This window comes from Podarcis tiliguerta, assembly GCF_965153285.1.
Source record: "Podarcis tiliguerta genome assembly, chromosome: 16".
NCBI classification, from domain to species: Eukaryota; Metazoa; Chordata; class Lepidosauria; order Squamata; family Lacertidae; genus Podarcis; species Podarcis tiliguerta.
In genome coordinates this window covers 34,113,332-34,185,420 of record NC_139549.1, presented here as the reverse complement: position 1 = coordinate 34,185,420, position 72,089 = coordinate 34,113,332, and the positions used below count along the sequence as shown (strand labels likewise).

Genomic DNA, 72,089 nt, shown 5'->3' with positions numbered 1-72,089 from the left:
CACTCAAGAGGCCGGGGGCCAGCGCTGTCCGGAGACACTTCCGGGTCACGTGGCCAGCGTGACATAGCTGCTCTGGCGAGCCAGAGCCGCACACGGAAACACCGTTTACCTTCCCGCTAGTAAGCGGTCCCTATTTATCTACTTTCACCCAAGAGTGCTTTCGAACTGCTAGGTTGGCAGGCGCTGGGACCGAACAGCGGGAGCGCACCCCACCGCGGGGATTCGAACCGCCGACCTTTCGATCAGCAAGCCCTAGGCACTGAGGCTTTAACCCACAGCGCCACCCGCTGTCCCTGTTCTTAAGCTTACACAGTTGATATATAGAAGATGCAAGCAAACTGAGCATAAACCTCCGACCTTTTCTTTAGCTGATGTGCTGCTCAAATTGCATGACATGTTATACTTGAAAAGTGACAACAGCCTGTCATTCGTTTGAAAATAAAGATGCACTCTTAGTAGGTGTGTGAGCACAATCAAGTAAAGTTCACAGTCAAAGAATTTATGCCTCTCTAATTCGTGGAGAAACTTAATGATCATGCTTGGTTACTTGAAAATGCTGTGGGATAACCAGCCTCATATGACCAACATGCTTAAGTCTAATTAATGCATGAAAGGGTTAAGACCAGAGAGTAAGCTGCCCTGCCAAGATTAACTCATCATGGGGATGGGAGGACTGGGTAATCAAGCCTTTGTTCCCTTCCAGTCCCTCCCAGAGAAGATCACCGTGTAAGGAGGTCTAAGCTGATTGCTTCAGCTCAGACCACATGGCTCTTACAAGCCTCTCTTGAGTTCCTATACCAATTTAGGAACTGTGTCACCCTTGTAAATAAGCCAAGTTTTACTGCCTGTGCAACTTTTTCTGAAAAGCACATGATTCTGACATTTGGAGAGTTTGTAAGTAAACCATTGCTAACGTACCAAATGTGTGGCCTTTTTCTACGCTAGGGGATGAAGGAAGTTTTGGAACTCACACGAGCATATTTTAAAGGTCTCTAGTTCCACCATTTGCTGCATATGTTGTGATTTTAAATATCTATATATCCTTGCCCCAACAAATGCCTGAGATGGTGGTTCCCCAAACTGAGGAATAGCATAAAGGGGTTTAAACTCTAGCAGCCAAGCAGGGAGTGATGGGGATTCAGTTTACTAAGGCTGGGCCAGAGGAAGCATCCTAAGATGACATTCTATTCAATCACCTTTTGTCTGCACTCCACACTAGTCCCCGAATTTTGTGTTAGGTACAAAAAGTCTTAAAGAAAACCTGAATGGGAGGGATTATAAAAAACAGCCAAATGAAGAGAAAATGTGTCCACTAAGTTCACATCCTCACCATACATTTAAAGCACATTTAATGCATGTGTTTTCCACCCAAAGAATCATGAGAACTGCAGTTTATGCCTCACGGAGCTACAGTTTCCAGCATCTGTAATAAGCTACAGTTCAGGGGTGAAACTAGGCTTTCTTTCACCTGGGTCAAATGCCGAGTTTGGCATCCCCCATGCATTTGTACACACACACACACACACACACACACACACACACACAGGTTGGGAGCCTCAATGGTGTCACACCTCTGGAGGCTTCACCCAGGGCAATAAACCCAGCTAGACCCCCCCCCCCATTGTAGCTACAGCACTGGTTCCCAAGATTCTAAGGGAGAGGTCATGTGTTTTGCATGTGCTTTAAATGCATGATGCGGATGTGATGAGTGGCCACAAAATTCAGATTTGTGGTAATGTTGGGGAGAACGTAAAACTCTTCAGAGCAGAAATGGAATGTAGTAGTCTGGAAAGGAGCTTGGCTGATTGGCTGGAACAGTGAGCAGGACACCCTGCATTGCAACATTTTGTTCCAATGACTGGAAGCATTTGATGCGAAGTGTAGACTGTGCAAAAATGCATTTGCCACTGAGACAAGTTTTTCAAGTGGAAGAAGAGCTTAGAAAATAATATATAAAGTGGTAGACTTTTTGATTGCCCACAAAAGACAATTCAGACAGAAAAAAGAGAAATGGCAACATGATTTGCAGGTTGTTTGGATGTTATTCTGTTTGGGGCAGAAAACAATCCAGTTTTTAGTGGCGCTTAAGAGAAATTATTGGTAGTCCTGGTGTGGGAACCTTTCTAAATTTCATGAATTGATTAACCATTATGATAGTGAAGTTAAAAGCCATTTGTTCAGCTATAAAAGATGGGCTGTGAAGTATTTATCACATAAAATACAAAATAAACTCCTCAAATTATCATGGGAAAATGCTCACGGTGAGACGATTTTTCGGATAAAAATCCACAGAGTTTTACTCACTACTATTTGAATGTGTTCCAGACATTTCTCATCACTAGGCAGAATGTCAAAATTATCATCTGCCTCCATATTGATGCTGGGAACTTTTTGATCTAGGAAATTTTCTGTAGAGTTCATTGAAGTAAAACAGAGAACAGGCAGTGATTTAGCAGACAAAATAATGAAGAGATTAAAAGAAGATGGCACTGAAATTTAAAAGGCCCAAGGCCAAGGATACAACAGTGGGACAAATATGTCTGCTGTGTGCAAAAGTGTTCAAGCTTTTAAAGGTAAAGGGACCCCTGACCATTAGGTCCAGTCGTGGCCGATTCTGGGGTTGCGGCACTCATCTCGCTTTATTGGCTGAGGGAGCCAGCGTCCAGCTTCCGGGTCATGTGGCCAGCATGACTAAGCCGCTTCTGGCGAACCAGAGCAGCGCACGGAAACACCGTTAACCTTCCCACTGGAGCGGTACCTATTTATCTCCTTGCACTTTGACGTGCTTTCGAACTGCTAGGTTGGCAATAGCTGGGACTGAGCAACGGGAGCTCACCCCGTTGCGGGGATTCGAACTGCCAACCTGCTGATTGGCAAGTCCTAGGCTCTGTGGTTTAACCCACAGCGCCACCCGCATCCCTGTTCAAGCTTTTAGATTAATACAAAACAAATTCAGCAATGTTTAAGACATAAAATAGGGAGCTGGCTTAGGGGTGCATTTCATGGTGCTTGCCCCAGACACCAAGATATCTAGTTCTGGCCCTGAGTGGAACCATAGGAGGTGGAATGTTCATAGCCACTCAGAAGGTCAGCAAGTCCTTTGGAACGTTTGTTCCAAGCCCTTATTTGTTTACAGCTGTTGGGACCAACATCTGCTTGGCCAACCCTCTCAGCAATGTGTTTGCTGTGTTAGGTGGCACTAGGAGCATCTGTTATTTCACCCTTGGGCTCCTCAGCTCCCCAGCAGGAGTAAGCATTCACTATCCAGCTCTGCCCTGTGTCACGAGCTTGCTCCTTCTGCACCAACAAGAAATGCTCCTTTTGCCTCTTACTCCTCTCAGGCTCAGTGGCGCCATTAGGGTTGGCCTGCGATGGCCTGGCCTGAGGCAAAACAGGAAGATGCTGCTGCCTTGCTTACTGGGGTCACATGATGGTGGCTTCCGGTGAGATCTTACAAAAGTTCCACAAAATGTTGAGTGACATGGTTGCTGCCACTTCTCACTTCTCCAGTGGTGGTGGTTAGGGGCACCTGCAGAGAGCATCTCCCTGTGGGATTCTGATGCACCAAATGGCTACTTCAGCCTGCCTCATGAGCAGCCTTGCGCTGTTGTTGGCATTTCTGGAAGATTCCAGGTACCCCACTTGGCTCAGTGATCCAGAGGTCCTCTATTGCCATCACTTGGAAAGCTGAGGTGTGGAGCAGAGGGAGCAACTGTGAGGAGGAGGAGAGCAATGTGCATTTACTGTATTTTTTTGGCACCCGCTGAAGGCATTCTTATTTAGAAAAGACTACCCAGTTGCTTGGGACGTGGGTGGTGCTGTGGGTTAAACCACAGAGCCTAGGACTTGCTGATCAGAAGGTCGGCGGTTCGAATCCCCGCGACGGGATGAGCTCCTGTTGCTTGGTTCCTGCTCCTGCCAACCTAGCAGTTTGAAAGCACATCAAAGTGCAAGTAGATAAATAGGTACCGCTCTGGCGGGAAGGTAAATGGTGTTTCCGTGCACTGCTCTGGTTCGCCAGAAGCAGCTTAGTCATGCTGGCCACATGACCCGGAAGTTGTACGCCGGCTCCCTCGGCCAATAAAGCGAGATGAGAGCCGCAACCCCAGAGTCGGCCACAACTGGACCTAATGGTCAGGGGTCCCTTTACCTTTAACCCAGTTGCTTGGAGAGTTAGGGGAGGGGTAGTACCTTAGTGGGGGACATGTTGTGCTCCTTCTGGGAGAGTTTGTCCACCTTTGGTCCCCACCCTGCACTCAGCTCCCACCTGTGGCTCCTGGAAGCTGTCAGCATGTGACAGTGGCCATACCCTGGGAACAGCTTTGACTGGCTGGCTAAACCAGGAGAGGGTAGCCGATGGGTCTCAAACCCTCAAAGAGTCAAGGACTTCCCCTGCATGAGAAGACAGGCTCTGGTGGATTGAGCGGATGAGACCAATAGTGCGTCCAACCGTCAAGAAGGCAGTTTCAGCCCATGCTGCAGGGACAAGTGAGGAGCAGATGGGGCTCATCAACCTGGGAAGTTAGCTCATCTAGAAGAAGCAAACTTATGGTCCTAAACCTCTGCTGCCTTGTAGGATATCTTCAGGTGAAGAAAAGGCTAAGGAATAAACTCTACACAATTCTAGAGTCCCTAAGATGGTTGGATGGTGCCTTGTACTCCTGCCAGGGTGGTGTAGTGGTTAAGAGCAGTGAACTCGTAATCTGGTGAACCGGGTTCGCTTCCCCACTCCTCCACATGCAGCTGCTGGGTGACCTTGGGCTAGTCACATTTCTTTGAAGTCTCTCAGCCCCACTCACCTCACAGAGTGTTTGTTGTGGGGGAGGAAGGGAAAGGAGAATGTTAGCTGCTTTGAGACTCCTTTGGGTAGTGATAAAGCGGGATATCAAATCCAAACTCTTCTTCTGCTGCTGCTTGTGGAAACTCCTGCAGACAAGCTGGTGCCAATGTATTGCTCTGCTTTCAGTGTGGCCGAAAGATGGGTCTTGTCATCTGGGCAGCCCAGGACCTCCAGACACACTGCCCAGGCTTGTGCCCCAGAGAAGTCACTTCAGTGTTGCTAACATTTCAATTTGACTTCACCCCTGGAGGCTCACTGCATCGTCTCTCTAGAGAGACAGATGTCAACAACAACAGCCATGCAGTTGCTTAGAAAGTTTGTTTGAGTTTTAATTTGTTTCAGTCTATTCTATTGTGGTTTTAACTTTCTGTATCTTTTAAACTTTGGATACAATTTTTTTTAGTGGTCATTTTATTGTTTTATCTTCTTTTGCAAATTGCCTTGTGGTATATAAAGTTTATGAAAAAACCCTCCTCCCCGCATATTTGTACATATTATTTGCTTGGAGAACTGCATTACAAAATTTGAATTTTAAAGGATAGCTGCATTGCGGTTCGTCTCTTGTTTCAGAAAGCGGAAATAAGGTAGGTTTCTCCCCCCACTTTTACCCCCAGAGGTGAATTAAAGTTATCCAGGGATCCAGATAGGGCCCACAGGTTGCCTGTTTAACATCAAGGGCTGAACCACACCATGCCTTTGGGTGAAGATCCTGACAATAATTCTTGCAACAACCCCTTCGAACCAGCCAATATTACCGTATGTGACGTTTGACTTGCTCAGATGCAAGAAACCCAGCTCTCCAACCTGCCATCCCACAAGAAAATGACAAGAGCGTTCCAGGGGGAGGAGGGACCTCACTTTATTCGTTTATTTACCAAATTTATAATCCACACTTCACTGAATGGTTCCAGGGTGGAAATACATATAACATTAAAACAATAATTAATAATGTCTCTAAGGGCTGAAAACCACAAAACGTTAAGCCATGCATGAAACATCAATAGCAATCTACATAGCAGCGAGTGAGCAAATAAAATGAAATGATACCTTTGCAACAGGAAACTTCGCCGCTCCCAAAAGCCTGGGCACAGAGGTACTTTGTCACCTGCCAACGAAATGCCAGTAACATTGGTGCACGATGCACCTTGGAGGAAAGGTCGTTACACATTCTTTATTTGCATTAGATAATTGAATCCATCCAGATTTGTGCATTTCACCCCCAGGAGATAACCCGGAGAATTATGCTTCAATTGACTTTCTCTAGACCTTTGTTATTAGATGAACTTTTCAGAAAATGGGAGCGTTTAGTTCAAATAGGCTCCGAGTCAATATATTTACTATGGACAGGCATGCGTTTCGTTCATCTCTCCTGGGTGTTTAGTGCCACAAGAAGTGATTGGTCCATTCATCTTCTGTATGCACAGGATAAAGCGCTAGTGGCTCAGATGCCCAGTTGCCAAAGGAATGGAGCTCTGCAGGAATATTAAAATAACTTAGAATCATAGAATTGTAGGGTCGGAAGGGACCTCAAGGGTCACCCCCTAGTCCAACTCCTTGCAATTCAGGAATCACAGCTGACAGATGGCCATCCAACCTCTGTTTAAAAACCACCAATGAAAGAGAGTCCACCACAATGCCAGGTAGCCTAATTCCATAGCCGAACAGCTCTTAATGTCATAAAGTTCTTCCTGATGTTCAGTTGGAATCTCCTTTCTTGTCATTTGAATATACAGTGGTACCTCGGGTTAAGAACTTAATTCGTTCTGGAGGTCCGTTCTTAACCTGAAATTGTTCTTAACCTGAGGTACCACTTTAGCTAATGGGGCCTCCCACTGCCGCCACGCCACCGCCGCGCGGTTTCTGTTCTCATCCTGAAGCAAAGTTCTTAACCCGAGGTACTATTTCTGGGTTGGCGGAGTCTGTAACCTGAAGCGTCTGCAACCCGAGGTACCACTGTATAGGTTCATCCAACCTCTGTTTAAAAAACTTCCAATGAAGGAGAGCCCACCACCTTCTGAGGTGATTCATTCCATTGTCAAACAGCTCTTACCATCAGTTCTTCCCAATGTTTAGTCATAATCTCATTTCTTGTAATTTAAACGCTTTAGTTCAGGTCCTACCCTGCAGTGAAAAACAAGCTTGCTCCATCTTCTACGTGAACACCCTTCTTATATTTAAAGAACGTATCCATTCTTAAGGAAATCAGCCCTGAGTGCTCACTGGAAGGACAGATTGTGAAGCTGAGGCTCCAATACTTTGGCCACCTCATGAGAAGGGAAGACTCCCTGGAAAAGACCCCGATGTTGGGAAAGATGGAGGGCAGAAGGAGAAGGGGACGACAGAGGATGAGATGGCTGGACAGGGTTCTCGAAACTACCAGCATGAGTCTGACCAAACTGCGGGAGGCAGTGGAAGACAGAAGGGCCTGGCGTGCTCTGGTCCATGGGGTCACGAAGAGTCAGACACGACTAAACGACTAAACAACAACAAAATCATATCACCTCGCAGTGTTCTCTTCTCCAGCCTAAACCAGGCCCAACTTGACTCTCAACACCATTAAATCCAATTAAAAGTCCTGCCCTCCAATTACACTTCCTCACTGTCCTCTGACAATGCCAGTGCCTTAAGCTCCCCTTCCAGTGGCCTGCAAAATCCAATGCCATCCATTGTCTCTAAGCCTTTTGCTTCTTGGGTGGCATTTGATGACCCAGGAGCATTCTCCAAAAGTCATGTTTGGCATAGTGGCTTCTAGTTGCCAATTCATCATCCTAGTGTATTCCATTTTTCACCGACTGTCTCCAGTTTTATTTATTTCTTTAAAGAGATTCGTGCGCTATTTAATTTTTAAAGAGCCCACCTCGAAATGATTTATATAAAGTAAAGATTTCATACAAAAATACCAGTAAAATCAACAGGCTTTAAAGACAAGCAGACATAAAATTAGCCAGATGTATGTGAAAACCGACACTTTTAGAAACAAACATAAGAAATCGACATTTGTGGGCAGGCTTGCCTAAACAAAAAAGTTTTTAGCAATATTATTATTATTATTATTATTATTATTATTATTATTATTCATAATAATAATAATAATAATAATAATAATAATAATAATAATAATAATTCTATACCCCGCCCATCTTGCTGGGTTTCCCCAACCACTCTGGGTGGCTCCCAACAGAATATTAATATTAATATTAAAGTGATAAAATATCAAGCATTAAAAACTTCCCTAAACAGGACTGCCTTCAGATGTCATCTAAAAGTCAGATAGTTGTTTATTTCCTTGACATCTGGTGGGAGTGCGTTCCACAGGGTGGGTGCCACTACTGAAAAGGCCCTCTGCCTGGTTCCCTGTAACTTGGCTTCTCTCAGTGAGGGAACCGCCAGAAGGCCCTTGGCGCTGGACCTCAGTGTCTGGGCTGAATGATGGGGGTGGAGATGCTCCTTCAGGTGCTGGCCTAATTTCAACAGGCAAGGAGTTCCAAAGAGCAGGTGCACTAAAAGATTGATTCCTTGGAAGTGCCAAATGGACATTAGATGGTACTTGTAAAAGTGCTGGTTTTGCAGACTGGTGAAAATTGGGGGAATTGGTGGCAAGGTGATCCTTGCAATGCCATTAATTCAATTTGCTGTCTTCTGTTTCCAGATGTTTCTTGGATTTTCTCTCCCCCATCCCACAAATCTCTTCCCAGTTTTTTTGCATCTCAGATAACCAGTGGAAGATATTTAGTTTTAAACGGCACTTTTGCACCCTCTCTTGTCATCAAGTGCTGTAACAAACCATCGGCTGCTGAGCGTTTATCACAGTTAAAGCTGATGATGCCCAAATTCCACAATGCTGTATTTGTCTGAGCTCCTCGCTCGGGATGAAGCGAGCCCATTACTTTCCATTGACCTTTTGGCAGTGCAATCTGCACGACACTGATAACTTTTGAAAAATGGGGCGGTGGGGGTGGAGAATCCCTCCCCTGCTAATGTAACGGATTGCATTCAAGGCAGAAGGGACACGAGAGGAGCACAGCAGAAGCTCCTCTGTTCTGTCATGGCATTGTAAGCCCTTCATAGACATGTGCCATTATTCTTGGAGGGCTCAGAGTCCGTGTCTGGGCATGTATTCCAGAGGTAAGGGAAGCACTTGTTAATTTTGCTGCTGTTCCACAAGAAGAAGGAGGGAAACTCATGCTATGGTGCTGCAAAAAATAGAGCACCTGTTAGGTTATGATACTCTCTTACAGGGCAAGGCGGAGCACTCCTTAGACTGCTGTATTTTAGGGGGTGAGGGAGCATTAGTTAGACCATGGTGCACTTTTCCAGGGTAAGGAGAGTACTTGCTAGGTTACAGTGCTGCATTCTATTCATTAGGCTATGGTGCTGTTTGTATGGTGGCAGCCATTTTTAATCAAGATGGCAGACCCAATGTTAGGAGTCTAGGTTCCTGGCTTGATAACACAGTAAGCGTACGTAATTAAAAAGGAGGATTTATTGCAAAAAACCAAGTAATTATCTCCGGATGGCTCTAGCAAGTCTCCGGCCCTCATCACTCAGTTGACCCTTCTGAGGAGTTCTTCCTGTGTCGACAGAAGAGATTGAACCTTCGACCTTTACGTTTCTTATTTTGCTTCCTGTCTAGCAGCCTACGCCTCAGACTTAATTGGTCAGCTGCAGCCCCTTCCTGTTCCGGAAAGCTGTCTCTGTGGCTTTCCGTGCCTGTCTGGGCTTCCGGGGAGCTTTGGCTGTGTTCCAGCCTGTTCTCCGTTCCTCCCTTATCAGCTGGCCATCCAAAGTCATGGGGAGTCGATGCTGGCAGCTGTGGGCTCTCCTGTGCCAGCGTGAAAGCCCAGCCTCCCTGTTCCTGACTGCATTCTGCAGCTGGCTGCGATATTACACTTGGAGCTGGTGTGTTCATGACACCCAAGCATGACTTCTGTGTGACTTTGCCAATTTTTTTTGCAATAGGTTTGGCTGACTCTCGAAAAATCGCCGCCAAACTCAACTCAAGGGTTCCTGAGGTGGAGGTGGCAGGTTGTCACTGTTTGGACACTGGAGACTATTTTGTGTCAAGATGGCGGAACAAAAAGTTACATTGGCGTGACTTTGCTCATTTTGGGGCATAGCTTTTGGTCATTTCTCTAGGTATCATCACCAAGCTCAGCATGAGGGTTCACGAGATGGGGGCAACCTTCGATGATGTTTAGATGACGGGCACCATTTAGAATCAATATGATGGGCTGAAACATCATTTTGGCATAACTTGACCTGAATTCTGGCATGATGTGTCCAAACTCACAAATTACATTATCCATTTAAAAAACATATTTTGGTTTGCTTGTTTGTTCCTACAAATTCCCGGGCAGTGAATAAAGCAGAGTAGAATCTTCAGCAGAGTGTCATAGTGGGGGCAAGACCAGTGGTCCTTGGGATGTTACAAGCAGGCAGCTACCCCTCCACTCTCCAGCTCGCCCAAGGGGAATTTACCCAGTCCTCTGGGGAGCAGAACATATACAGGTTCCTATGTCAGAGCTCTCATTCCTACTGCAGATTTCCAGGGGCAGGAGTCCCTTGTGAGCAGTGGGAAAAGAATCCCCCTCTTCTTTACTTTCCCCAAACCCCACACTAGTGGTGTGCTGTCAGTGGACTAGGTGGACTAGGTTAGGGGACTAAATGTTCATGGCAAATCAGAATAGGTAAAGGTAAAGGTACCCCTGCCCGTACGGGCCAGTCTTGACAGACTCTAGGGTTGTGCGCCCATCTCACTCAAAGAGGCCGGGGGCCAGCGCTGTCCGAAGACACTTCCGGGTCACGTGGCCAGCGTGACATCGCTGCTCTGGCGAGCCAGAGCCACACACGGAAACGCCGTTTACCTTCCCGCTAGTAAGCGGTCCCTATTTATCTACTTGCACCCGAGAGTGCTTTCGAACTGCTAGGTTGGCAGGCGCTGGGACCGAGCAGCGGGAGCGCACCCCGCCGCGGGGATTCGAACCGCCGACCTTTCGATCGGCAAGCCCTAGGCGCTGAGGCTTTTGTATTAAAGCCTGGTGCCTCCCTTCCAAAGCCCAGGATGCTTCTGCTTGGCTTAGGAAGGGAGGTGTGATGCTCTGATGGGATCCAAGAGCTCTCCCGCCACCTTCCCCAAGCCCGCCTGGCTTTGAGAAAGTGTCAGAGACCTGGCACCTCCTTCCCAAAGCCTGGGATGCTTCTGCCCAGCTTAGGCAATGAGGCACAACGCTCATGAGCGTGATGTGCCCTCTCCAATTGCTCTTACAAGCTGGTGCCTCTGGCCTTAACTGTTCCCCTATGGAAAATTTCACCGCATGCCACTGCCCCACACAAATGAGAGAAGACCCTGCCTATCTCCCAAGCCCTCTGGGCAAGTCAGGGGATTTGTGATAATCAGAAATAATGGTTAGCTCATAGATCAATTCAACACTTGTGGACCATTGGGTTCAAGTGGACGCTGTTTTCCTTTGTGAAATGTTGGAGGGGGGTGCAGTAGTTGTAGAAGTAATACTATAAATACTACAGTAGTGCTACTAATAGTACTAGCTCTGCTACTGGCAGGGACAGGAGTGACACTGTGGTGGAAACCACTGAGCCTTGGGCGTGCCGATCGGAAGGTCGGTGATTTGAATCCCCACAGCGGGGTGAGCTCCCGTTGCTCTGTCCCAGCTCCTGCCAAACTAGCAGTTCAAAAGCACGCCGGTGCAAGTAGATAAATAGGTACCACTCCGGCGGGAAGGTAAACGGCGTTTCCGTGCACTTCTCTGGTTTCACCAGAAGTGGCTTAGTCATGCTAGCCACATGACCCAGAAAAACTGTCTGCGGACAAACGTCAGCTCCTTTGGCCAGTAAAGCAAAATAGCGCCACAACCCCAGAGTCGTTCGCGACTGGACATAACTGTCAGGGGTCCTTTACCTTTACCTTTACTGCTACTGGCAGATGTGCTGTTACTACTGAGTTAGAATTCTAATACTAATTGGTTAGAATTCTGGACCTGTGTTCAAATCCTTGCTCAGCCATGAAGTTCGCTATATGACCTTGGGCCAATTACTGGCTCTCAGCCCAACCTATCATGGCTGTTGTGAGGTTAAAACGGGAAGGGTGGAGGTCTATGTATTGAGCTCCTTGAGGGAATGGTGGGGTGGAAATAAATGATGCATCAAAGGAGCATTCCTTAAAGCAATCTACCTGTAGCACAGTCTAGGATTCATTTCCTTCCCTGCTCTCTTTTTCAAGAGATTTACAAAAGGTCAGAGATTCATTTGCAGCGCTCCCGCCCCCCAGCCACAACGACTCCTATGAGAAGGGTTACTGCCTCCTTACAAGTGAGCAGGTTAATGGCACATTTATAATCATGCTTTATAAAGATTTTATAAGAATGGACTGAATAATATTAATGATATGGGAACATGTGGCAAGAATGGATTTATGTTCCAAGCGATTACATTTTACAAGCTGAACTCGAGCACTGACATAATTAACACGGTTAGCAGAAAGCACTGCCTTGTTATGAATCGTTGTTTTGAGTTTTAGGAAAACAGTAAATAACAAGAAAGCGGGGGTGGCTGGGGTGGGTTATGAGCTGATTATTCATCTGCCCGAGAGGGAAAAGAGTAGGTTTCACTAGTGAAACGCTGGCACCCCCAATTTTGATCCGCAGAGGTAATCTTGAGAGTTCCAACCATTAAGGGGGACAAAGGAGACATAATGCAAATTGCATTCTCAAAATTGCAATCAGGGGAGTCAGGTTTTAATGAAATGATTGAGTTTTTTGTTTTGATTTGTTTAGCAAGCCTGTTGGATGTGGAACAAGGTTCTTTGCTGGTTAAGCCTCTGCTTCGCTCTCTGACCACAATATTGAAGTTACCACTTCACACAGAGATGGGGGGTGGTGAGTTTTTACTTCAAAGGTAGCATTTAGATGAGCAAATGGTCAACCGGTCTAATACAAGGCTTTGATACAAAGTCTTTCTCTCTTACAAGAGAGTTGTTACAGGAGTCCAAGGTTGCTTGGGTGCCCCTTTCTTCTCCTGGAGCCAGTGTGGTGTAGTGGTTAAGAGCAGTGGACTTGTAATCTGGTGAACCAGGTTCGATTCCCCGCTCCTCCACATGCAGCTGCTGGGTGACCTTGGGCTAGTCACACATCTCTGAAGTCTCTCAGCGCCACTCACCTCACAGAGTGTTTGTTGTGAGGGAGGAAGGGAAAGGAGATTGTTAGCCGCTTTGAGACTCCTTAAGGGGAGTGAAAGGCGGGATATCAAGTCCAAACTCTTCTTCTCTTCTTCTGGGTGGCTCCTGGTAGGACGTTCTCCAGCCTTTTCCACTGTGAGACCATTCAGCCAGCTGGCTCCCACAGCAGTAATCCTCTTGCTACATGTCCTTTGCATTCTCCTCTCAGGCCCTACTGTGCCCCTCCGCCAGAAAGAGTCTGTTAAGGAGAGTCACAAGACACAAGACTGGGACTCGGGAGCTGACCCTTAATTACATCCCTCTGTTTCACCGCTGTTACGCTTAACTCCTTAATGCATGACACTGCTTTAAACATATGGCACAGATGGAGCCTAAGGTCCAAATGGATGCGTTCTTGTGCAGCTCCTGTTCATTTGGGGCTTGTGCAGGAGAACAATATGCAGGGTTAGGCCGCAACACGTCGTTTATGTCTTTGTGATTCCAAGCATGATCTTATTTTCTTCTCTTTAATAACAATTTGTAAGATTGGTCCGTCCGCCCCCACACCTCCCTGCCCACTGCCGGCTGAAATGTATGTGTCTCAACTGGTCGGAGTCTAATTATGTCTGTGTTGTTGCGAGTGACACACAGGCGGGACTTCATTATGTACTCTGCAGTCACGCCTGTCAGCTGCAATCCATTTGTCACTACAAGTTAGATTTCCATAAGAGATGACATGATGTCTTAAATTGGATCTCATGTGGATAACCGCAGCAGGAGTCTTGGAGGAATTGGGTGCAAGCTCAGATAAGCCGAACCATTTTTACAGCTCATGCCTGAAAATTCAAAGGCGGAGGTAGAAAGTATAAACACACAGGGCCGTCTTTAGCATATGCAGTGCCTGGGTGAAAAGATCCACCCAGCACCCCCCCCCCAATTTCTGCAATTTGATTCTGCAGTTCTTCCACAAAAGAGAACAGAAATGACCCATTGACCGCAATCACCCAGGGGTCGTGGTTAAGAGCTTAGGCGGCATCAGTGGCGGGCACCCTGCAGAATTCGGCGCCCAGGTAAGAGCTGTTCGACAGTGGAATTTGCTGCCAAGGAGTGTGGTGGAGTCTCCTTCTTTGGAGGTCTTTAAGCAGAGGCTTGACAACCGTATGTCAGGAGTGCTCTGATGGTGTTTCCTGCTTGGCAGGGGGTTGGACTCGATGGCCCTTGTGGTCTCTTCCAACTCTTCTATGATTCTATGATTCTAGGTGCACCACACCCCTTGCACCCCCGGGTAAAGACGGCCCTGTAAACACAGGCTCTTTTTCTCAACCTTCATAACCAGTGGCTGACCTATATATCTGCAACTGAATCACACGGTACAGCAGAGCAGTGGGCTCCCAAGTGCTTTGAACTACAACTCCCATCATCCCTGATCACTGGGCCATGCTGCCTGGGGCTGATGGGAGTTGGAGTCCCAGAGCATCTGGAAAGCCACAGGTTCGCCATCTCTGTTTGATCTGCAGTGGCTGATTCACACATGCAAGCTTCCGTTTGATCAGAGATGGGGATCCTCAGGCACAGGGTCTATATCAGGGCCTTTCCACCTGGCCTTTGGTACTCTCCCCAGGCCCTACCTGTCCCTGTCCTCCTCAAGAGCTTTTGCCTGGCTGGAATGTGCCATTAAACTCTGATAGCACCTCTTGCTTTTCTGGATGGGAATCCAGTGAAGAGCATGGGAGTTTGTGTAGAAACTAGCCTTTAGAAACAATTGCCATTTGTTGCTCCATCAATTTTTCAGTGTAGCTGTTGGAATTTTGCTCAGAAGAGAATGTGGCCCCTGGACTGAAAACCCTGCCGTTGATGGTGCAATTAGGGGCAATAGCACGCATGTGAGAACTCTCCCTTAACCATCCTCTTCCAAAACCAAACCCAGCCATATGCATTTCCCCATTTCTGTTTACGATATCCTTGCCCACACAAGCGACAGAACGAAACAGGCTGCGCAACGGGAGACCTGCCAGCCTGCTAACACGACGTTGAATACGCCTAATAAATAGAGGGAATTGGAAAATTATGTCGTCGCTTACATGACATCTTCTGTTAACCCGCCGCTGTTCTTTTCGCAACTTGCTGGCTCCCCTTACGCTGGTAGAGCAACAAGTTTCAACACAAGCACCAACCCTGCAATCATGGCGTATTGTTTCCAAAGAATTCCATCTGGCAACCAAGCCAATGATTACTTTATTCCAGCAGTGTGTGTTGGAAGCGACCTCTTTATCTGTCATCTTTCTGCATTCTGAAGTAATCAACTGCGCCCTCTCTTCCCCCAATTATTTCTGAACTATGGTAGTAATCACTGGGAAGCAGTTCTTCTTTCTTAAAAGCTCTCTCTTTGAAAGGGCCTCATAATTTTCTCTAATGCTAGTAGTCATAAACAATATCGGTAAGTCGTAAAAACATAACGGCTTGCGATTAATATGAAGGGAGTGGGGTGGCGGTGGGAGGGGTTTGACAGGAACACAGCCTAAGTTTAGCAGCACACATTTGGCAGAGATCTGGGTCTGGGGGATCAAGATTTCTGCTGAAGTGCGGAAGGCTGCAGGATGGTATAGGGATCAGGAATTTTGTTTGCATTTTAAGGAACTTCGCTGGCCTTCTCCTGAGTTGGTGAGGCTCAATTCACAGCAATGAGAAACCAAACCTTTGGCATCATCATCCCAGTCCTGTGTAACACCCTGCCAATAGATATTCAGCGGACGCCTTCTATGCCAACTTTTAAATGCCTGCTGATGTATTTTCTATTCCACCAGGCCTCTGCGGACTATTAAGGGTATGTCCTTCCACAATGGTTGATAGGGATTTGCTTTCATCCCATTAAAAAATGGTTCTGTAGTGTGGTGGTTGTTGTTGCTGCTGCTATAAACCACACACACACACACACACAAGATATAGTGCAATATAAATACTATTATAAATAAATAGCATATACAAATATAAACTACTTAATTCATGCTTCTTGAACCAGTATGTGAGCTGAAGCAACCATATACCTAAATTTGCATTTCTCTGAAAGTTGCGACGCAGTTCTCCGATCAATGTACACAAAAAGTGCATTCATTGCACAGGGGCGGGGGGAGGAGGAGAAAATGCTTGGGGGAAATTGGATATATTAGTCAACATCAAAATGTGTTTATTAGGAGAGATTTGCACTAAGATACTGACAAATTTTCAACATGATTTTCCCCCCCCCAATGCAAAATTGCTATGTGTAGAATTGAATTTGAGATGAGAAGAATGTGTAGAATTGGAATTGAGATGAGAAGAATGAGCAAGGGAGAGAAACTGAAAGCAACAGATTTACTCATCCCATAGTATGGAGTGGAGAAACAGAAGCCAGGGAGAAAGCTGCTTCACTTGTCTTCCCAGCACCCTTCATCATTGACTATGCTGTCTGGGACAGATGGAAGTCGGCAGTGGCGGAGCTTCATGCTCCTGGACCGGGGGGGGGGGGGCGGAGAGCAGGCGGGGGGGGGGGCTGGAACGTGTCCCATGGGTGGGGGGTGCCGCTTGTAGGGGTGTGGCACATGTCCTGGGGGTGTGGCGTGCCGCCTGTGGGGGCGAGGTGCCAGCATAGGAGCACGGGGGGCACCCACGATGGCACCCTGGGGATTGCGCTGCCAGGGGTGGTGTGCTCCCCCCCGCACTCCTCTTCCTCCGCCACTGAAAGTTGAAGTCCCAAGAGCATCTGCAGGGCATTCTGTCAGCCCCCACCCTCAAGCAAATCACGTTTTGTATTGTTACTTAATGCCTTCCAGGAAACCAATTCCATAGAACTAAGCAGCCTATGTAGCAACTAATGCACTATGTGGCAACTCTCAAGCCTCCACCAGTCTTTGTAATAGCAATGGTTTAGTACAAGTCGGACAAAGTGGATTTAGTTGTCCCATGTATAACTCTGCACAGAGTTATACATGGGACAACTAAATCCACTTTGTAATATTGCACATTAGGGACGCGGGTGGCGCTGTGGGTAAAACCTCAGCGCCTAGGACTTGCCGATCGCATGGTCGGCAGTTTGAATCCCCGCGGCAGGGTGCGCTCCCGTCGTTCGGTCCCAGCGCCTGCCAACCTAGCAGTTCGAAAGCACCCTTGGGTGCAAGTAGATAAATAGGGACCGCTTACCAGCGGGAAGGTAAACGGCGTTCCGTGTGCTGCACTGGCTCGCCAGATGCAGCTTGTCACGCTGGCCACATGACCTGGAAGTGTCTTCGGACAGCGCTGGCTCCCGGCCTATAGAGTGAGATGAGCGCACAACCCTAGAGTCTGCAAGACTGGCCCGTATGGGCAGGGGTACCTTTACCTTTACCTTTAATATTCCACATTGGAGGGATGCGGGTGGCGCTGTGGGTTAAACCACAGAGCCTAGGACTTGCTGATTACAAAGTCGGCAGTTCGAATCCCCGCAATGAGCTGAGCTCCCGTTGCTCGGTCCCTGCTCCTGCCAACCTAGCAGTTCGAAAGCACGTCCTGTGCAAGTAGATAAATAGGGACTGCTCCGGTGGGAAGGTAAACAGTGTTTCCATGTGTTGCTCTGGTTCACCAGAAGCGGCTTAGTCATGCTGGCCACATGACCCAGAAGCTGTCTGCAGACAAACGCCGGCTCCTTCGGCTTATAGAGCGAGATGAACGCCGCAACCCCAGAGTCGGTCATGACTGGACCTAATGGTCAGGGTTCCCTTTACCTTTACCTTTAATATTGCACATCAAGCCATCTTACATACTGTGCTAATAAATATTATTGTGTTTCTACATGCACACACTGCTTCTTCTGCCTTCTTTTCGCCCTTACAAGCCTCTCTTCCCTTTTCCTCCTCCCACCCAGGATGGAATAAAGCAGGGGTAGCCAATGTACTGCCCTCCGCATGCTAGGCTACAACACTGTAAGGGAGGCGAGTGTCGGTAAGGACCAACAAGGTGATACTTCATACCGTGATTGACCTGTTGGACATGCATGGTCTAGACAGCAGAACCTTACACAGAAATCAAACCTTTCCCTTCGTGCAACTATCTAAAAGGTTAAATGCAATTAAAAGTGAAACATACAAACTTTATTCATTTTTTTAAAAAAATACTCCTTGTGTCTCTAATTCTTATATCAACAACTAACAGAAAAGGCCTCAGCCCAGTATACCTAAAGGAGCGTCTCCACCCCCATCGTTCCGACCGGACGCTGAGGTCCAGTGCTGAGGGCCTTCTGGCGGTTCCCTCACTGCGAGAAGCAAAGCTATAGGGAACCAGGCAGAGGGCCTTCTCGGTAGTGGCGCCCGCCCTGTGGAACACCCTCCCACCAGATGTCAAAGAGATAAACAAGTACCTGACATTTAGAAGACATCTGAAGGCAGCCCTGTTCAGGGATGTTTTTAATGTGTGACATTTTAATGTATTTTTAATCTTTGTTGGAAGACACCCTGAGTGGCTGGGGAAACCCAGCCAGATGGGCGGGGTACAAATAAATTATTATTATTATTATTATTATTATTATTATTATTATTATTATTATTATTATTATTATGTGTGTTTACACATGCAGGACATCACTTGTGTGAACAAGCCCTAAGAATCCCAACATATCACTTTGAATGCAATTAGACACTAGCATGCACCAATGTAATAAAGCACTCTTTTTTGCAGACCTAAAGTAGCCTGCTTAGTTTTGCCTGTGTAGAATTATCCTTCCCCATCAAATATGGAAACAAAGCAGGAGAGGTTTCCAAATGGTTCCATAAAGAATCTTTTGGTTGATAGGGAAGGGGGGCTGTTGACCAACAGAGGATGTTGAGAAACAGCCCCGAAACAGCTTTCTCCTTTCATAAAATTAATAAATGGCACCTCCAGCGTGCCAAGGAAAATGCTGAAAAGATGCAAACTTTAAACCACTGCCTTAGTGTGAATTACTTGCAAAAAATAAAATAAAAAATGCCTCTTCTGCAGATGAATGCCTTCCCATATATCTGCTCCATACATTGCACAGACACCATGAAAATTGCTTATTTCTAATAAAATGTAGCAACTGTACCCCGAGGAAAAATTACGGCATTATGAAATATTTTTTCTCCCCCTTTTCCCTCAGTCAATTTAGTTTTCATTTAAAATTCAATAACTGCATCATACTCAGAATCTTCCAAAACCGCTGTAATGATTCTGAACCAAAAAATGTGAGCAGTAAACAAGGAAGATTAGAAAGCCATTATGAAGGCAATTTTCCCCCTTTAACCACGCAGATGCAGAAGAGGATAATCTGGAAATGAAGTAAATGGAATAGAGGAGGCCCATTTATTCTCCAAAAACCCATGGAATCACAGAGTGGTGAAGAAAGGCGAAGGGACGAGATCATGTAGTCCAGCACTCTCACTTCAATGCAAGATTTACAGTGCAGGATATAGCTATTACAAATGCTAGAAATGTAAGGAAACGGAAGGTACCTTCTTTCACCTTTGGTGGATGTGCCCAAGGATTAAGACCTTCTGGGAAATGATATATAATGAAATGAAAAAGGTATTTAAATATACCTTTCTGAAGAAACCAGAGGCCTTTCTCCTGGGCATGGTCGGCCAATTGGTGTTAAAGAAAGATAGAACCTTTTTTATGTACGCCACAACAGCAGCAAGAATACTCATCGCAAAGTATTGGAAGACACAAGAGCTACCCACCCGGGAAGAATGGCAGATGAAACTGATGGACTACATGGAAATGGCGGAAATGACCGGCAGAATCTGAGACCAGGGAGAAGAGTCGATGGAGGAAGATTGGAAAAAATTTAAAGTATATTTACAGAAATATTGCAAAATTAATGAATGTTAGAAGAATATTGGAATGAAATTACATGGTCTTAGCAGAAGTGTTATTAAGAATTATATGAATATTAATTGTTAATGTGTTAAAGTGGAAAATTTAAAGTTAAATTGTGTTAGGATAAATTATAGAACAAAAATTGAAGAAGAGGGAAAGGATTTGTTGAATTAGTAAATTTGAACTAGAATACAAAAAAGGGAGGTGCGAGGAAGTCGAGGAAATAAGCAAATGAAAGATACAGAAATGAAATTTGGATGTGTGTTTTAATGTTTTTGTTTTCTTTATGTCGTATTGTTGTACTGAATTCTTTTTTATTGTTGACGCATTGTTTGTTGAATCTATGTATTGTTTTTTTTTATTTTTCTTTTTTGTCTTTCTTTTCATAATTATAAAATATTTAATAAACAGGATGTAGCTATTAGTTCAGGTTACTAGTTTAGGTGTATACAACTTGGGACCAAGATACATGAAAGATCAGCTCACCCCTCATGTAAATGACTGAGCATTGCACTCTGCTGGTGAAGGCCTTCTGCAGAGACCATCTTATTGAGAGGTCGATTCCATACAAAACAGGAATTGGGCCTTATTGGGGCAGCACCGAACCTTTGGAATTTATTCCTGTTTAATATTAGACAGGTGCCATTTTTGTTGTGTTTTCAGCACCTTTCTCTTTCAGCAAGCCCTTTAAGTGGAGATCTTTATCCCAGTCTCCATCTATGTTGGAATTGTTTTAAAGTTTCCCTTGGTATGTAGATCCAGTCTCCAGATTTCAGAGAATGGCAAGACTCCTTCACTGGTTCCAGGAGGGTCCCACTAGCAGCAAACAAAAACGGTCTTCTTTGATTTTTTTAGCGGCAAATCCTTTTTCACCAGCTTGCAGTTTTCTAACCTGTGCATCCTGTTCCTTTTTTTTTTTACAAAGTTTTTGGCCTTATGTCTCTTTCAAGTATGTTGGTGATTGTATTGGTTTTGAAACAAGGGAAAGCCAACCCAGTTTTTAATAGCAGCAACAGCAAGACACGAGTTTGTTCCTCCCCCTTTTTGTGTTTAACCCATTCACACACAAAACACACAAATTTTGGCTGTTCAGTCCCAGCTGGTTTGCAATTGCTAGGGCTGAACTTTTATCAGACCCTCCAAGTGTCCCTATTTCCCAGGGACATCCCTGATTTAGAGAAGCTGCCCTGGTTTCTGATCTGATCCCAGAATGTCCCACTTTTCCTTAGGCCATCCCGATTCTCATAGGTTAAATAGATTAAGATAATTAAACGATAGTAAGCAGTGAAAGATGGAAAGGATTTGCTGACTTAATTATTAACTGGAATACAAAAAAGGGAGGTGGGAGGAGGTCGAGGAAATAAGTCATTGAAGGAGTTATGCAACCCTTGAGCCAAAGAGATACAGTACAACCTTTAGAAGACACCTGAAGACAGCCCTGTAGAAGGAGGTTTTTGAACATTAAATGTTTTATTATTATTTTATATATGTTGGGAGCGTCCCAGAGTGGCTGGGACAACCCAGTTAGATGGCTGGGGTATAATTATAATTCTTATTATTATTGCTATTATTGAAAAGGAGTCCCTATTTTCACCAGAGAAATGTTGAAGGATATGTTCTGATCAAGGCTGGTATACTCTGAGCTTTGCAGAGCATGATGTAAGTTTTTCAATTTAACTGAATTAAAACACAATCAGGTTGCCAAATGGACACTTGTGTACTGCTTGGAGTGGTCAATTTACGGAGTTCCCAGGCAAGGGTGAGAGCAGCTGCAGGAGTGCCAACTTGGGTGCCCGGGGCCGTGGGTGCCATGCAGCGCGCTTGGCCCTGGCACCAAAATTTGTGGCTGCCCAGCCCCTTCATAGGGAATTTTGTGGGTGCTTGGGCCCCCAGGGCCCCAGGGAGTTGGCACCTATGAGCAGCAGGGTGGGTCATAACAGTAAAGAAGCAATAAAATAATAAAGTACAAAGCAGAGACATCACCTTGCCGACAAAGGTCTGTATTGTTAAAGCTATGGTTTTCCCAGTAGTGGTGTATGGAAGTGAGAGCTGGACCATAAAGAAGGCTGATCACCGAAGAATGGATGCTTTTGAATTATGGTGCTGGAGGAGACTCTTGAGAGTCCCATGAACTGCAAGAAGATCAAACCTCTCCATTCTGAAGGAAATCAGCCCTGCATGCTCACTGGAAGGACAGATCCTGACGCTGAGGCTCCAATACTTTGGCCACCTCATGACAAGAGAAGACTCCCTGGAAAAGACCCTGATGTTGGGAAAGATGGAGGGCACAAGGAGAAGGGGACGACAGAGGACGAGATGGTTGGACAGAGCTGTCAAAGCTACTAACATGAGTTTGACCAAACTGTGGGAGGCAGTGGAAGACAGGAGTGCCTGGCGTGCTCTGGTCCAGGGGGTCACATAGAGTCGGACACGACTAAACGACTAAACAACAACAAACACAGCAAAAGTCAAAACTTAATACTCCAATCGAGGGCAAGAAGACTGCTGAACTTTGAATGTTTCAAAATCATCTGCTTATAATACTTCTGAACCGTGACTTTGGAAATTTTCCTTTAAATTGACATTCATACATTTCAACATTTCCTACCATTGTAAGAACAGAATGCTGGTCAAGATGGGCCTGATCCAGCAGGCTCCTCTTAATTCCTTATGTTGTTAAACAGGTAAAACCAATCAGCCAGCAGCTGAAACAATATCTGCAAAGAGGACCAGGGGCCCTGCAACGTCAGCATGCACCCATAACATTGGTGACTGTCTCATTGCACACACAAGCTGGCCCCCGTCTACATGACTCTGAAATCAATGTGGCATCACAAAAGTGTTTCAATATATGGCACTTTGCTATACGGAGATTTTAATTTTTTCTCTCTTTTCCTGCCCGCTGCTGTTTCCTATGTATGTGTTTGTGTGGGGACACATGGAGGCAAAATGAGATAGTCAAGCCTGCTCTTTCCCTCCCCAAGAAAAAGATCCAGAACAGAGCTGGGGGAAGGAAGGAGGGAGGGAGGAAAAGACTGAGTGAGAGAGAAGGAGAGAAAGAAAGGTATATGCTCCCCAAACTCAAGCATGCCAGGCTGAATCAACAAGCAGTTAATATTCTGGATAACGGAAACCTGTTCCATTAGATTAATCAAACCCCCTTCTGCTTGCCAAAGCCTAATTATCCTTTGATCCACATTAATGACTTCCAAAACCACAGTACACCTGGTGGGAGGACTCAGCATGGAGCATTGAAGGCTAAAAGGGAAGAGCCCCTCCCCCAACACAAAACTATCTCTAATTTTCTGGTCTCACGTGCTATATTCAGATCTGCTGGTCTCCCAGAGGTGCAAAACTAGTGCACCCCAGAGAATACATGCATGCCATTTCATCAGCATTGCAAACTGATGTTGCTGCAAATGGCAAAGTACATACTGCGGCAGATTTAAGCAAAGACAAGACAGAAGTTCTTTTTTGGGGGACAGGGGGCGGGCGGGTGTGGGGGACTCCCTGGTCCTGAATGGGGCAACTGTGCCCCTGAAGGACCAGGTGCGCAGCCTGGGAGTCTTTCTGGACTCACAGCTGTCCATGGAGGTGCAGGTTAATTCTGTGTCCAGGGCGGCTGTCTACCAGCTCCATCTGGTATGCAGGCTGAGACCCTACCTGCCCGCAGAAGGTGACCCAGAAGCTACAATTAATCCAGAATGCGGCAACTAGACTGGTGACTGGGACTGGCTGCCGGGACCACATAACACCGGTCCTGAGAGATCTGCATTGGCTCCCAGCACGTTTCCAAGCACGATTGAAAGTGTTGGTGCTGACTTTTAAAGCCCTAAACGGCCTCGGTCCTGTATACCTGAAGGAGCGTCTCCACCCCCATCGTTCAGCCCGGACACTGAGATCCAGCGCCGAGGGCCTTCTGGCAGTTCCCTTATTGTGAGAAGTGAGGTTGCAGGGAACCAGACAGAGGGCCTTCTTGGTAGTGGTGCCCGCACTGTGGAACTCCCTCCCTTCAGATGTCAAGGAAATAAGTAGCTATCTTATCTTTAAAAGACAGCCCTGTTTAGGGAAGTTTTTAATATTTAATGCTGTATTGTTTTTAACACTCGATTGGGAGCTGCCCAGAGTGGCTGGGGAAACTCAGCCAGATGGGCGCGGTATAAATAATAAATTATTATTATTACTGCTATGCGAGACACACAAGCAGGTTTCAAGCACAAGAGCACTATCCCCTCTTGTTGATTCCAGCAACTGCTTTTCAGAAGCATTCCTGCTGTGGAAGCAGAGCATAGCCATAATGGCTAATGATATTGTAAGACATGCTTAAAAACTTGTGGGTGGGTGTGCGGAAAGGAGGTAAGTGGCACATTCAAGGTGACAACGAAGTGCTTAATGATGCTATCAAAGCCATGCCTTTCAAAAGAACCACACACATCTCAAATATACAAGCAGCATACTGAGCCATCCAGGCTCTTCTCTGCATTCATGAGCACCATGCAAGATAGATAGCTCTGTTCTTAATGGAATTATTCCACTGGGGCTGGTGTTCCTGGGTATCCAGTTAGAGGCTTGGTATAATCAAATTTCTGCGTGCTTTGCTGTCTTTGCAAAGTAGGGCTCAATAATAATTCAAATCCCCTGTTAGGCTAAGATGAAAATATTGGCAGATGCCTGAAAAGTCATTTGCTCTAAAGTTTTCCTTTTTGGAACACTTCGCAGGCGAAGAGCAAGAGCTTTTGTTGATTGGAAAAGATGTGATTTTGAGAAGGGTCTTTGAAAGAGAATTCAAAAGGAGCCTCTTTCATCTCATATCAGGCTGTTGCTACTAATGTTTGTATTTACATCCCCAGGAGCCTGCAGGCATGTTGCTCATGTTATTGGGATGGAGGGGGAAGAAGAAACCTAATCAGAACAATATCTTCAGAACCACAGTCTCCTCTATTACATTGTCCTTTCTTTAAGATCTTCATATGATCTGGGTTCCCCAGTCTGTAGATCAGGTATGAGGAACCTTTGGCCCTCCAGATGTTGCTGAACTGCAAATCCCATCAGCCCCAACAAGCATAGCCAATGTCCAGGGATGATGGGAGTTGTAGTTCAGCAGCATCTGCAGAGCCAGAGGTTTCTGTAGATACAAAATAGAATCACAGAATCATAGAATTGGAAGAGACCATGAGGATCATCTAGTCCAACTGCTGCAATGCAGGAATCTTTTGTTCAACGTGGGAAGATTCAGAATCTCATGTTCCACCAACTGAGCTATCCCAGGCTTCCTGTAACGTACCTCCCCGATTCAGTGTACCACTGAATTACTGAAGATTGTACCTTTTTAGGCTGCTTATTTCTACATTGCTTTAATTTCAATAGACATCTTTTATTTTTATCCTGTACGCTGTGTCATTTGGGGTTGTAAACAGACCTGAAGACCTTGTCGCCAAGCTGGATGCTTGCTGAAGCAAAGGTCACACCCCTTTATGAAGTGCCATAAGTCCAAAGGCCCAATCACAGGACAGAAGGGCAGTGCTGATCAAACAGACCACTATGTTGACAACAGAGGCAATACAATGGAGGGAAGAAGAAGCTTAATGGGTCAAGGCTGCCTTGTGGTGACAGAAGGCTGGTTACTTTGGAGACTGAGAACCAATTCAAATGCCAGCTTGGCAAGTGCACCAGTGGCAGTGGGTCTGTTAGAGTGGAAAGGGACAGGACCCATCCATCTCAGCCAGCTTCCATGTGCCCATATTCTTACTTACACCCAGTCCAGAGAGTGGCATTGGCTACCAGCTTCCACACCTCCATGTATTTCTGTTTACTACTAATAAAAGACAGGACACGGGTGGCGTTGTGGGTTAAACCACAGAGCCTAGGACTTGCCGATCAGAAGGTTGGCGGTTCGAATCCCTGCGACGGGGTAGCTCCCGTCGCTCGGTCCCTGCTCCTGCCAACCTAGCAGTTTGAAAGCACGTCAAAGTGCAAGTAGATAAATAGGTACCGCTCCAGCGGGAAGGTAAACGGTGTGCTGCTCTGGTTCACCAGAAGCGGCTTAGTCATGCTGGCCACATGACCCAGAAGCTGAACGCTGGCTCCCTCGGCCAATAAAGCAAGATGAGCACCGCAACCCCAGAGTTGGCCACGACTGGACCTAATGGTCAGGGGTCCCTTTACCCTTTACCTTTACTAATAAAAGAACGGAAATGAAGCTCTCTGCATGTCTGGTTTCACTTGGCAGTTAGCCAAGTGAGCTGTTTGAAGTCTTCCTCATGACGTCCAGCCTGTAGAGAGTCCTGCAAGGGTCATCTAGTCCAACTCCCTGCAAGCTAAAGAATTCCTGACAGATGGCCATCCAACCTTTGCTTGAAAACCTCCAATGAAGGAGAGTCCACCAAAGCTCTGTAAACAGCCTTCTTACTCGATCATGCATAGTGTGAGATCTGAAGATCACTTCCAGGTGTATGGAGGCAACTCTTCAGAAACTTAATCTTTTGCTAATCCTGATCAGTGGTGACTCCCTTGACAGATTCCATTGACAGAAGGCTGTCGGAAGGTGACGGAAGGTTCTCCTCTCAGAGGACCATGTCTCATTCTGTTAATGAGATCTTGTTTGAAGGGTTGACAATTGAGAAACGCCTCTGATGATCAGAAGCTCTTCGTCAAGCCAACAGGTTAGACTAGAAGGCAGATCTATGTGACAAGATTCAGGTTCTTCCAAAGAGCTCCGTCTCCCTCCGGTATACGTGTTAGAAGCATAACCAACCTCGTTACTCAGTGTCCACTTTTATAAAGATCCCCATGGAAAAATATTTGTCAGTGTTTAGTGGCAGGAAGGGCTTCATTCCGCATAGTGAGTCTGTATGTATTTTGCTGTTTGATCATGAAAATTACAATATGTCACCTTCTGTCTTTATTTGTGCTGGTCGCCAGGAAAATTTGTGACTCAACTCAGGGTGTTTGTTTTTTAATAGTATTTCTGTTTTGTTAAGGCTTATAGCAACACAAACACATTATTACCTACCTACCAGTACCTACCTACCAAACTGAGCCAGTAATTTGAGGGTAATTATTTCACTGTATTTATCACAGCAGCCTCTATTTCACTGTTTAATTTCCAGGCTGTTTTTGGTGCACTTGGAGAGCATGGAAGGGGAGCATTTATGAATGGGAAAGCAGCTGGTTTTGTCTGGATGCCCAGGCAATGTAGAATCTCTGTGTCCAGTCAGCTGCTTCTCCTGTCTTTGGACAGAAATTTCCTTGGGAAATAGGTATGGCTTACTTGTGAAGCAGCACATCTGTGAGTCTTTGAGTGCCTCTTTGCTCTTGCCCAGGTCTCTGCACCCTCATTTTTATTTTTACCAAATGTGGCCACAAAAAGCTTCAGTTCTGCATATCCAGATATGTACCAAGGGAGTTTTGTTGCTTCCTTTTTCTAGCATAGGGACGTGGGTGGCGCTGTGGGTTAAACCACTCTGGCGGGAAGGTAAACAGTGTTTCTGTGCACTGCTCTGGTTTCGCCAGAAGCGGTTTAGTCGTGCTAGCCACATGGCACGGAGCTGTATGCCGGCTCCCTCGGCCAATAAAGCGAGATGAGCGCCACAAGTCCAGGGTTGTCCATGACTGGACCTAATGATCAGGGGTTCCTTTACCTTTTCTAGCATAATGAAAGCAAGCACATGATCTCACCCTCCTCTCCACCCACACAATGCCACATGTCCTCTGGGGCTTATAAAAAAAGCCACTGCTGCTCATTCCAGCTGGGTATCCTTTGGGCATTGATAGTGTAATGGTTCTAGGGGTTGCTCGTGCGTAAGTTTCCGCCACTCCTGGCTAGGTTACCTGGTTGAACCCTTTCTGTCTGGACAGCCTCAAGTTTCGTGGCTGCCTCAGTCGCTGGCAGAATCCATCAGTGGGCGTTTCTTGAACCTCTTCCAGCATAAAAGCTGTTTGACGCCCAGTCTTCTCCTACTCTCCCTGCGCGGAAGTCTTCTGCGCAGGGAGGGTGTGGGCAGCGGAGTACCCGTACTCTCTCCGCTGGTCTCTGGCAAGGAGTCCTGGAGCCACCTCTCCGATTCCCCCATCTGCCCCCCTTCTCCACTGGTGTTACGCTGATTTCCTTCCCCAGCGGATGGGCTGCCTCTCTCCCTACTGGGACCCTCTCCGGCATCCCTCTGGAGCCTTCTCTCCGCCTCCAGCTCCGATGGCAGTTCCCTGACAGATAGCATTGCCAAGTTGGAAGGGACCCTGAGAGTCATCTAGTCTAACCCCCTGAAATGCAGGAATCTCAACTAAAACATCACTGGCAGACGGCCACCCAAGCTCTGCTTAAAACCCTCCACCATTCAGAGACACATCCTCTGAGAGGACACTTGCTCCGGTCTGAGGGCTGTCCACTTCCCATTAGTAGTTAACCCCATTGAGCTCAATGGGCCTTACTCCCAGGTAAGTATGTTATGGGTGCCGCTTAAGTCTTCATTCTGTGCTCAACTCGCAATCTAGATTTCTTGGGATAAAAAAGCATGAAAGAAGGTGCAAGGACAACAACTACAGTCATACCTTGGATCTTGAATGCCTTGGCTCCCAAACAAATCAGCTCCCGAACGATCAAGATCCAGAAGTGAGTGTTCTGGTTTTCAAACAATTTTCGGAAGCAAAATGTCTGGTGCGGCTTCTGTGGATTCTGACTGGCTGCATGTGTATATCATGTGTTGGAGTTAGAGTCTCTCCAGGGACTGGAGAAACCAAGGGATGACATTATTTAAAGGTTATTATTTAATATAAAATGAAGGTAGAACAATTGACAGTAGACATGGGAAATCTGGATTTAGGATGGCTTCAGATACACCAGCTATGCCATTTACTGCCAAACCATTCCCCTCACCTCTCCATCACCAGCAGAGCACTGACAACGAAGGAGGGGTTGCTACCCTTGCTTCTGCAGCTGCTAAAAGGAGGTCTCCAGGGATGACTCCCATTTTCTGCACAAGGACCTTCACTACCAGTGTTATAAGAATTTAAGGTCTCAAATATATAAATTAAATGTCCATAAATTTACAAGGCAAACACATACATAAGTATGTAAACCACGGGTCTGAAATAGTACAGGAGAACAATCTTGAAACCATTTTGACTCTCCCAAATTGACCTCAAATGTTTCTCTGCAAGGAGGAAGGAAATGGGAAAGTCTCTCAATTGTCTTTTGCTTACCTGTCTTTAGCACATATTTGTGTATGAATAGGGTGAGCCTGTGACCTGGATTCAGGAATTAAAGTAGTTACCATCACAAAAGAATGGCCAGGCTGCCCAAGTAAGCAATCACTGGCCATTGTCAGGTATCCTGGCAGACAGGATTTCTGTTGCAGACTGCCTCCTTCTGTGATGTATGTATGATGTTTTTGGGGGTGGGCAATTTCAAAAGTCTATATAAGGGCTTGCACACCATTGTTCTGGGTTCCTCTTCCCTCCTGCATGTGGTGAGTGAGGACCCTGTTGCAACAGTTTAATAAAGATCAGTCTTACTAGCTGCTTTGCTTCTCAATATTCTCTGGTTGGCCTCTGTTATTTTCTCCTACCGATAGGCAAGTCACTTAAGGACTCTTGGACACCCCATAAGGGAAAAGGAGCAGATTTTGGTTTACATCGCCAGCAAAGAGTGAGGTCTGCAATATCCTATGACCCTAGGTATGCCCTGGGATTGCATGAGAGAGAGAGAGAGAGAGAGAGAGAGAGAGAGAGAGAGAGAGAGAGATGATTAGATAGATAGATAGATAGATAGACAGACAGACAGACAGACAGACAGACAGACAGACAGACAGTATTTCAAAGGTTGGGTGCTTGCTTGTCTCTCTGCCAAATGGTGGCAAAAGTCCATGGAGTCCCAGGCACCCACATCATGTCTGTTTTCCCGTGTCTGTGTCTTTGGAGAATGGAAGACACGGTGGAGACTGTCATGGCTTTAAGAAATATGGTTTATTTGCCTATTTACACCTTCTATCTGCATGGAGGGAGTCCAGATCTTACTGCATGGTCATTTCAAGAGGCAGGAGTGCAGACCTTCAGCCTACCTGCCCAAGATGGATCTCAACCCATCTTCCTGCTTCTTGCTCCCCACAACCTTTTCTCCCAGAGCCAGCCTTTCTCAACCTGTGGGTCCTCAGAAGTTGTTGAACTACAACTCCCATCACCCTTAGCTAGGAAGGCCAGAGCTCAGGGATGATGGGAGTCGTAGTCCAACAACATCTGGGGGCACACAGGTTGAGAATCACTGCTCCCAGACTCCCTTCTCTGGTCCCCCTCAAACACACAACCCATCCCCGTGGTAACATCTTGTTCCCCTGGCTAAAAGATTCCTCTCCCCAGTGGGCCCATCAATACCTTTTGTCAGGTGAACAGGTTTGCTCTTCAGTAAGCCAGCCAGGCTGGTTTCCATAAACCAGCCCAAGAATTCACTTTCCGCCATAATTTAATCCATATCCCAATTGATCAAAATCCGAGCATTTATTCATTCCTAGGGTTTAGCCCCGCCAAAAAAACTATAACAATAGATAGGTCCTCCAGGACTCTTAGATCTCCCCTAGACCAAACCCTCCAATACTATTCTACCCAAGACATACTCTCACTGTTGGACAAATCTGTCCCAGGGATTCAAATTTCTCTGTGAAAGAAGGAGTGTACACCATGACCAAGCATAAGCAGATTTATTGTTGGTCGACACAGTACTGTGGGCAAAGAACCCCCCAGCTCATGCTGGAAAGAAGGGATTGCACATTCCAGTTCGCATCACAGATAATTTATACCCTGAGACCGTTTGAATATCCCTCCTACAATTACTATTGGTTAAGAACTTGCACTTTACAGGCTTCCCGCTCTGCCTACATCATATGCCCCTCTAATATGTGCCCCCACCAATAACATACACCCCATTTTAATTAGCAGTTTTTACGATAGGGGTGTGTTTTATAATATTCATGAAGCATTTGAGCAAGATTACTAGTTCTAAACTATCACCTGCTATTTCTCCTTGTTATCTAGGGTCACCTCTAAACTATAAGCATATCTCTCTTTCAAGGCTAACAATCTACTTCTAACACATTCTTTACTTAATTGTAATATTAACCAGGAAAAGAGCCTCTTAGGGAGTCAAGCTTGTGAGTCCAACATTTGCTTTGTCTCAGCAACGCAGGATGTAAGACATTTACAACTCAGGTTGTAAAGATAGGTTGTAAAACATGCAGATAAACAGTTCTGCAAAGGGGCCCTCCTTGGGGCTCATTTGAACACCTTTGCTCATAGAATCGGTCTTAAGGCAGGCATGGTCATCCACTGGCGGAGGAACAGGAGTGCAGAGGGAGCGGACCGCCCCTGGCATCACTATTCCGGTAGGGTGCCATCACAGCACCCCCCCCCTGGACACGTGCTGAGCACCCACCTGTGCACCGGGCAGCACGCCCCCACAGATGGCGCGCCACGGCCCCAGAATGTGCGCCACGCCCCTGTGGGCAGCAAGCCACACCCTCGCAGGCGGCGTACCTGTTAGTTTCTGTTTGTGCCACTGTGCAGTGCTTGGAGTCACAAGACTCTGTTTTGCATTCCAGAGATTCCAGGCTGTTGGAAGTCTCACGGAAGACGGATGTGATGTTTACTGGTTTCCTGTTCCTTTGTTTTTCAGTTGCTCTCTGCCTTTCACAGAGAGCGCATGCATATTTCTTTTCTGTCTGCGTAGCTAGAAATAAAACTCTTTGCAATGTAGCTCATACTATCTCGTCCGTCCCTGTGTGCTGCTTTGATACTCTGCGTAATGAGGGAAAGTGCCTGGAGCCTGATCAGAGGCTCAGGTCGTTAATCATTGTCAGAGGACTCGACTGGAGGAGGAGCTTGGTCGAACGCAAGGTCTGACAGTACCACGTCCCCAGGATGCGTACCATGCCCCTGCAGGCAGCATGCCAGGCCCCTGGGAGGCGGGCACCAGCCATGCCCCTGCCTGCTCTCTGCCCCCGGTAGCGGAGCATGCAGCTTCGCCACTGTGGTCATCCTCACCATACCTTCCCTAAGAATAAAACTCATTTGCATTTATTTATTCCACACTCACCAATCCTGCTTTATACCCTCCTTGAGTGTGTTTGCCTGGCTGAACTGTGCTCTTGAGCTCCAACCATGCTTCTTGCCATACGGAGGGCAGAGAGGGACATGTGAGCGTGTATAGAAACTAGCCTGCTATATAAAGGCAAAGTTCACGTTCATTGCTCACCTGCTGTTGCCTCTGCCCCTCACAACCACTCTCACCTGCCTCCTCAAGGTTGCCCAGAAGAGAATGCACCCCTCAGGCTGAAAAGTGCTTCCTACTCCTGATCTATATCAAAGGCAGTCTCAAGCCTTCCAAATCCTCAGTTGCTCATGATTAACATATTTCTACAGACGAGAGAGGAGCCCATTAGTGGTTGCTCAACCCCTGTCACATACGTGAATATAATATGCAAATTGCACATAAATTGCATGAAGTTATATTTCTCCCATCGGCTGCACATTTTCTTCTGATACACTGTGTATTTACAAGGGGGGGGGGTGTCCCTTTGGCACTGGATGAGGAGCCAATTCTTGGATTAAAAGTTGTAGCTAAATTCACTGGGCAAATCTCTGTGGACGGTGCAGTATATATTTCAATAATGGGTTTCTCTGGACGCTGCTAACCTTAATGACTGGGTTTCTTCCCCTTTCTCTTTTTGATGATCGCTTCTTACAGATTATGATATGCAAATTGCCTTAATGCCTGCGATGTCCCCAAAGTACATCAGCGCTTAAACATATGATGCTAGTTGGCTTTGATGTTCGCATCTGTCTCACGGAAAAATCTCCATCTAAACTCTCCACAGGGGTGGGGATCAGACAGTTTGTCATTATCAGAACGTGATATTTGAAAGCACCTGATTTTATGAGCGATTGGAACAGATAGCATTGGGGGGTCCACATTGCCAGGGTGAATCTGCATTCCTACCTGTCTGCTCTGGTTCCCCATTTGGGTAAGACACACTCAGAGTTCACCTGTTTCTCCCTCAGGTTTCCTCCAGACTGCCAGTATATTGTGGAAGGGATATACTGAGAGGATTTCCCTACTGGAAATCTAGGTTTGTTCAATTAAGAAGTGGATTAAAGCACTGTGGCTCAACAAATCCACTTTACAACAACAACAACAACACAAACAAAGCAGATTTTACCGTTAGGAAAGTGATGGGGAAAAGCTCTAAATGCTTAGAATAAACGACTGATAAATAAGAAAACATAGAACCTCAATGCTAGCTAATCAGGATGAGCACCCATTGTTCTCTATATAGGAATTACTCAGTAAAGAGCAGATGTAGCCTAACGTCTGAGCAAATTTTAAAATTTTTATTTCATTTTCATTTGAAGCAGAGTCTAGATCGGGGTCGGCAAAGTTTTTGTGGCTTGGGCCGGTTCACGGTCCTGCAGACGCCGCGGTGGGCCGGAGTGTGTGTGTGTGTGCACACTACGCACGCATGCACAAAGGCTATTTCTGGCATTCCTTCTGGTGCGGAGGAAGTGTGTGCAGCTTCCCATTGGCTGCAGGAGCTTCCTCCAGCCAATGCGAAGCCGGCCAGCACTGCGGAAGGCGGTCCCCGCTCTGTTCTGCATTGGTTTAGCGCGGCGCACGGGAGCCGACCGACCGACTGGGCGGCGGGGGATCCATGGGCTGGTTAAACGACCCCCATGGGTCACTTATGGCCCACGGGCCTTGTTGGGATACTGCCGGGGAGATGGGGGCATCAGGCAGGCCCCCAGCTGACTCCAGCCACTGGCCGGCAGCCGGGCAATCACCGGTCTCCCTTGGAACAGCATCAAACAGCGACATGAGCCTCAGATACGTTTAGAGACTCGGCACGCTCTATCAGCAGAGTGAATAAATCTTCTCGCAACAGAAATGGCAGACAGAGAAATGTGTAAGCATGTTTATAGCATTTATTCAGCATAGTTCAGGAACAAAGGAAAAAACATGTCCGCTTCCTTTTGTGTCCAGCAAAACAGCTAAAAGCAAAAGCAATATACAAATGGAAGTTCCCAGCAAGTGCTGGAAGTAAACAGGCATGTGACACACAACAATCATACCTGTTCCCTTTTAAGGTGGAACGGAACTATATCCTAACAGGCCTTAGGTTGCCCTGGTCTAGATGAATAATTTCAGGGGGACGTGCGTAGGGTGGGGCTGCTTCAGAGGCAGAAGGCAAGAAAGTGCTGGATTGGGACATTCCCAATTCAATTCCAGCAAGGTTTTTCCCCCTCCCCCTTTTGTTTCCACCTCCAGGGCAGTCCCCTCCCACCTGCTCTCTGCTGAAATAATCCAGTTTGGAACCATAAGAACAGGCATAAGGAATCACTTTGGAAATGGGGGGGAAATAGTGATGCAAGAACAGGACGGGCCACGGGCCTAATCCAGCAGGGCTCTCCTTAGGCACAGCTCAGCCCTCCTTTCCCAAAGTAGCTTGTGAACTGTCCAGTTCTCAACTCAAGTGCTCCTTATTGGTATTCAGGTCCAGCTGCCTTCAGGGACGGCATTCACTAGAAACTGAAAATGGTATTATTGTTATTTTTACATGTTTTAAAAGGCCCGGAGCGTTATTAGTTTTCTGATACATTGCCAGACTGTCTGGCATGTTGCGTCAAGCCATTGATCGGAGCTGGCTCTAGAGCAAAAACATTAGAGCACCCTAATCTCTGTTATTTCCCAGTTTTTGTGTCTGTGTGTGTGTGTGTTGCAAAACCCAGCAACAACCCAAACCCAAAGAGTGAGATATGTTTGCAGAGTTTAGACTGGCAAATAGCGGCACAGAGCCGGCAGTCATCACTGATGTGTGTGTGTGAATTTGACACAAGTTCCCTTAATGTCGTATGCATGCTCTTAGGCCACTAGAACTTAATCATAAAAGGAGAGGCTGTTGTGCCCATAAGCCAGTTGCCAAGATTCTGTCAAATGTTGGCCTTGTTCTCCCAGAAGTGGTAAAACCAGTGTCACTTCAGGCTATGGATGAGGAACGATTCTTCTTGCGACTCCGCTCCCTGTTCCCAGTCAGGTTATTTCAGAGAAGAAGCCGAGCCCAAATGGTTGCTTAACGGAGGAACAGCTTCATTCTAAAAAGAGCAGTTTAGAACAGCAGCATCACTCACTTCCATGTTGTACGCAGTGCCACCTATAGTTGAAATAGCGGTACTATGTCATGCCTCTCCACCCCTATCTCTGCACGTAGAACTGGATCATATCTGTTGGGTTGGAATAAACAACAGACGAGTAGTGGGTGTCATCTGGGAGGCATCTCCTCGAGCATGTCTCAGAGAGTCCCTTTTATTGAATATTACAGCATTGCCTCATATGTGCTTGCTGCTGATTGGTTACATGTGGTGTGCGTTACAAGGGCTACAAGGGTTGCGCATAGGACATACAAGGGTTGCGTATAAGACATTAATCATCATTAGATAAAGGGAACACAGAGTTAGACAGGCATGGAGACTTCCTTAGTAAACAATCTATAGTGATTGATATGGTGAGACTCAGAGAACGTACAGAGTGCACTTAACATTCCAGAGTGATAAAGAGAGGATGTATACAGATAGATAAGAAGGTCAGGACATGATGATGCACTTAACATTCCGGGCTAGCTGGTGCCAGGGTGGTTAAGAAAGGAATGTACAGAAAGACAAAGTACTCAGCATCTCCAGATAACTACGCAGCAATGTCAGGAAGTAGGTGAACCTAGAACCCATTTCCCTAACACTCTTGTTTTCTGTGTGCAGGGATTTTTGTTTGTGTGTGTGTGCCTGTAATATTCTGTGAAGGCTTGATGGAATGCTCCTGGAAACAGTGTCAGGAACTGCTGGCAATAACAACAACAACAACAACAACAACAACAACAACAACAATTTATTTATTTATACCCTCGCCCATCTGGCTGGGTTTCCCCAGCCACTCTGGGCAGCCCCCAACAGAATATTAAAAACATGATAAAACATCAAACATTAAAAACTTCCCTAAGGAGTTCCCAGATGTCACAACAACAACAACAACAACAACAACAACAACAACAACATTTTTTAAAAAAAATATTTATATCTCGCCCTCCCTGCCAAAGCCGGTCTCAGAGCATCTATCAACAAGTCAGATAGTTGTTTATTTCCTTGACATCTGATGGGAGGGCATTCCACAGGGTGGGCACCACTACTGAGAAGGCCCCCTGCCTGGTTCCATACACAGCTCCCCCTTCTGGTGAACCACTGAACTTCTAGCAGCAGCAGCTCCTGAATGAAGAAACTATGCTCACCCAGGCAGACAATCATTAGCTTCAACTGAGCCTTGCTTGAGCAATCAAGTATTCTTCAGTTCTTGTGTACTGACATCCTTGATGGTGCTGGTGCTGGTGGTTGTTATTTAATCTTGATTCCCGGCTTTCTCTAGCCATGGCGAGTTCTTTAGTCTTGCCTACTGGTAGCGTCCATAACTCCTCGTTCCCAGCTCCTGTTCAGGCAGCTGCCTATGACCCAGTCCGGACATATGGATAAATCACTGCTACCTCCATGAAAACTGCACTTTGGTCCTGACCAAGAATCAGAACTCTCCTGAGGAAGGAGCCTTGGCTGCATCAGAGGTGGGGAACATTGTTCTGTGCAGCCTTCCTCTCTCCTCCATCCAGGCAAGCAAAAGGCAGTAGCAGAATTCAAGGATACAATCCATCCAGGAAAAAACCTCTCCTGAAGGATGTGGAGCAGGGTCAGTAGTTTGGCACATGGTCAAGGAAGAGGGTGTCTGGCTGGGGAAGAAATGTGGCCCTGAACCTCTCACCTTCCATGCTACATAATAGTTGTACCCCTTCCTACTGTGGAGCCTTTGAGGTTCTGCATACTGGGCATCCATGCTCCCCTAAATTCACCTCTTCCCTGAGAGCATCCTGTGAGTTGAATTTAGCCCCCAGGACTGAGGATTATTAAATACAGTGGTACCTTGGTTTTCAAACTTAATCCGTTCCAGAAATCCATTCCAAAACCAAAGCGTTCAAAAACCAAGGCACGCTTTCCCATAGAAAGTAATGCAACATGGATCAATCCATTCCAGACTTTTGAAAACAACCTCACAAACAGCAATTTAACATGAATTTTACTATCTAATGAGACCACGGATCCAGAAAATGAAAGCAATAAACAATGTAATGCAGTCCCACAACCAACCAACCAACCAACCAACCAACCTGTAGCTGAACTGGGTTCCACACAGTCACAAAAACCACAAAAATGCAAAATAAATAGCAAAAACAGACAGACCTCAACGTAACACTTAAAATGGAAGTGTGGCACTCAAATCAGAAGCATAACACTCAAAGCGGAGCACATTCGGCTTCCGAAAAAAGGTTGCAAACCGGAACACTTACTTCCAGGTTCAGTGGCGTAGTGTGGGCTGTCAGCACCCGGGGCAAGGCAAGTAATTTGCGCCCCCTAACCCAGGGGAAGGCAAGTAATTTGCGCCCCCCCCCCGCTGCACTGTCCCTCCCCCAGATAGTCCCTCGCTCTCTCTCCGCACCGCACCGCACGCCTGGCACCCTCCCCTCCACAGTGGGCGGCGACCCGGCGGCTCGGATCGGATTCGCACAGCCAGCACTGGGGTGAGAGAGAGTGAGTGAGCCAGGTAGGGGCAGAGAGCTGCGAGTGCGAGCGCCCCCCCCCCGATGTTGCGCCCGGTGCAGCCGGCCCCCCCTGCACTCCCCACGCTACGCCACTGTCTAGGTTTGCAGTTTTTGGGTTCCAAGTTGTTTGAGTACCAAGGCGTTTGAGAACCAAGGTACCACTGCAATAAAAACATCTGCCATTTGTCTATTGCTAAATAATATATCAGTTAAATAATTTACTATTTTAAAAACAGCAACAATGCGTTTCAAATATATGTGCACACTTCCTTTCAAGTCTGGTTTCCAACTATGCCTTTCATTCATTGGATGGCCACCTGTCATGGATGCTTTAGTTGAGACTCCTGCATTTCAGGAGGTTGGACTAGATGACCCCACGAGGTCCCTCCCAACTCTAAAATTCTGTGATTCATTCCTTTCAGATTAATCAGAACCAGCTTATAAAAAGCATTCGTTGCTTTGTATGTCCAGAGAGTCCCCCTTTCAAGCCCATGAAAAATTTGGCTCGGCCCTGTTAATTACCAACCACCACTAAAACTCTTATGGGAATTAGCACATTATTTCTGTTATGAGTTTCATTGTCGATTCTCCTGCCCTTCTAAAGTTCTGCACTCAATTAACTTGCTAGATGAAACGCATTTCATCAGGAGCTCTTGGAAGGCAACGATGTATGTGAAAATGGTTTTCGTAAATGTAATATGCAGATTTTGTGCCCAAATGAGTGACCAATGAGGGGGGGGGGCGGAACGATGAAGGGAAAACGTGTGCATAATATATATGTTTAAAATAATGTGTGCATTCTTCACCCGGAATGCAATTCCTCTGGAAGCTCATCAAATAATTGCTTTATTTTAAACAGATGCCTGCGCAAGACAAGTTGCTTATCCTGGGTTTTAAAAATGAAGTTAATTTTTCTTTGGGAACAGGAGTGCAAAGCCAATATTCCCGAAACGCTTAGCATGTGGAAACAGCGATGTGCTGCAAGACTTTGAAGAGAGCAGGCTGAGTCTAAATGTAACAGGCATCCTTTTGTGTTTTTCTCTGATCCTTTCAAGCATGATGGCTGCCACAAACATCTTTTAATGCCGAAACCCAGCTTCCCAGCAAATGCTACTCTGGTAGGCCCAAGGCAGAACATCAAACTGAATTCCTTCTTGGGTGAGAGCAGGGAACCTCAACCCTGGGACCTCAGTGTAGCCCTCCAGGGTCTTCTGTGTGGCCTTCAGGACTTTCCCCAGGCATAGTAATGTAAGATGAGCTCTGCTGAATCAAGCTAAGCACAGTCCTCTGTTTGCACAGTAGCCAACCAGGTGCCCATTGGAATCCCACAAGCAGGACACAAGGAAGGCAAGGATCTGCCTTCAGAACTTTGGTCCACCTTGCTCAGCCCTGTGTATGTTGACTAGCAGCAGCTCTCCATGACCTCAGTGAGGGGTCTTTCCTACCTCGGGATGGCAGGGATTGCTCACTCTCTGTCAGGCTTTGGGGAATCGGTTTCCTTGTGGCAGTAAATAAGCAGATCAAATGAAAGGAAAATCTTACCAGTTAGTTTCTTTAATAAACACAGCAAGAGACAAAAGAAGGTGTCTCCCTAGAATGGTGGTGCTCCCCCTCCGTCCCTATTAATCTAATCTACATCACTCCTACGTCTTGTAATCTGAACTTGTACCCTCTGCACTTTCTGTTCTATCACTCTCTCAGCTCTCTGTGTTCTTGGGGATGGAGGGAGGATGCTGTCCAGAGAATGTGAATCTGCTAACCCTCACTCTTCCAGTGTTTCTTCTCCTAGCTGTTCCCCATCCAGTATTTCCCAGCTTCTGCCTTCTGAACTAGGCCCCTCTGCAAACCACTGTTCTAAATCTATACTGTCCTCCTGCTCCTGGGAAGATTCAGGGTCGGGGGAAGGGGCGGCTCCCACCATTCTTCATCAGTGCAGCCCTCCTCAGCACGGTCGCTGACACTCTGTATACAAACAGCACAGAGCCCCTCCAATAGCACACTCCTCCACCTAATACTGGCAACTAGCATTCAGAAGCATAGTACATTTGGCAGTACATAGGAGAGCATGGCTAGCTATCATGGCTAGCAGTCAGGGAGCTTTATCTTCCATGAATTTGTTTCATCCTCCTGTGAAGCTAGCCAAGTTGGTGGCCGCTGCTCCATCTTGTTCCATCTCCAGGACATGCCTTTCACTAGCCCTGCTCCACACCCTCCTTGAGTTCTTTTGCCTGGCTATAATGCCTGCAATGTGGCCTTGATCAAGTCCAGAGGCTCCAGCTGCTGCAGAAGGCAGCGGCTAGACAACATGGGATACCTCCGCTAAAACATCTACACTGGTCACCCTCATGCTACAGGGCCGTGTTCAAGGCTCTTGTCTTAGCCCTGAATAATTAGGATCCGGGATAACTTAAGGAATGCTTGAGCTCTTAAATCTCAGCCTGATCACCGAGATCATCTGGAGGAATGCTGTTAGTTAGGAAGGCTGAAGCAGCCCTCTCTGCTAATGCCTATGTTGGGGTCTCCATGACCTGGTCGATGAAGATGACTGCCTCCTCAGAAGCAGGTTGGGCCACAAACTGGTCCAACCTTGAGTGGCGGGACTGGACAGGGTTTCTGGCAACTCTGGAGGCAGAGTTGGGGGCATAACTGGCAAAGTGGATGAGTCAGAAACAGCTCTGGCAGATCTGGAGGTGGAGGTGGAGTCCTAGCCTTGTGCTGTGGGGTGAGGTGACAGAAATCCCCCCCCCAACGAGGACCTTCCTTGAGCTCTCCCAACCTTGATAAAGACCTTCCTAGCCCACTGGATCCCACCTGGCGCCATCTAGTGGCTGTTCGTCTTCTCTGTCTGGACCTGGACAGCCCCTCACTCAGGGAGCATGACATTTAGAAAAGCAGGTCTAGCCAAGATCTCCTGAAGAGCACAATGATCGACCAATCATTGTGCTCTTTAGGAGATCTTGGCTAGACCTGCTTTTCTAAATGTCATGCTCCCTGACCATATAGGTGATGTGGTGACCCTGATTACCACCATTTTATATTTAAGACACATGTTGGCTACCCAACAGGAGCATCCTTCTGCTCATTTATGCGCAGCAGCCGTGTTGGCTCATGTGCATCAGTGCCTTTGGCGGAGTTTGGTGTGATGACAGCAGTTCCAGAGTGGTGACTCACTTCTCACAGCATGAACCCTGCATAAAAGTATGCTTGGTGTGTAGAAAGTGAACAGGCAGAAGTTTCTCTCCCTCTCTTGTGTTATGAGTCATCCATTGAAGCTGAACATTAGAAGGAAGACACAAAGGAAGGAAGGGCTTCAACGCACAGCCCAGAGTTAAACTACATAATTCACTGCTCCAGGAGGTAGAAAGGGGCACCAGTTTAGATAGCTTTGTTGTTGTTGTTTAGTCATTTAGTTGTGCTTAACTCTTCGTGACCCCATGGACCAGAGCATGCCAGGCACTCCTGTCTTCCATTGCCTCCCGCAGTTTGGTCAAACTCATGCTGGTAGCTTCGAGAACACTGTCCAACCATCTCGTCCTCTGTCGTCCCCTTCTCCTTGTGCCCTCCATCTTTCCCAGCATCAGGGTCTTTTCCAGAGAGTCTTCTCTTCTCATGAGGTGGTCAAAGTATTGGAGCCTCAGCTTCAGGATCTGTCCTTCTAGTGAGCACTCAGGGCTGATTTCCTTCAGAATGGAGAGGTTTGATCTTCTTGCAGTTCATGGGACTCTCAAGAGTCTTCTGCAGCACCATAATTCAAAAGCATCAATTCTTCAGCGATCAGCCTTCTTTAAAATGGGGTTAAGACAAATTCATGAAGGAGAAGGCTATCAAGGGCAATTGACCATGAAGGCTGTATACCTAGTTGTATGCCTCTGAATATCAGTTACTGGGGAAGGATTGTGGCTCTGCCAGAGGCATCTGGTGGCCGCCATGGGGCAAAAGGTTTTCGATTAGATGGGTGTTTGGTCGCCATCTGTAAATCTGGGACTGTCGCTGGGAAAAAATGAACACTTGGAGAGTCTGTTAAAAAACTTCCCTACACAGGGGTGCCTTCAGATGGCTTTGGGGGGGTTGGACAACTCCAGTGCTTCTTTCTTGGGGTACGCAGGGGCACTCACACCCCTAAATATTTTGTGAATCTAATGGGAGAGGAAACTTAAAATTTTAATTTTTTTAGTTTCTTCTCTAGCATGGTGAATGGTCAGTTCCGTTGCTACCCCCCGATGGCAGCCTCATTTCTTGTCACGGTGTTTCCTGAGTTTCAGATGGAAGTGAGCGTTTAATGTGTGAAGTAGGAGTTGGAAGTAGGAGGGAAGATGTTAGTGAGGTTACAGGGAACCAGACTGAGGGCCTTCTCGGTAGTGGCGCCCGCTCGGTGGAATGCCCTCCCACCGGATATCAAGGAATTAAACAACTATCTGACTTTTAGAACACATCTGAAGGCAGCTCTGTTTGGGGAAGTTTTTAATATTTAATGCTGTATTTTTTTAAACACTCGATTGGGAGCTGCCCAGAGTGGCTGGGGAAACTCAGCCAGATAGGCGGGGTATAAATAAATTATTATTATTATTATTATTATTATTATTATTATTATTATTATTATGCACACAACCTCATGCCAATGTGGAAGTTACTGTGAGCTGTCAGCTGTGCAATATGAGGTAATGTTCTTTGTACTGTTGTCCATTTACTGTATTTATTTTCCCAGATTTGAACTATAAAATTGTGATTTTCTTGAATCAAAATGAGAGTACGTCTAAACATCTTTTAAGAAAAAAGCACTAGACAACTCCATACCCTCCAACATTTCTCCGATGAATATGGGGACATCGTAAGGAAAAGCAGGACATCCCATGATCAAATGAGATACCAGGACGGCTTCTGTAACTGTGGGACTGTCCCTGGAAAATAGGGACACTTGGAAGGTCTGGTGTGTGTGTGTGTGTGTGTCCAATTCCAGATGAGCCATCCTGTTAGGCTGCAATAGATCGTAATGGATTGCTCTGAAGTCACCAGATAAAAAAATAACTGGGAGAAGGCCTTGTCTGTGGCAGCCTCTAAGGTGTGGAACTCCCTCACCAAAGAGGTGCCTTTGGCAACGTCATTGTACAGCTTTCGGTGAATGCTGAAGACATACCTCTTTACTCTGGCCTTTGACACTTGAGGTGTGCCTTTTTAGGACCCAGTTTTTTGCTCTTTTAAGTTCTTTTGAACTGCTTTTAATATTATTGTAAGATGGAATTGGGATGTGGGTGGCGCTGTGGTCTAAACCACTGAGCCTAGGGCTTGCCGATCGGAAGGTCAGCGGTTTGAATCCCCACGACGGGGTGAGCTCCAGTTTCTCAGTCCCAGCTCCTGCCAACCTAGCAGTTTGAAAGCAAGCCAAAAAGTGCAAGTAGATAAATAGGTACCACTCCGGCGGGAAGGTAAATGGCGTTTCCGTGTGCTGCTCTGGTTTCGCCAGAAGCGGCCTAGTCATGCTGGCCACATGACCCCAAAAAACCTGTCTGCAGACAAATGTCAGCTCCCTCGGCCAGTAAAGAGAGATGAGCGCCGCAACCCCAGACTCGTTCAGCACTGAACTTAACTCTCAGGGGTCCTTTACCTTTTTTTTTATTTTTAAGATTGAATATGAATGTTGTGTTTTAATTGTTGTAACCCACCCAGGGACCTTAGGGTGAACGGTGGGTAGTAAATTATATCACCACCATCTCACCAACGACAATAAGGGACACGTCCCTGCCAGTGGCGTAGCGTGGGGGGTGCAGAGGGGGCCGGCCACACCGGGCGCAACATCTGGGGGGGGGGCGCGCTCGCGCTCGCAGCTCTCTGCCCCTGCTAAAATCCACAGGTTAGGGGGCGCAAATTACTTGCCTTGCCCCGGGTGCTGACAACCCACGCTACACCACTGGTCCCTGCAGCTGCCTGGGTTATGAAAAGTTATTCTGACCTCATTGACCTGAGGAGAACAGCAAATGGTTTGGTGCTTTAATAACAAGAAAACTTTCATGCCCGGAAGGCGGAATAATTCCACTTCTTCAGCTGAGAATATTATTGTAATAAAAGAGGAAGATATGAAATCGGAGATGAAATGTGGTAAAGCAAACAGTGATGACTGCAGGGCACGTTATCCTGAGGGAACGGGACAGAAAATAGTCTTCTCTTTCAGGGCTACCTTGTCATCCATCTCACGTTACTCAACTGTAGCCTCCAACACTTTGCAGATAAAAATAAAGGGAAGTTTGTAAGCCATATTTTCATAACAAGGATTGTTGTCTGGCTCGCCTCCCATTACAACACACCACTAGAATCTCTGTCTGCTATCTCTATGCCATTTTAAACAGCCATGGCTTTCCCCAAAGAATATTGGGAACTGGAGTTTGTTAAGAGTACTGGACCAGCCAATTGCTCTTTCCAGAAGACGCTGGGAATTGTAACTTTCACCACCCTTAAAAACACACGGACATCAAAATTCTCTGTATTTATTTATGCATTTCTTTATGGATGTATCTTAGGTACATATTTCTCTTTTTAAGTTTTTAAAATAATGTTATTAAACAATAAAACAGAGAGCACTGATGTGAAAAAATAATATGCATCTGTCCCAAAATAATATGCATCTGTTACAAGGAGCTTTTGATGATTTAAAAAAAAATATCAAGAAGATTATTTTGATGTATAAATGACCATTATCACTGTTTTTGTTCATTCTGGTCCTGGAGGTTTTGGCAAGGAATATTAGAATGGATAAAGAAGTCACAGGAATAAGAATAAAGAAAAATGTACTTAAATTGAAAGCATTCACTGACAATTTGGTTATCTCTGTAGAAGACCCAAAGAATTATCTCCCCAGAGTAATAGAAAAAAGTTTGGACAAGTGGCAGGTTTTAAACTTAAGGGATCAGGGGCCTCCTGAGAGCTTTGGCACCCTTATATTATTAAAAACACTATAAAACATCAAACATTTAAAAATTCCCTAAACAGGGCCCGCCTTCAGATGTCTTCTAAAAGTCAGATAGTTGCTTATTTCCTTGACATCTGATAGGAGGGCATTCCACAGGACGGGCGCCACTACCGAGAAGGCTCTCTGCCTGGTTCCCTGTAACTTCTCTTCTCGCAGCAAGGTAAAATGCCAAAAGGCCCTTGGAGGCTGAATAGTGGGGCTGGAGATGCTTCTTCATGTATACTGGGCTGAGGCCGGTATTGGAATGGGTGAATCTGTCCCTTTCAGTTGGTCATTTTCCCAATTTCAACTTCAGTTTTCCACATTTCCACATCATCTTGAGCATTTATTTATTTTTTTAAAAAAGAAAAGCCTTCATGAAACTTCATAAGCATTTTTGGTATGATTTTCTCCTGAAAGACATAGGTTCATGTGCAACTTTGCCTAATGTGCTTATTTATTTATTTTTATAAGCACATGTAGTGGGGCTGCTCAAAGGTGTTCAATGAGATCTCTTTGTTATATAATCAAACTGTTGCCCCATCTTCTCACCTAGCTCTTTTGAACATGTACAGTGGTACCTCAGGTTAAGTACTTAATGTTGGGATACTGCCAGGGAGACAAAGTATCATGACTCCACGTCGTCTCCGGACGTCCATCGATCTCCCGTAGACACGCAGTATCAGCAATTAGCGACACGAGCTCCAGAAATAGCTTCCCACATTCCAGAGCCGTGCACGCTCTATCAGCAGATAATGCACAGTGAAAGATGCACTCAGGAGAGCATTATTTACAAGTTTATTTCTGCGTTGATCAGAACAAAGAAAAGCATGACTGCCTGCTTCAGTGTTCCGGCTCCGAGAGAGAGAGAGAGAGAGAGAGAGAGAGAGAGAGAGAGAGAGAGAAACGAAAGCAAAGACACAACAGAAACATCCTGTGAAAACAGGAAATGCGCAGACTCTGTGACTCACAAAGCCTGCTCCCTTTTAAGGTGGAACGGAAATATCCTAACACTTAATTCGTTCTGGAGGTCTGTACTTAACCTGAAACTGTTCTTAACCTGAAGCACCACTTTAGCTAATGGGGCCTCCTGCTGCCGCCGGAGCACGATTTCTGTTCTCATCCTGAAGCAAAGTTCTTAACCTGAAGCACTATTTCTGGGTTAGCGGAGTCTGTAACCTGAAGCGTATGTAACCTGAGGTACCACTGTATATGGAAACAGAATGGGATTTGAAAAACAAAGAACTTATCTCTCATCTCTTAACAGCAGCCCAGGGCTCTGTTGCCAGCTCCTGGAAGCCCTTCAGTCTTAATAATTTGGATTGGTGGTTCTCTGGGGTCGGGCAAATTGAAAAGATATCTCATAAACTAAAAGTATCTAAAGGACAGAGCTGCAATGACTGTGGGTGGGTTGCTGTTGTTTTTGCTATATTGCACGATTTTATTTCTAACATGAATATTGAGCCATATGGTCACTCTGTGCCACCAGTAGTTGTTGTTAGTTACCCATCTTCACCCTAAGATCCAAGGGTGGGTTGCAGAATTAAAGCACAAAATGAAAACAGTTTAAAACAACTTACAATCACAACAATAAGGTGGGTCCTAAAACTATACACCTCAATATATATGCAAACATCTGGCTTGTCTAAGGCTTTGTAGAACCTTTGTTCTCAACGATGATGAAACTCACAGGTACAGAATACTTTTATTTCTATGTATCATTGATATCTGTAAGGGGAATCTTTGCATGGGTTAATGCATAATAATAATAATAATAATAATAATAATAATAATAATAATAATTTATTTCTACTCCGCCCATCTGGCTGGGCTTCCCCAGCCACTCTGGGCAGCTTCCAACAAAATATTAAAATACAGTAATGCATCAAACATTAAAAACTTCCCTAAACATTATTATCCCTTTGGAGCAGAGCTGTATCTTTGTACTTTTGTCCTTCCAGGCTGTGATGCTTCATAGTTTGCATTTCTTTGTTTTCTTTCTTTTTCTTATCTTTGCACTTAAAAAAAGAGCCCAAATCAATAAACTACGAGATATGGAAAAACATACATTTTTGCAAAGCAGTTTCTCTAAAATAATACATTTTTGCATGTAATTTCCATTGATATTTCCATTTTTTATGGACATCTTACCTCCACGCATTCCTTTTTATACACATTACTTGGCTGGAGAACAGGATTGCCAAACTGGGAGAGGTGCAAATTTGCAAGGGCAGTAGTGTTTCGGCTCATGCATTGTTTCAGAAAGTGTGAATGAGGTAGGTTTGCCTTTAAATGCGATCGAATCGGATTTCTCCCCAGTCCCTGGTGTTAATTAGCTGATAGACTGAGTGCACTTGGCTAGCCAAGAAGGGCCTATCCACTCACACCATGACGGCAAGACGCCTTGATGAACACGGAACATTTCATGTACTGATGCCCACTGAATTGCTCCTATGAGTTGCCATTAATATCATTGCACAGGCCCAGCTGGGGAAGAAACCCATCGCAGTGTCTATCCGACTGTGAACCAGAGAGCACTTCATCCCGTTTTTATCCTTCACTTCCATTTATGACCCTTCAGCTGCACTTCCAAATGTCCGGCTGTTAACGACCTTTGACAATGTGGTTCAGATGCTTCCTGAGAAATATACTACGCCGTAATGAGCAGACTGTCACAGTGAGACCTGAAGGATGCTGGTTTGTACCAGCATTAGAATGACTCAGACATCACCACAATCTTCAGAAACCCTGCTGTCATGTTATGCAGACAATGAGGAAGTTGGAAATGATCAATGTCTCTCCCCAGAACCACTCTCCGAGATCAGAACCTGGAGCGAAGGCAAGGGATGTGGGACACAATATAGAACTAGAATAATAGGGAAAGCTGTGTAAATCTGGGCTGAAATTTACAGCATGTTATACTTTGAGGGGAAACTTTATGAAAATTATATATAGATGGTACCTAACACTAAGTAAAGGGACGCAGGTGGTGCTGTGGGTTAAACCACAGAGCCTAGGACTTGCTGATCAGAAGGTCGGTGGTTTGAATCCCCATGACGGGGTGAGCTCCCGTTGCTCAGTCCCTGCTCCTGCCAACCTAGCAGTTCGAAAGGACGTCAAAGTGCAAGTAGATAAATAGGTACCGCTCCGGCGGGAAGGTAAACGGCGTTTCCGTGTGCTGCTCTGGTTCACCAGAAGTGGCTTTGTCATGCTGGCCACATGACCCGGAAGCTGTATGCCGGCTCCCTCGGCCAATAAAGCGAGATGAGTGCCGCAACCCCAGAGTCAGCCACGACTGGACCTAATGGTCAGGGGTCCCTTTACCTAACACTAAGTAAATTATCAAAAATGTATAATTCAGTGCCAAATCTTTGTTGGAGATGTAAAGAAACACAGTCATACCTTGGAAATTGAATGGAATCCATTCCGGAAGCCCGTCTCCAAAACAGACAAATCTATTTCTTTATTCAACAACTGCTGCGCAAATATTATAAATGCATGAAAATGGCGTGGAAAGGCAGTACCTGCTAAAGAAGAATGGCAGCTAAAATTGACAGACTATCTAGAATTGGCAAGCTTGACATGTAAAATTAGAGGTAAAAAAGAGTTTGAACTTAAGGAGGATTGGAAAATGTTTGTAGATTATTTAAAAACTCAGTGTAAATATGCTAAAACGCAGATAGGATTTGAGTAAGAACAGCAGTGGAGTTTCTTTCTTTCTTTATTTTGTGAGGAAGTGAAGGCATATAGAGTAATTATAATATGCAGCATTGGGGAAACGATGGAGGGAGGGAGGGGAAGTCTTAGGTTGATTGAATGTTAAATTTGAAATGTTGTTGAATTATTGTTTATTGTTTTAAAAAATATGCTGTAATGGTTCTAGGGGTTGCTCGTGCATAAGTTGCCTTTACACCTGGCTAGGTTACCTGGTTGAACTCTTTCTGTCAGGACAGCCTCAAGATCCGTGGCTGCCTCAGTTGCTGGCAGAATCCGTCAGTGGGCGTTTCTTAAACCGCTTCCAACATAGAAGCTGTTTGACGCCCAGTCTCCTCACCGTTGCCTGCGTGAAAGTTTCCTGCGCAAGGTGGGTGTGGGCAACGGAGCACTCATGGCCTCTCTGCTGGTCTCCTGCGAAGAGTCCTGGAGCCACCTCTCCGATTCCTCCATCTCCTCCCCTTCTCCACTGGTGTTACGCTGATTACCTTCCCCAGCGGATGGGCTATCCCTCCTTCTACTAGGATCCTCTCCACCATCGTCCGGGAGCCTCCTCTCCGCCTCCCGCTCCGATGGCAGTTCCCTGACATATATTAAATTTTTTTTTTTAAAAAAAAATCAGAACCTAGAGCAGAGAAGGTGACAACACCCAAACCAATAGGATAATGCTTACCCCCCCCCCGCCAGTCGCCAAAGACATGGAGATGCCAGCACTGTGTGAACAAACCTTTGAGGCCCAATCCACTTGCTCGCCCATTTCTGGGATTCCAGCCCAGGTATTCAGCCTACCCACCCCAAACTCATGATAATAGTGAAGGGGGAAACGCTCACATTTCTTCGGATTTCCTGCATGCAATTGCCAATGACATTGGGATTACTTCCAGCCTTTTCTGTCACTCACTTCACAAAGGATAAGCCACTTGGATTTAGTTACACACCCGCCCAACTGCCAATTGGCTCCATTTTTGCAAGGAGGGGAATGGAGCAAATGTGAGCAGCAGGAAAGGCTGTCAGTTTTGCTTTTTATGAAATAAAAAGTGTGCACTGCAATTACAGAGCTTCTTAGCAAGGGTTCCCGAAGTTGTCTGGAGGTAGCAAAAGGAGGGCTTTGCCTAACACCTAACGATTAGCTCCCGGTGACTTCCATCAATAAATCATCCATTTGTCTGAAGATTACAGGCAACCTTCCTTGGCCTCAAATGATTTTTTTCCACCCACCATGCTGAACATGGACTGAAATTGCTAGAAGAGGTTTAAAAAGTTGAGGGATGGATGGGAAGACAGGATGGGGGCTTCAGGAATGGAGATGAGGATTTCTAGGCGACACCTATTTATGCTCTAATTTGATCATTCATTGTTCTTATAATAGTCTCGATAGGTCTACCATAATGTCTTCTTCTCAAGGAGAGCTGGACTGGCTTGCTTTGTTTGCAGCAGGTGGGCGATAGATCAATGGTAGAGCATCTGCTTGCACGTAGAAGGTCCTAGGTTCAGTCCCTGTCATCTCTAGGTAGGGTTGGGGATGTTCCTTGCCTGAAACCCTGCTGCCAGTCAGTGCAGACAATGCTGAACAGGATGGACCAATGGCCTGACTTGGTATAATGCAGCTACCTTTGTTCTTCCTCATCATTGTGAGTGCTTTCTGCTTTATAAGTCAGTAGACATACTTGGTAGGCTCCATCCGATGGGGAAGAGCCATAACTCAATGGTACAATGAATGACTTGTATGTAAAAAGCACCATCTTCAATGCCTGGTATCTCTAGGTAGGGCAGGGAAAGATGCCTGCCTGGAACCCCAGAGAGCTTCTCCTGGTCAGTGAAGACAGAGGTAACCTCAGGATGATGTTGAACTTCAGCTCCCATCATTATTGAGCACTGGCCACAAGGGCCAGGGCTCCAACAACTCTGGAGAATACTGTGGGAATGTTCAGGGATGCAGGAGATGATATATTGTTTGATTATATCATTTTCCAACTTGTGTTAACAAGTTCACAATTTAGCAGAGTAACATTCCCCCTTTTAAACTTGCAGCAGATGCATTTGCGCAGGCTCGCTAAAGCCTCTGTAATAACTGTTCTGGTATTTCCTCCTTACTCCCTCATAAAACACGACACAGTCTTCTATGAAAGCAAAAAAAAAAAAAAAAAAGAGTTTACTCACATATCATTCTGTTCACAATTAGATTCCAGAAGGCAGGCTTAGCTTAGAAAAGTAACATATATCTAGAAACTATCTCATAAGAAGACAGTCCCTTTGTCCTCTCTTGGCTGGAAGCCAAGACAGCATCTTTGACTAAGCAGATGTTGCTTCTTCGATGCATGTAGTCAAAAAGAGAGATGGCTGCCCTGCCCTGTGCTTTTGTCGTTACCTGCACAGGTGAGGCCACACCCACCTCTAGTCACGTGCAAAGGAAGTCAGTCCCAGCCCAGAAGGAAATAGGAAGTTTACCTGCTGGCTGGACAAGGATTCCTCCCCATGTGTAAACATGTTCACTCTAGGAATGTTGTACTTGACTGCTGTTGTGTTTCACATCCCACAGATACTACGTAAGCAATACAGAGCTAGATGGATCAGTGGTCTGTCTTGACTTTAAAAAAAGATCTGATATCCCATAATTCAGTGACAGAGCATATACTTAGCATGGTGCTCAATCTCGGGTTCAATCCTTGGCACCTCTAGGTAGGGAAGTCAAAGACCTCTGCCTGGACTTATACCTGCCAGGTATAAGGTCACCTTATACCTGCCAGGTATAAGGTCACTTCCTATTTTGTTATGGCTCAGTGCAGGTGGCTATGAAATTGATCTGACTTTCAAGGTCCACTCTTGAAGGAACAGGTGGGTTGAGAAAAAAGTTATGTGCTCTATTGGAACTCCCCCCCTCCCCCGACTGCTGAGAAAATAGAATTTCTTCAAGGATAAGCACTGGAGCAAGTGTCAAGGCCCCCATCTGGCTTGTCATCACCTTCAAGCAACTCGTCTCTTTGCAGATGGTCATCTCCCTCCTTAGAATGGTGAAAAGCAATTCACTCACTGGGGGATTCAGGGCAAAAGGTTTCCATCACTTCCTAATGAATGTTGATCTTGGGGGAAAATGCCAGCAGAAAGGATGCTCTCAGTCTTAACCTCATCAGTGGGAGCATGACAGCCCAAACGTTTTTCAGCCTGGCAAGAATAAGGTGTTCTGCATGGCCAGTGAAGGGAAGATCTGCAATTCTTGGTATCTTTCTCGGCTTTTGCTGTCATCTGGATGTCAATTGTACTGGCACACCTTATCTGTGGTGCATGGTTGCACGGAAAATGGGGAAATTAAGTGAGGTCACTTGAGTGTCATATTAAATATAACTCTCTGGGACTTCCAGTGCTCACCTCAAATATGAGCCGAGCATAATGGTCCTAGAACAGACATGGGCAAACTCGGCCCTCCAGATGTTTTGGGACTACAATTCCCATCATCCCTGAGCACTGGTCATGTTAGCTAGGGATGATGGCAGTTGTAGTCCCAAAACATCTGGAGGGCTGAGTTTGCCCATGCCTATCCTAGAATATCTTGGGTTTTAAGTCAAGTTCTCTTCCCCACCTTTGTCTTTCATTAGCACTGGGAGAACTACATTTCCCAGCATTCCTGGCACATGGCATCCTATGTGATGTCATGTGTGGGGAAGGTAAAGACGGGCACCATTGATCAGCTGATTGATAGTGCCTTCAAAACCCTGCACTTTGCAATATCAGGGATCAGTTGATTACTGGGGCTTGTATAGAGCTATGTCCTGTTGCAAATACGCCTGAAATAATTCTAGGTGGGGTGACTATAGGTCTCCAATTTGATTCCTGACCTCTTCAGACAGTTTCCTTCTCCACTGCCTCCCAGGTGAATTCAGCTATTGGTTCCCTGCCTCCTTCTAAAGAACTTGTACCCAGAGATATGCTTAAGAAGCCACGAAAACTTACAAGTGTCCCAAGGCACTCAAATTTAATCTTGATTTTGAAAGCGTATCCTGGCATAACAACTCCTGCCTTTAAACAAGGAATGTCAGCTCCCCGTCCCCGCTAAAGGTCAGACTGCATTAAATCAGAATATGGTGAAGTCAATCTGGGAGCAGGGATAAGGGATACCATTTCAACTGTGGTGCTTACCATTTCATTTCCTCGGTATTTTGTGTTGCACACCAATGCACGAAATGTGAGAAGCTGCATTGCAAGTGACTCTCTTCTTTTGGTTGTAGCCTTCCCCCAACCTGACTTCCCTGCAGACATTGTTGGACTACAATCCCCATCGCCCCTGGCCATGGGCCACAAGAGTTGGGGCTGATGGGAGTTGTAGTCCAACAACATCCAGAGGGCACCAGCTAGCGGGAAGGACTGTAGCATACAATCTCAGTTCTCTGAATGCTGGTCCTCATGCAGCCAAAATGGCACCACCCAATCACAAGTTGCCCACTTGGTCTAGCAACTTCTGACCCACCTTGCCCTGTAGCTTTTGGCTTCAGACCTGAACTTGACTTGCTGTAGGTCCCACTTCTTACATAGGCCCTAGTCAGGGGTGTCCCATCCCATTTTGCCTCAGTCCGCCCCATGGGATGGCCCCCCTAAAGCAGGGGTCAGCAAACTTTTTCAACAGGGGGCCGGTCCACTGTCCTTCAGACCTTGTGGGGAGCTGGATTATTTTGGAGAAAAAATATGAACAAATTCCTATGCCCCCCAAATAACCCAGAGATGCATACATTCTACTCATGTAAAAACACCAGGCAGGCCCCACAAAAAACCCAGAGATGAATTTTAAATAAAAGGGCAGGCTGATTCCCGGACCGTCCGCAGGCCAGATTTGGAAGGTGATTGGGCCACATCTGCCCCCCAGACCTTAGTTTGCCTACCCCTGATCTAAAGGGCTGTCACACGGAAGATGGAGCAAGCTTGTTTTCTGCTGCTCCAGAGGGTAGGACCCTAATCAATGGATTCAAAGAGATTCCTGCTAAATGTTAGGAAGGACTATCTGACAGTAAGAACTGTTTGAGAGTAGAACTTGGAAGTGGAACTTAGAAGGCGGTAGACTCTTCTGCCTTGGAGGTATTTAAAGGGAGGTTACATGGTCAGGGATTCTTTAGCTGTGATTCCTGCATTGCAGGGTTCTTGGGACCAGGCAGGGAGATACAATGCTGGATGTTCTCACCCTGCCACTGTACATAACTCCCGTGGGTTTTGCACTTCCAGTTCTGGAGCCAGAGGCGGATTTCGGGCAGTGTGAACGGTATGGTCGCACCAGGCACATAGCTGAGGAATGTGCCTTCTCAAAGCTTGGTAAACACTTGCCTGGCTTGGGGAATGAGATGTGAGGGCTCTGGCAGGATCCTAGAGCCCTCTGTCCTCCTTCCCAAAGCCAAGCAAGTCCTTAGCAGGCTTTGGGAATATGGTAGGAGAGCTGGAGGACTCTGCCAGAGTCTCACTCCACCTTCCCAAAGCCCAGCTTAAACCAGTGCTGTGAGGGCTGGGGTGTGTGTGCCAAATGGCCTCTATAGGATGGCATATTACCGAGGTCTGCCCCTGCCACAACTCTTGCGTCAGTAAGACAGAAAATGGGGATGTTATGGAAAGAATCATGGGCATGCTGGGGGAAGTCATGAGTCTGTTGATTTCCCAATCTCATGGCATTTCCCAAAACCAGGATGAAAACTAAGCCATTCCTGGAACTGGTGAAGTTTATTCCATTGTTCCCACTGAGAGGTGGGTCATTAAAAAGAACGAAAGAACATATTCTCAGCTGAGCTGACTCCATAAGAACAGTGGCTGTTATCCTTTTCTTAGCCTTTTATTTAAAAAATATAGGTCATTGTGTATTCATAAAACAGGATGGACCAAGAGGTCAGAAGTCCATGCAAATATAATACATTCATTCATCTCACATATGGTTCAATAATTCATTTCTTTTCTATTTTAAAATACCAAGATCTAGCTCGCTAGCAAGCAGGCAGGCATAGTGCTGAGTTTCAACTCCAAACAAAAGAGCATTTAATTTCTGAGTTATCTTCAGCCTGCTCCTTCACATAGCTTTTCTTATCCACAATTTTGGAGTGCTTGTTCCTTCAGGCCACAGTGGTGGAGAAGCAAGGCTCCAGCGTTATCACTGCAGCTTGCAAACCAAAACAGTATTTATCTTTGAAGTATCCCTGAGAAGGGTCTTTAGCCTGAGTCCCCTTAAAGCCTTGCAGGACCAATAAGGATGCATTTCTCCTTGCTTCAGTCTAGCTGGCTGCAAGGTGGCCAGTCTCCTCTATAGTTTGTTGCAATCCCTTTGACCATCTTGGTTGCCCTTTCTGGCAGCTCCCAGGCTGTCAAGGGTGTTATGTGGTCCTTCAGTGCTATAGCTTCCTGTAATGGTTCTAGGGGTTGCTCGTGCGTAAGCTTGTCCCAACGTCTGGCTGGGTTGCCTGAGTGAACCCTTCCTGTCTGGGCAGCCACTCGCCCGTGACCGTCTCAATCGCTGGCAGAATCCGTCAGTGAGCGTTTCTTGAACTTCTTCCAGCATAAAAGTTCTTTGACGCCCAGTCTCCGCCTACTTTCCCTGCACAGAAGCCTTCTGCGCAAGGAGGGCGTGGGCAGCGGAGGACCCCTTCTCTCCCCGCTGGTCCCCAGCAAGGAGTCATGGGATCGCCTCGCCGATTCCCCCATCTCTCCCCCTTCTCCACTGGAGCTACGCTGATTCTCTCCCCCAGAAGATGGGCTGCCCCTCCCACTCCCGGGACGCTCTCTGGGATCCCTTCGGAGCTTGCTCTCTCCCTCGGACACTGATGGCAGTTCCCTGACACTTCCTAAAGGTAGGTTGCTACCTGGAATGTCAGTCTGAGGCCGTTTCCAGTGAGCTTTTAATTTATCCCCATCCTGAGCTGAGGTCCATCACACGTTCTTCTTGCTTCTCCTCTTCCCAGAAGGGCTTACCAGACTTTGATGCCAGGCCCAGTGGATTTTGACTGGGGCTGTGCACACATTCCTAACACTTCTGGTTTGGTACATTCATTAGCTACAACCCATAGCTATTCTGTATCTATCCTGTTGTTTCTCATGAAAATGCTGTGTTTTGATGCATTTCCCCCTAAACCAGCTTCAATCTGCATTGAGAAAAAGAACAACCTAGATGTGTTATGAGCCAGTAGTGTATACACAACCCCAGGAATATCTGAATATACACGTCTGTGTGTGTGCATGTATGTGTGTGTGTGTGTGTCAGGTCTACTGAAGAAATGAGAACATTGATTTTCCTTTCAAAAAACAGGCTGTTTTTTTTGTTTTTTTTTTAAAAAAGGTATTTGCTCACAGTAAGATTGTGGAGACCTATAATGTAGCACCATTTGTTCTGCCTTTAGCAAAATTTCATGCTAAATTTGTTCACCATTGCATTAGAAATTGTGCTGCAAGGACAGAAAATTTCCTGGCTTAAGCAATGGACAATGGATGGCTGGTGTGTGGGTGTGTAGCCAACACTTTGCAAAGGGCTGCACATTGCTATGGCCAATAATCTACTCCTAGTTCAGGGGCCTCATTCAAATGAAGACCCAACAAATGGGAGCTTCATATCATCCTCCCCCAACTTTTGGCAGCAGTGGTAAAAAGAAAAAAATAGACACAGTGTTACTTTACCCCAATGCCCTGATGGCAACGCAAATTATTTTCTCCATGTACGTCAAAGTGATCATGTGATGAGCCCTTAGGCCACAACAACCCCCTCCTTTGCTGATCTACATGGATTAGCTCAGGGGTCAGCAAGCTTACTGGACGATGGGCCAGTCCATGCTCCGTCTGTCGGAGGGTGGGCTGGTGGCGGGTGCACATGCTATTCTTAGGATATTTCCATTCCACCTTAAAAAGGAGCAGGATGTTTGTGTCACAGCCTGCGTATTTCCTGTTTTCACAGGATGTTTCTGTTGTGTCTTTGCTTTCGTTTCTCTCTCTCTCTGTGCCGGAGACACTGAAGCAGGCAGGCAATTTTTTCCTTTTTTCTGATCAACGCAGAAATAAACTTGTAAATAATGCTCTCCTGAGTGCATCTTTCGCTGTGCATTATCTGCTGATAGAGCGTGCATCGGCTCTGGAATGTGGCAAGCTATTTCTGGAGCTCGTGTCGCTAATTGCTGATACTGCGTGTCTATGGGAGATCGATGGACGTCCGGAGACGACGTGGAGTCATGATGGACTTTGTCTCCCTGGCAGTATCCCAACAGCTATTTCCGGCACTCCTCCGACCTGGATGTGCGCCAGAAATAGCGTGTGTGCATGCGCACGGGCACTTCTCCATCCCGCACGCATGTACACATTCTATTTCCAGCGCACATCCGGGTCAGAGGAGAGCCCGTGCGCATGCCATCAACCCAGACGCCATCAACCCAGAAGTCAGTCCCTGCACCGTGCCGTGCTGGTAAGAGCGGAGGCGGGGGCGGGAGGGGTCGCCATGGGCCAGATAGATGAGCCCCGTGGGCTGCTACCGGCCCATGGGCCTTAGGTTGCCGACCCCTGGATTAGCTAAACAGGGGGGTATTTGTCTCTGTCTGTCTGTCTGTGTACATGTGAGTGTGTGGTGTAGCCAACTATTGCAGCCCATGAGTTCAGGAGGCAAAAAGGCAGGGGTGGAGCCACATCAGTTCAAAGCTTGGGAATTTGGGAGGGCTTGGAGAAGACTGTGCCAACACAGAATAGACCACAAATCAGTTTCAAAAGCTCACAATCAAAAATAGTGCATCATTAAGAGTAAAGCAAACAACAAACAACAACAAACTTGTTGTGAATTTATTAACCAAGAAACAGATTAAGCCTAAGGAAAAGTAGTAGCTGTCAAAGATACAGTTAATTCAGGATATATTTATCCTGGCCCTGAAAAGATAATGAATAAGTCCATGGGCAAATAGCTTCTGCCTGGAGACAGAAGTTGACAACTGGTAGATTGCTAGTGGCAGATGACATGTATTGGAGAATTTCATGTATGGAAACATACATTCCTGCAATTTGCATGTTCATCCAGGGTCAGGAACAGAAATCACACAAGTAAATATGAGCAGTATTGGCTGTTGTTTATTTTCAGTCCACAAATGTTATGTAAATAATTACGTTATTTTATTCCACTGAAATTAATTACCGTATTTTTTGCTCTATAAGACTCACTTTTTCCCTCCTAAAAAGTAAGGGGAAATGTGTGTGCGTCTTATGGAGCGAATGCAGGCTGCGCAGCTATCCCAGTAGCCAGAACAGCAAGAGGGATTGCTGCTTTCACTGCGCAGCGATCCCTCTTGCTGTTCTGCCTTCTGAGATTCAGAATTTTTTTTTTCTTGTTTTCCTCCTCCAAAAACTAGGTGCGTCTTGTGGTCTGGTGCGTCTTATAGAGCGAAAAATACGGTACATAATTAAATAATCACATAAGTGTTGGATGTAGTGGATAGCGAAATGAAAAACATAGGTTATAGCGCAAGGTGAACTGCAATGGAACAGAAACAGCGCTGATTGCTGTGAACCCAGGTTGGGCCAAATCACTGCCTCCTTCCTTTCCTGGACAGGTGTAACAATGTGAACGGAGTTCAGAAGCAAAACCAGCAATAGTGTGGGAGGAGTCTGAAGGAGGGACAGGAAGCAGGGACGAGGGGAGATGGATGCAAGGCAAGGAGAGAACAGTAAGCCCAGTAACTGCTTTGTCGGAAAGGATCTTAATAGTGTATGGTGTTTATAATGCACATGACTAGCCTTGATGGCTATGATCTGCCTCCACAGCTGGATGCAGTAATACTTCTGCAGTGGCGTAGCGTGGGGGGTGCAGGGGGGGGGCGGCCGCACCGGGCGCAACATCTGGGGGGGGGCGCTCGCACTCACAGCTCTCTGCCCCTACCTGGCTCACTCACTCTCTCTCACTGCAGTGCTGGCTGTGCGAATCCGATCCGAGCTGCCGGGTCGCCGCCCACTGTGGAGGGGAGGGTGCCAGGCGTGCGGTGCGGTGCGGAGAGAGAGCGAGGGACTATCTGGGGGAGGGACAGTGCAGCGGGGGGGGGGGCGCAAATTACTTGCCTTGCCCCGGGTTAGGGGGCGCAAATTACTTGCCTTGCCCCGGGTGCTGACAACCCACGCTACGCCACTGTACTTCTGAATGCTAGTTGCTGGAAACCACAGGAAGGGAGAGGGCTCTTGTGCTTGAATCCTGCTCGTCAGTTTCCCACAGGCATCTGGCTGGCCACTGTGAGAATGGGATAATGGATTAGGTGGGCTGTTCATTTGGCCTGATCCTGCAGGGCTCTTCCTGCGTTCTTATATTTAGTTGTACAAACAGTGCCACATGAAACAACGGGGAAGTACTGTCAGACAGGAGTGTTGCTAAGCCAACACAGTTGATGCAGAGAAGATGCAAACAAACGGATAATCTCCCAGCCTTTTATTTAGCAGCTATAACGCTCAAATTGCATGCCATGTTATACCCATAAATTGACAAAAACCTGCCGTTCATTTAAAAATAAAGGTACGCTCCTCTTGACGTGTGAGCAGAATCCGGCAAAATGTTATGTTTGTAGTCTAGGAATTTGTGCCTCTCTAATTGGTGGGGAAACAAGAAAGCCTTTAATGCATTTTTAATATATAAAGAGGAAGGCTATTTAAGCGTGACAAGGCCAGATTGCCCTTAATGATGTGCTTGGATACTTGGAAGCGACTCGCCATGTTGGAGAAATAGATAAAATAGCTGCCTTAATCTGGGAGAAACACAAAAGGCTTGAAAATGTCCTGAATAAACCTACTGAGCTGGGGTGGGGGAAAGAACACAGTGCACTGCGGGAGAGCCAGGCAGGAGCATGCCCCTTCCTGGGCCTTGTCCTACAAAGCTGGGAAGCAGTGCATTGTGGGGTTAGTGAGCAGAAGATGACAACCATGGTTGGAGTTCTGGAAACCCCAGGAGGGGAGAATGTTCACGTTTGTGGGTATCTCACAGGTATCTGGGTGTCCACAGGAAGAAGGATGCTGGGCCAGACGAGCCATTGTCCAGATTAAGCAGGCTCTTCTCATGATGTTCAGGGTCAATTGGCTAGTGCTGATGCCATCACTGATGAAGAGTGACAGAACTCTTAACTCTCTGGTCCCCCTCCCGGAGCCTGTTGTCCATTGTGACTTGGACAGCATCACTCAGCCTGCAACCAAGAACGGAAACTTATTGATGTTGTGCTGTTGTATAGGTATTGATCATTAATTAGTTAAATTACAGACTTCACGAAATAAATGCTTTGGCACGATACAAAATCAATTAAAAACATTAATGCAGCTTTAACAATCCGCACTGAATCTTAAAAATCCAAGAGCTACTGCCAGCCAGAGTAAATAAAAAGTACAGGGCTAGATGGACAGATCCTGCCAACCTAGCAGTTTGAAAGCACGTCAAAGTGCAAGCAGATAAATAGGCACGGCTCCGGCGGGAAGGTAAACAGTGTTTCTGTGCACTGCTCTGGTTCACCAGAAGCGGCTTAGTCATGCTGGCCACATGACTCGAAAGCTGTACGCCGGCTCCCTCCCAGTAAAGCGCAATGAGCGCCGCAACCCCAGAGTCGTCCACGACTGGACCTAATGGTCAGGAGTCCCTTTACTAATAAAAGAACAGAAAAGAAGCTCTCTGCATGTCTGGTTTCACTTGGCAGTTAGCCAAGTGAGCTGTTTGAAGTCTTCCTCATGACGCCCAGCCTGAGTCAGCCATGACTGGACCTGCTGGTCAGGGGTCCCTTTACCTTACTAGATGGACAGATAGTCTGACCTGGTAGCTTCCTACATTCCATAAAGGTATCTAGCTCCTGAGCAGTGCCTCACAATTAACTACACCACATTCCTCTGGTACTGCCGCTGAATGCATCACCACTTATTCTGCAGCTAGTCTGTGCTGCAGCTTCCTAACTGCAGTCTAACTGCCGTCAAGTCAGCTGTCTGAGGGAAGAACTGTGTGGCAGGAGCTGCCCTGTCCTCTTGGCCTCAGCATTATCTCCTGCTCTGGTCCAGGATCTGATCTGGGAGAGGAGCGAGCTTCAAGGGAGGAACTATTCTATTCTGGCCAGACGGTCAGAACTGCCACCGACATCAGCTGCAACTTTAAGTACTGTAATGTTAAGAACTTGTGCTTGAGCTTGTTTTGCCCTCTTCCCTTCCCTTCTTTTTTCCTTGCGTGCCATGCCTTTTTTAAGATGGTGAGCTTGATTTTGGGTTAGCCTTTTTGGTCAAGGCATAGATGCAGAAAACAAAGAAAGAACTAATACTTTTTGGACGTTTGGGACTACGAGTCCCATCATCATTGACAATTGGGTACGCTCTCATGTTTCTCTGGGGATTAATAGAGGCAACTCAGTGTTTGTCCTTGGAGGACCTCCTGCACTCCTTGTAAACTGACAGTACAAAACAAATCACTTCCTGGGGTGCAGGAAAAGATTTCCTCGATAAATATTCTGCTGTACTGCTGACATTCTGTTTGACAGGGAGATTATCTTTTTGTGATCGTCTGAGCTAATATTATAGCTCCAGCTTGTCTATCAAGCCCATGTCCCAAGGTGGCTCTGAGCTGTATATCAGTTCTCTCCCCCCCCCAACCCCGCCTGCAATCTCTCTAGCATCATTGATTGAAAATTTCAGAGGCTGCCCCCCCCCCCCACGTTTAGCTGAAGGTGACCCTCACAAAAACAACGGGAGTAAATCTCAGAAAATTTCTCTGATTGCTTAGGAATTTCTTTTTTAAAGATCAGCACTCATCAGGACTAGACTTGAACTTTTATTACAATGGAAGCTGAACCATGCGATGCCTAGTTATAGCTCTGCAAATGTGGGGTGGATGCATTAAGCCATGCTTAGAGGTCCTTTGGGTTTATGCACACTGCATGCATGATGGATTCCAGCTAATTTGAATGGCACACTTCTGGTGCTCATGAGATAGTCAGAGCTAGCTGTGATCTTAAGCTTTCGGTCCCCAAATGTGCATCCTTTTACACTTGCTTTCACTGAAGCACATTTGCCATTGAACAACCACTTACCAGCTGCAAAGTCTTGCCAGGGTAGCCTGTGTCTCAGCCCTTCTATGCCTCTCCCACCCGATAAATTCCTGCCACACACAAACCCTCCCTTCTATATATGCACTTCCTACCCATCAGAACGATAGCTGTTTTTGCTAGCTCACAATATTAAATTGTAAATCATACAACACTATTAATGCTCAAAGTGCTGTGAGGCTGTTAGCTTGCTGATGCAAACTGTGGATTTAATTTTCTGCAACAGAGCATTTCTGTAAACTTTATCATAGTCCCCTCCCCCCATTTTAAAAAGCTTCTTCTTCTTCTTTTTACTGCTACTGGATGGGCCATTAATTATCACCTGCTTTTATAGGAATAGTTAATTAGCCGTGCATTTTTATTTTATTTTTCACTTTAGGCACATTTATCGTAAGAGGGCCTTAAAATAAAAAATAAAAATAAATTTCCCCAAAACAGCCCCAATCAATAAGTAAAATTATGAAGAGTGTAATCTGTTTCCCTCTTCTAATGAGCTGATGACTAAATAACTGTGAACCCTATTGGATGGGGCTATTGATTGCGGCTTCCCATGGAGGTGCTGTGCATCTTTTAAGAAGGGGAGGTCAGCAGGTACTCTCAGTAGGAACTCTCAGTAGCAGAATAACAACAGATTTCTCATCCCGTTTTGGCTCTTTTTGGGAAATTGAGCACCGGGGCCTGCCTTTATTTGTTATAAGGATGCAAGAAGAATTTTGAGGAAGTATGTAGTTCTATAGTGTTGTTGTTGTTTAGTCGTTTAGTTGTGTCCGACTCTTCGTGACCCCATGGACCAGAGCACGCCAGGCACTTCTGTCTTCCACTGCCTCCCACAGTTTGGTCAGACTCATGCTTGTAGCTTCGAAGTCACTATCCAATAAAGAAGGCTGATCGCCGAAGAATGGATGCTTTTGAATTATGGTGCTGGAGGAGACACTTGCGAGTTCCAAGGACTGCAAGAAGATCAAACGTATCCATTCTTAAGGAAATCAGCCCTGAGTGCTCACTGGAAGGACAGATCGTGAAGCTGAGCCTCCAATACTTTGGCCACCTCACGAGAAGAGAAGACTCCCTGGAAAAGACCCTGATGTTGGGAAAGATGGAGGGCACAAGGAGAAGGGGACGACAGAGGACGAGATGGTTGGACAGTATTCCAGAAGCTACCGGCATGAGTTTGACCAAACTGCGGGAGGCAGTGGAAGACAGGAGTGCCTGGCATGCTCTGGTCCATGGGGTCACGAAGAGTCGGACACGACTAAATGACTAAAGAACAACAACAAGTTTCTTCACACATACTCACTCCTTTCTGTCCTCCATCTAGGCAGGCCAGAGGCACCAGCAGAGTTCAAGGACACAACCCAGCCAGGCAGAAACTCTCAAAATGGATGGGCAGCAGGGCTGCTGAGAAGGATTTGGAAGGAGGCAAGGCCTTGGGAGAGTCCCGAGGGCCACGTAACAATAACTGGGGGCCACATTTGGCCCACATACCTGATGTTCTTGATCCCTGTCTCTTTCCCCTGCAATACCAAATACTTCAGAAGCAAAAGTGGAGCTGACAAACAGCTGTTATTAGTATACAGAACTTTTTTTCTCTTTTAAAAAAATAAACGCTTCTTCTCTGTATCCTGTTTTTCTTTTACAACAACATGCAGCAATTTTTCTAAAGATAGGGAGTTTATTATCATCGGGAGAATTACTAGAATCTTCTACAGAGAGAGACACTTGTCACTCCTTTGTGAAGCAAAGCCCTTTAAGCAGCTCAGAAGCAAATTCATAAGTGTCATTTTGAGCAGAGAGTGCCAAAAAGAGAGAAATAGTTCAGATTTCATCTTGGGTTTTGGCAGCTGATTAAATGTCTGAAATTGCAGTTGTATTCATTGCATGAGGAAGAAAGCACCGTCTCTCTATTCAAAGAACGATGAGTTTTTGTATTCTTGATTATAGGCCTGCACAATCTCCCCCCCCTCCTCATTTTCCCTCCCTCTGTGAGGAAATAACCAATTTCCTTTTTGTAAGAATTTTAGTGGCACGTTTAGAATACAGTTAACCATTAGTTCTGTTCTATGGTGTTTTAGGAACTATTCACGAGGGCTAGTGAGCCCCCCATTTAAAGGGACAATGCAGAAGATGATTTATTTGTTAGAAGGCTTGGAGCTCATACAAATACACTGGGAAACATCCATTTTACGCAGAATGTAAGAAGATCCTTGTAGCTGGATCAGGCTAAAGACCCATTATGGTCTAGAATCTTTTTCTCGCATTGGCCAGCCATATGTCTAGGGCAGGGGTCAGCAAGGTTTATCTTGCCTGGGCCGGATCGGTCCCGTGGAGATCGTGTCCCCCGCGATTTCCGGTGCCTGCATAGACGCAATTTTCGGCATATGCGCAGACGCAATTTCCGGAGCCGCAGAAGCAAGTCCCTACACCGCGTTGCTCCAGTTTACCGCAGCGCGTGAGTGGGCAACTCAGTTTGGGGGCAGCTCGTGGGCTGGTCAAACAACCTCTGCGGTCCACTTCTGGCCCATGGGCTTTAGGTTGCTGACCCCTGGTCTAGGGGAAGCCTGAAAGCAGGACCCGAAAGCACGACATGCTCTCCTTACATGTGATATCTAGCTTTTACTCTCGAAAGATTGAATGTATTTCCCTTGGCTGTACTTGAGGGATGATTCCAACAGATTCCACATGAAAAACGCTTACCGTATTTTTTGCCCCATAGGACGCACTTTTCCCCCTCCAAAAATGAAGGGGAAATCTGGGTGTGTCCTATGGGGCGAATGCAGGTTTTCGCTGAAGCTTGGAGAGCGAGAGGGGTCAGTGCACACCGACCCATCTCACTCTCCAGACTTCAGGAAGACATCCGCAGCCTAGGCAGCCCTGCGGGAGGTCCCGCAGGGATGTCTGGGCTGCGGATAGCAGCCTGAAGCCTGGAGCGTTGGGCGCCCTGAAAGCAGAGCGCCCGGCGTTTCGGGAACACATCCACAGCCTAGGCAGCCCTGCGGGAGGTCCCGCAGGGATGTCTAGGCTGCGGATAGCAGCCTGCTTCCCAGAGCGTTGGGCGCCCTGAAAGCAGAGCGCCCGACGCTTCGGGAACACATCCGCAGCCTAGGCAGCCCTGCGGGAGGTCCCCGCAGGGCTCCCCACGCTGTGGATAGCTGCCTGGCGCGAGGGGCACCCTGAAGCAGAGCGCCCCTCACGCCGGGCAGACGCGTCCTATGAGACAGAGCGTCCTATGGGACGAATGAATGAATGAATGTTTTACTGCTATGGCCGATGGCTGACACAAATATTCATTCAGTCAGTCCTAGCAACTGGTATTCAGAGGTAGGGCTGGTCCACCTATGAGACAGACTGAGGCAGTCACCTCAGGTATGGAAGCCCAAGAGGCGGCATCCTGATGGGCACCTCACCTGCTTTGCTAGCTTCACCACTGGTGGAGGAACGGCACTGGCAGCAGCGGCAATTTCTGGAAAGCTCTCACCAAAATTTTATGAGATGTCCTGAACTCTGTGGAACTTTGCCTATAGTTTACTAGGTAAAGGTAAAGTTAAAGAACCCCTGGACAGTTAAGTCCAGTCAAAGACGACTATGGGGTTGTGGCTCTCATCTTGTTTTCAGGCTGAGGGAGCCGGCGTTTGTCCACAGACAGATTTCCAGGTCATATGGCCAGCAGGGCTAAACCGCTACTGGCGCATGAAGGACCATGACAAGTGCCAGAGCGCATGGAAACACTGTTTACCTTCCCGCCGCAGCAGTACCTATTTATCTACTTGCACTGGCATGCTTTCGAACTGCTAGGGGCAGAGCAACGGGAGCTCACCCCTATTGTGTGGATTTGAACTGCAAACCTTCCGATCAGCAAGCCCAAGAGGCTCTGTGGTTTAGACCACAGCGCCATCCGCTAGTTTACTATGTAATTGTCCGTTGACTGACAACCACAGAAGCAAAGACATATGATTGTGCTTGATTTTTTGTGATCCTTGATAAATTCAGCTCCACAAGCCATCTTGCTGAATCCAGGGACCTGTACATGCATGGGATGTCATTACATCACCTCCCGGACCCCAGGAACAAAGATGGTGGCAAACGAAGACAAAAGCCAACATGAGGAAGTGAAGTGCTTGCTTGGGCAGCCTGAGTTATCTTTCCAGCAATCTCTGCTCCTAAGGATGAGTACCACTGACTGGCTTCCAGGACAAGGACTCCCAGGCTTAGGGAGGGATCTTTGGGCTGACCTTTAAAGCCCTAAATGGCCTTGGTCCAGTATACCTGGAGGAGCATCTCCACCTCCATCGTTTTGCCCGGACACTGAGGTCCAGCGCTGAGGGCCTTCTGGCGGTCCCTCGCTGTGAGAAGCCAAGTTACAGGGAACCAGGCAGAAGGCCTTCTCGGTGGTGGCACCCGCCCTGTGGAACGCCCTCCCACCACATGTCAAAGAGAAAAATAACTACCAAAATTTTAGAAGGCAGCCCTGTTTAGGGAAGCTTTTAACATTTAATAGGTTATTGTATTTTAGTGTTTTGTTGGAAGCCGCGCAGAGTGGCTGGGGAAACCCAGCCAGATGGGCGGGGTATAAATAATAAATTATTATTATTATTATTATTATTATTATTATTATTATTAGTCCTGAAATTCCCCCCAGATATGGTGGCATTCCAACAAGTCATTGTTTGGGTGTAAAATGTGGGCACTTTGTTGTTGTTTAGTCAGTTAGTCGTGTCCGACTCTTCATGACCCCATGGACCAGAGCACGCCAGGCCCTCCTGTCTTCCACTGCCTCCCACAGTTTGGTCAAACTCATGCTGGTAGCCTCGAGAACACTATCCAACCATCTCATTCTCTGTCATCACCTTCTCCTTGTGCCCTCCATCTTTCCCAACATCAGGGTCTTTTCCAGGCAGTCTTCTCTTCTCATGAGGTGGCCAAAGTATTGTAGCCTCAGCTTCACAATCTGCAAATGTGGCCACTACAGCAAAGCAAACCAAAGCAAGATGGTAAGGAAGGGGGACGCCTCTGCTGCCACCACTGCCAGTGAGATCTTGCCCCTGAAAGTTACTGAGAATTTTCCCCATCCCAAAATTCACCACCGGAGATGGGGTGACAATGTGGAAGGCCTCCCATGCTGGCTTTCAGCTGAAGTTTGGGCACATCAGTGCTGTTATAGCGAAAGCAGGATTGGCCTTTTGTTTTTGTTTTTTTTGTTGACGTTGGCATAGGAGGGAGGCAAACCCCTCAAAGCCATAATCATTTCTCACTTCTGCAAAATAAAAAAATAAAAAATGATAATAATAAAAATGGAGTGTTTTCTAAAAGTTAATTGCCAGCACATCTCAAAAATGAATTGTAATTGTTTTAGGAAATGTTTTGCTTAGTTACAGTAAGAGCATATTCCTAACGTGGCCACTGTTAGACAAAATTATGCTGTGCTATAAATATTCTTTATTAGAGAGTTATATTCCTCTTGGAAGGCAGAATTACTTTTTCCCAAAATAATTGACAGGCTTACCCCTAAAGCAACATTAGCGTGTCAATGCTTGGAGATGGATGCAGTCAAAATAATCACTTGCTATTTAAACATTCCATTCAGTTTAGAAAGTAAGATGTAATGCCTGTGCTTAATAGTCTTGAGTGCTCTTTTAAAGGGTAATTCTTTAAAAAAATATATGATTATTGGAGTGGAAGGCTTCCACTAACCTCTCTCTCTCCCTCCCTCTGCGCTTCCAAAATGCACAAGAGAGACAGAGAGGCACAAGTTATCAGAAGAACACCCCTGATTCAAGATGAATTATAAATGTAGTACAGGATTTAGACTATAAGGTTGGAGAGGACATCAAAGGACATCTAGTCTAACCCCACTGCAATGCAGGAATCAGAGCTAAAGAATCCCAGAAGGCCACCCTTCCTCTCTTTAAAAACTTCATATGAAGGAGACCCCACAACCTTCTAAGGTAGTCTGTTCCACTGAATTAGCTCTTACCTAATTCAGACTTTCAGGGGTGGATGGGGGATATTTCAAATTGAAATACAGCTATCATTTAAAAATTGCACTTCTCTGAATTTTGTTTCAAAACCTCTATGGAAGGAGAGCCCACCACTCCTCGTGGAAGCCTCTTCCACTGTCAAACATCTCTTACAGTCAGAAACTTCTTCCTAATGTTTAGATGGAATCTCATTTCTTGTAATTTGAATCTCTTGGGTCAGGTCTTACCTTCTGGAGTGTCATCTTCCATGGGGCAGCCCTCCAGATCTTTGAAGATGGCTATTGTATCACCCCTCAAACTTCTCCAGTCTGAACATACCTAGCTCCTTCAACCATTCCTCATTGTAGAATTTAGTAGGGTGGGGCTGAAGATAAATGGAGAATGAGTTGGTTGTGAGAATCAATGGCTCTGGCTCCCTGACTTCTTCACTACCAGGTCTATTGGACACCAGCCACTCATTGAATTCAATGGGGCTTACTCCCAGGTAAGTGGAGTTAGGATTGCGACTTTACTTTCTTATACTTGTTATGTCAAATATCTCTGTTTTTACAGTTGGATAATAGGCCTTAACACTTTTTGTAGACTTCTTTCCCTTTCATGGTTAGATCACTAATTAAATTTTTATGAAGTCCTTCAATCTTTTTTGCCATTAATCAAGTCATTAATTAGTTAATTCCCCCCACGAGCGCTTATAATTTATGATGAACATTAATTCTTACTTCCATATAATCAATTTGTAAGAACCCCTGTGACTTAGAATATATATTTAAAAGTCTTGTTAATTCATATCTCATTTTCATCTGATCAGTTCCAAAAACCTCTTTCATATCCAATACACATTTTCCCCAACCTTTGAAAAGAATAATACTGAAAGCCCAGCAGCCATATCTTCCTTAATTCATTGCCATATTTCAACCCATTCATTAATGTGACGTTTTCAACACATTGTACTCTGTCCCCCTAATAGACCCCATGTTCCTTGACTCTTTTGCTTATCTTAAATGTCTTTCCCTTCCCATTGTTCAAACCTGTTCCAGTTCTGATAATCCACTTTTGATAATTAACATTGCTCCAGTCCCAAATACCCAAAGTCTTTAATGATATCTTGTTATATATTCTTTCAAGTATAGCCCTTTCTTTCCTCTGCAATATCTGTCCTATTGTGCCTCAAACATACTTTTTAAACCATCTCTTTGCTACGTGCTCAGCAGACAACCTTCTCCATGACCTCCATAATTCCAAGGCTTAAGAAGAAAGCAGAGCAAACGTTTGTAGCTTTTGCTCTTGCCCCTATGTGCCTCACCCAAAGGGTCTCCCATAAGGACCCTTAAATGCTCATCCTTCCTTTATACTGTGAGTAGCCAGGGTAGGTAGCTTGAACCAGTGTTTGAATGTCTCATTCCTTCTGCCTTACATTCTGGAGCAGAGTCACTCTTAGCTGCAAGAGGATGGAAAATGGAGTTTGCTGGGCACACCTTTCAGTAGGAGACGAGTTGTGGCTTACCAGCTGACAGCTGTCTATGACTCATCTCCACCAGACAGAAATCATGTAGTCAAAGCAAGGGGAACACATCCGTACCATCGATGCTAACCTTCATAGTGCTGGGGTGGCTAACTTGTGCCCACCCTCCGATGTTGCTGCACTACAAAGCCCATGAGCCCCAGCCAGCATGGAGTCAGGGATTATGGGAGTTGCTGTTCAGCAAAATCTGGAGGGGTGCAGTCCTTCCACTTCTTCTGTAGTGAGGGCCCATATGGCATGGCAAAGTGTGAGCTCCATGGGTTAAGTGTATTCCTGCACAAAGCCAGCGTGAAAGAACCATTTCAGACTTGCTCTCAAGACCTTGAAGGCGAGACCGATATTACACATCTCCCCCTTTCCTTTCCTTCTTCCATAATTAATCACCTCTCTACTTAAGACTAGATTATTAGCTTGATTTTGTTCCCAAGGTGTCCCACCTGTTTGATCTTAATTATAACTGGATCGAACACACTGCCTCCATTTAATGGCCATCATTTCTGTCAATACTTCAGGGTGCGTGATCAATAGACTTAACTTCTTAAAAGTGCTCTCACACTTGGTTGCGATACTTCAGACAATGTAATTAACTGGCCACTGGTCAATACAATGTAACCTCTAGCAAGCAGAGTTGTTCACTACTGCATTTCTGATTCCTCCCCCAACTCCCAAATAGATGAAAAGTTGAGATCTTTATGTGGTGGAGCCTGCCCCATTGGGGCAAATGGGACCCTGACCCTCCAACCTTGGTCTGCCCCCACTTGCCTGCCTTCTTAATTATACAACCAGTCCACAGGGGTGGCCCTCGTTGGCATTTTCTTCCTCCTGAGTCTCAAGGTTGTCCCTTACAGAACTCAGCAAGGAGGAGGATGGGGACAGATAGAAATAGTTGGCTCTTCTACCTCTCATTGGCTCTAGAGACACCTACTGTTCGGTTCCCTCCTTTTTGCCCTATCAGTCCCAATAGGCTCCAGCTACCACTGGCCATCAATTACCGTATTTTTCGCTCCATACGGCGCACCTGACCAGAAGGTGCACCTACAGTGGTATCTCAGGTTAAGTACTTAATTTGTTCCAGAGGTCCGTGCTTAACCTGAAACTGTTCTTAACCTGAAGCACCACTTTAGCTAATGGGGCCTCCTGCTGTTGCTGCACCACCGGAGCACGATTTCTGTTCTCATCCTGAAGCAAAGTTCTTAACCTGAAGCACGATTTCTGGGTTAGTGGAGTCTGTAACCTGAAGCGTATGTTACCTGAGGTACCACTGTACTTCTTTGGGGGGGAATTCAAGAAAAAAAAATTATTTAAAGGGAGCACTGAGCAGAGCCTGGGATGCATACAGGCTCTGCTCAGCGCTCCCTTTCATGAGCTGCGTGGAGCGTGTGTGCGGCGCTTGCAGGCTTTTCCCCAATGAGGGGTCAGTGACGGGCTGCCCTTCTCCAACCTCGGGGGAAAGCCCCCAAGCGCCGCACACACACTCTGCACAGCTCTTTAAAGGGAGTGCGGCTCTTGGGGGCTTTTGCGGGAGGTGGGGGAAGTGAGAGAGCCTCGCTCTGTCCCTTCCCCCACCTCCCGCAAAAGCCAGGTATAGCCGCGCGAAGCCTCCCCAGGGCAGCAGGATGAAGGCTCCCCACTGCCCTGCAGAGGCTTCGCGGGCTACCCCAGAGCTGCTTAGGAGCTTGTTGGGGCTGGTGGGGGTATCCCGGGTTCCCCCCTCAGCCCCAGGGACCACACATTCGCTCCATAAGACGCACAGACATTTCCTCTTAGATTTTAAGAGGAAAAAAGTGCGTCTTATGGAGCGAAAAATATGGTAATCTGGATGCCCCAGTAGGACCAAGTGTTGATAGTCATGAAGAGGCAGATACAGGATCACTATCCAGTCAAGAAAGCTCAGAAAGACCAGGGATTCATGGTTCAACAGAGCATTTTTATTTTATTTTTCAATTTTATTTATACCCCGCCCTCCCCAGCCAGACCGGGCTCAGGGTGGCTAACACCAGGTATAAAAACAATTGATTAAAATACAACTTAAAAACAAGATTAAAATACAACATTAAAGTGCAGCCTCTTTTCAGTAGAAACTCAAATCAAAAACGTTTTAGGGATGAAAACGTCAAATCTTCACCAAGGCCAACTATCCAGACTGGTCCTCCATGGGCCAGAAAAAAGTCCCCAAATAGGAGTTCCATCACAGAAGGAGAAAGGAAAAAGGAAAGAAGAGGGGGAGGGGATCAAGTTGATTCCAAGCCAAAGGCCAGGCGGAACAACTCTGACTTATAGGCCCTGTGGAAAGAAATCAGATCCTGCGGAAATAAATCAGATCCGTATTACATGCGGTAGTGGCTTAGTGGTTGGAGAAGAACTGCTTTCTGGCATATGTTCACACCAGGGCTGCAGTGAGGTTTACATCACAACGACATCCCTGCCATTTCACTCCTTCCTCTCTCCATCTTGGTAAGTAGCTGTGACCCATCTGCTAGGAAGCTGGCACAGCTGCTCTGCCTCACCCAGCAGGCCACTTCTGGTGATATCTGGTGTTGTTCTGCATCTGTTGTGCTCTTCTAGAGAAGTCCTCTTCAGAGGACGGCTTGGCATTGCCCGAATAGCTGCGCATGGAGGAACAGGTGGTGCAGGGGTCACTGAAGAAGAATCAGGCCCATCCCTCGACGTGCACCATCTCCTATGCCTGAACTTAGAAATGGAGATGAAGTCCAACCCACCTTCAAGTCTAAGTGAAGGCTGGCTCCTAAAGGAGCCCCAGGTACCAAGGTATCCCCAGAAGTAACAAGCTTCTCCTGAGCAGAGGCGAAGCTGCATGGTCCAGCACCAGGGGCAGATAGCAGGCATGGGCGTGGCTGGTGCGCGTCCCGGGGGCGTGGTGCCCAGCATGGTGGGGGGTGCATGGCACGTGTCTGGGCGGGCGGTCGCAATGGTACCCACTCCCCGATGGTACTTGGGGCGGTGCAAGGACTGTGGCTCCTCTGAGTGAGACTCAGATGACTGACAGGTATGTTGAAGGTGGGGCTTGAGAGAATAATTATTGCTTATTCGTTTACTTATTTACTGCTACAGTGGTGCCCCGCAAGATGAATGCCTCGCAAGACGGAAAACCCGCAAGACGAAAGGGTTTTCCGTTTGCAGAGGCGCTTCGCAAGACGAATTTCCCTATGGGCTTGCTTCGCAAGACGAAAAATGACGAAAAATTTTGAATTTTTTTTCTCGCTCCAAAACCCCTTTTCCTGAAGCGCTAATCCCCTAAGCCTTAAAAAGCCGTTTTAAGCCCTTAAATTGTCAATAGCGCTAATCCGCCAATGGGCTTGCTTCACAAGACGAAAAAATGGCAAGATGAAAAGACTCGCGGAATGGATTCTTTTCGTCTTGCGAGGCACCA

General features: G+C 46.4%; 1 long non-coding RNA gene across 1 annotated transcript; it reads left to right on the top strand.

The window, feature by feature from the left end:
• The first annotated feature begins 53,294 nt into the window (after nt 1–53,294).
• On the top strand, nt 53,295–59,202 carry LOC310666923. The gene is made up of 3 exons (XR_014506107.1): nt 53,295–53,418; nt 57,707–57,820; nt 59,119–59,202. It is a non-coding gene; the product is annotated as an uncharacterized lncRNA (long non-coding RNA).
• The last annotated feature ends 12,887 nt before the right edge of the window (nt 59,203–72,089 follow it).